We start from the raw sequence: 72,089 nt of genomic DNA on the forward strand, positions 1-72,089 counted from the left end.
GGAGTATGCACCACCCCGGTACCCTGGGGGTCACTACAGCGAAGCAGCAGTCGTACTTGGAATCGAGGATGGGCCCACTTGTGGAGTCCATACAGGACTTGATTGTTTGCTTCCCGGACCACACTTCCCAGAATGCACAGTCTCATTTGAGCCTCCCATCGGTGGGTGTGTTATACATAAAAAGGGGAAGTGGGTCGGCAGTTGCGCACACCGCTTCCGTTAAAGCCCCTGAAGAGAAGCAGATGGAGCTTCGAAACGCGTCGGGCAGATCCCGTATGGAGCGGCATCTACGAGTGGATCCCCGTCCTCACCTATACATAAACCAAGCTGCTGTTCGCGTGCTACTCAAAGGTGGACACCTTCGAGCTTTGATTTATATGCGCCCATCCAGCCGCGGAGTATGCACCACCCCGGTACCCTGGGGGTCACTACAGTGAAGCAGCAGCCGTACTTGGAATCGAGGACAGGCCCACTTGTGGAGTCCATACAGGACTTGATTGTGTGCTTCCCGGACCACACTTCCCAGAATGCACAGTCTCATTTGAGCCTCCCATCGGTGGGTGTGTTATACATAAAATGGGGAAGTGGGTTGGCAGTTGCGCACACTGCTTCCGTTAAAGCCCCTGAAGAGAAGCAGATGGAGCTTCGAAACGCGTCGGGCAGATCCCATGTGGAGCGGCGTCTACGAGTGGATCCCCGTCCTCACCTATACATAAGCCAAGCTGCTGTTTGCGTGCTACTCAAAGGTGGACACCCTCGAGCTTTGATTTATACGTGGCCGTCCAGCCGCGGAGTATGCACCACCTTGGTACCCTGAGGGTCACTACAGTGAAGCAGCAGTCGTACCTGGAATCGAGGCCGGGCCCACTTGTGGAGTCCATACAGGACTTGATTGTGTGCTTCCCGGACCACACTTCTCAGAATGCACAGTCTCATTTGAGCCTCCCATCGGTGGGTGTGTTATACATAAAATGGGGAAGTGGGTCGGCGGTTGCGCACACCGCTTCCGTTAAAGCCCTTGAAGAGAAGCAGATGGAGCTTCGAAACGCGTCAGGCAGGTCCCATACGGAGCGGCGTCTACGAGTGGATCCCCGTCCTCACCTATACATAAACCAAGCTGCTGTTCGCGTGCTACTCAAAGGTGGACACCTTCGAGCTTTGATTTATACGCGGCCGTCCAGCCACGGAGTATGCTCCACCCCGGTACCCTGGGGGTCACTACAGTGGAGCAGCAGTCGTACTTGGAATCGAGGACGGGCCCACTTGTGGAGTCCATACAGGACTTGATTGTGTTCTTCCCGGACCACACCTCCCAGAATGCACGATCTCATTTGAGCCTCCCATCGGTGGGTATGTTATACATAAAATGGGGAAGTGGGTCGGCGGTTGCGCACAACGCTTCCGTTAAAGCCCCTGAAGAGAAGCAGATGGAGCTTCAAAACGCATTGGGCAGATCCCGTACGGAGCGGCGTCTACGAGTGGATCCCCGTCCTCACCTATACATAAACCAAGCTGCTGTTCGCATGCTACGCAAAGGTGGACACCTTCGAGCTTTGATTTATACGCAGCCGTCCAGCAGAGGAGTATGCACCACCCCAGTACCCTGGGGATCACTACAGTGAAGCAGCAGTCGTACTTGGAATCGAGGACGGGCCCACTTGTGGAGTCCATACAGGACTTGATTGTGTGCTTGCCGGACCACACTTCCCAGAATGCACAGTCTCATTTGAGCCTCCCATCCGTGGGTGTGTTATACATAAAATGGGGAAGTGGGTCAGCGGTTGCGCACACCGCTTCCGTTAAAGCCCCTGAAGAGAAGCAGATGGAGCTTCGAAACGCGTCGGGCAGATCCCATACGGAGCGGCGTCTACGAGTGGATCCCCGTCCTCACCTATACATAAACCAAGCTGCTGTTCGCGTGCTACTCAAAGGTGGACACCTTCGAGCTTTGATTTATCCGCGGCCGTCCAGCCGCGGAGTATGCACCACCCCGGTACCCTGGGGGTCACTACAGCGAAGCAGCAGTCGTACTTGGAATCGAGGATGGGCCCACTTGTGGAGTCCATACAGGACTTGATTGTGTGCTTCCCGGACCACACTTCCCAGAATGCACAGTCTCATTTGAGCCTCCCATCGGTGGGTGTGTTATGCATAAAAAGTGGAAGTGGGTCGGCAGTTGCGCACACCGCTTCCGTTAAAGCCCCTGAAGAGAAGCAGATGGAGCTTCGAAACGCGTCGGGCAGATCCCGTATGGAGCGGCATCTACGAGTGGATCCCCGTCCTCACCTATACATAAACCAAGCTGCTGTTCGCGTGCTACTCAAAGGTGGACACCTTCGAGCTTTGATTTATATGCGCCCATCCAGCCGCGGAGTATGCACCACCCCGGTACCCTGGGGGTCACTACAGTGAAGCAGCAGCTGTACTTGGAATCGAGGACGGGCCCACTTGTGGAGTCCATACAGGACTTGATTGTGTGCTTCCCGGACCACACTTCCCAGAATGCACAGTCTCATTTGAGCCTCCCATCGGTGGGTGTGTTATACATAAAATGGGGAAGTGGGTTGGCATTTGCGCACACTGCTTCCGTTAAAGCCCCTGAAGAGAAGCAGATGGAGCTTCGAAACGCGTCGGGCAGATCCCATTTGGAGCGGCGTCTACGAGTGGATCCCCGTCCTCACCTATACATAAGCCAAGCTGCTGTTTGGGTGCTACTCAAAGGTGGACACCCTCAAGCTTTGATTTATACGCGGCCGTCCAGCCGCGGAGTATGCACCACCTTGGTACCCTGAGGGTCACTACAGTGAAGCAGCAGTCGTACCTGGAATCGAGGACGGGCCCACTTGTGGAGTCCATACAGGACTTGATTGTGTGCTTCCCGGACCACACTTCTCAGAATGCACAGTCTCATTTGAGCCTCCCATCGGTGGGTGTGTTATACATAAAATGGGGAAGTGGGTTGGCGGTTGCGCACACCGCTTCCGTTAAAGCCCTTGAAGAGAAGCAGATGGAGCTTCGAAACGCGTCGGGCAGGTCCCGTACGGAGCGGCGTCTACGAGTGGATCCCCGTCCTCACCTATACATAAACCAAGCTGCTGTTCGCGTGCTACTCAAAGGTGGACACCTTCGAGCTTTGATTTATACGCGGCCGTCCAGCCACGGAGTATGCTCCACCCCGGTACCCTGGGGGTCACTACAGTGGAGCAGCAGTCGTACTTGGAATCGAGGACGGGCCCACTTGTGGAGTCCATACAGGACTTGATTGTGTTCTTCCCGGACCACACTTCCCAGAATGCACGATCTCATTTGAGCCTCCCATCGGTGGGTATGTTATACATAAAATGGGGAAGTGGGTCGGCGGTTGCGCACAACGCTTCCGTTAAAGCCCCTGAAGAGAAGCAGATGGAGCTTCGAAACGCATCGGGCAGATCCCGTACGGAGCGGCGTCTACGAGTGGATCCCCGTCCTCACCTATACATAAACCAAGCTGCTGTTCGCGTGCTACGCAAAGGTGGACACCTTCGAGCTTTGATTTATACGCAGCCGTCCAGCAGAGGAGTATGCACCACCCCGGTACCCTGGGGATCACTACAGTGAAGCAGCAGTCGTACTTGGAATCGAGGACGGGCCCACTTGTGGAGTCCATACAGGACTTGACAGTGTGCTTCCCGAACCACACTTCCCAGAATGCACAGTGTCCTTTGAGCCTCCCATAGGTGGGTGTGTTATACATAAAATTGGGAAGTGAGTCGGCGGTTGCGCACACCGCTTCCGTTAAAGCCCCTGAAGAGAAGCAGATGGAGCTTCGAAACGCGTCGGGCAGATTCCATACGGAGCGGCGTCTACGAGTGGATCCCCGTCCTCACCTATACATAAACCAAGCTGCTGTTCGCGTGCTACTCAAAGGGGAACACCTTCGAACTTTGATTTATACGCGGCCATCCAGCCGCGGAGTATGCACCACCCCGGTACCCTGGGGGTCACTTCAGTGAAGCAGCAGTCGTACTTGGAATCGAGGACGGGCCCACTTGTGGAGTCCATACAGGACTTGATTGTGTGCTTCCCGGACCACACTTCCCAGAATGCACAGTCTCATTTGAGCCTCCCATCGGTGGCTGTGTTATACATAAAATGGGAAAGTGGGTCGGCGGTTGGCCACACCGCTTCCGTTAAAGCTCCTAAAGAGAAGCAGATTGAGCTTTGAAACGCGTCGGGCAGATCCCGTACGGAGCGGCGTCTAGGAGTGGATCCCCGTCCTCACCTATACAAAAACCAAGCTGCTGTTCGCGTGCTACTCAAAGGTGGACACCTTCGAGCTTTCATTTATACGCGGCCATCCAGCCGCAGAGTATGCACCACCCCGGTACCCTGGGGGTCACTACAGTGAAGCAGCAGTCGTAGTTGGAATCGAGGACGGGCCCACTTGTGGAGTCCATACAGGACTTGATTGTGTGCTTCCCGGACCACACTTCCCAGAATGCACAGTCTCATTGGAGCCTCCCATAGGTGGGTGTGTTATACATAAAATTGGGAAGTGGGTCGGCGGTTGCGCACACCGCTTCCGTTAAAGCCCCTGAAGAGAAGCAGATGGAGCTTCGAAACGCGTCGGGCAGATCCCGTACGGAGCGGCGTCTAGGAGTGGATCCCCGTCCTCACCTATACATAAACCAAGCTGCTGTTCGCGAGCTACTCAAAGGTGGACACCTTCGAGCTTTCATTTATACGCGGCCATCGAGCCGCGGAGTATGCACCACCCCGGTACACTGGGGGTCACTACAGTGAAGCAGCAGTCGTACTTGGAATCGAGGACGGGCCCACTTGTGGAGTCCATACAGGACTTGATTGTGTGCTTCCCGGACCACACTTCCCAGAATGCACAGTCTCATTTGAGCCTTCCATCGGTGGGTGTGTTATACATAAAATGGGGAAGTGGGTCGGCGGTTGCGCACACCGCCCCCGTTAAAGCCCCTGAAGAGAAGCAGATAGAGCTTCGAAACGCGTCGGGCAGATCCCGTACAGAGCGGCATGTTCGAGTGGATCCCCGTCCTCACCTATACATAAACTAAGCTGCTGTTTGCATGCTACTCAAAAGTGGACACCTTTGAGCCTTGATTTATACGCGGCCGTCCAGCCGCAGAGTATGCACCACCCCGGTACCCTGGGGGTCCCTACAGTGAATCAGCAGTCGTACTTGGAATCGAGGACGGGCCCACTTGTGGAGTCCATACAGGACTTGATTGTGTGCTTCCCGGACCACACTTCCCAGAATGCACAGTCTCATTTGAGCCTGCCATCGGTGGGTGTGTTATACATAAAATCGGGAAGTGGGTCGGCGGTTGCGCACACCGCTTCCGTTAAAGCCCCTGAAGAGAAGCAGATGGAGCTTTGAAACGCGTCGGGCAGATCCCATATGGAGCGGCGTCTACGAGTGGATCCCCGTCCTCACCTATACATAAATCAAGCTGCTGTTCGCGTGCTACTCAAAGGTGGACACCTTCGAGCTTTGATTTATATGCGGCCGTCCAGCCGCGGAGTATGCACCACCCCTGTACCCCGGGGGTCGCTACAGTGAAGCAGCAGCCATACTTGGAATCGAGGACGGGCCCACTTGTGGAGTCCATACAGGACTTGATTGTGTGCTTCCCGTACCACACTTCCCAGAATGCACAGTCTCATTTGAGCCTCCCATCGGTGGGTGTGTTATACATAAAATGGGGAAGTGGGTCGGCGGTTGCGCACTCCGCTTCCGTGAAAGCCCCTGAAGAGAAGCAGATGGAGCTTTGAAACGCGTCAGGCAGATCCAGTACAGAGCAGCGTCTACGAGTGGATCCCCGTCCTCACCTTTACATAAGCCAAGCTGCTGTTCGCGTGCTACTCAAGGGTGGACACCTTCGAGCTTTGATTTATACGCGGCCGTCCAGCCGTGGAGTATGCACCACCTTGGTACCCTGGGGGTCACTACAGTGAAGCAGCAGTCGTACTTGGAATCGAGGACGGGCCCACTTGAGGAGTCCATACAGGACTTGATTGTGTGCTTCCCGGACCACACTTCCTAGAATGCACAGTCTCATTTGAGCCTCCCATCGGTGGGTGTTTTATACATAAAATGGGGAATTGGGTCGGCGGTTGTGCACACCGCTTCCGTTAAAGCCCCTGAAGAGAAGCAGATGGAGCTTTGAAACACGTCGGGCAGATCCCGTACGGAGCGGCGTCTACGAGTGGATCCCCGTCCTCACCTATACATAAACCAAGCTGCTGTTCGCGTGCTACTCAAAGGTGGACACCTTCGAGCTTTGATTTATACGCGGCCGTCCGGCCGCGGAGTATGCACATGTGATGTGACATCATCAGCAGTGGATTGCGGGTGCGCGATATTTAGTTAGTGCAACTAACTATATATGCGAATTTCAATGGTTTTGTGCGAGTAAAATAAGGTTTTGTAAATGCTAATCCATAACTATATATGGTCTAAAACCTATGGTTTTTTCAGTGAATTTTCAAGGTTTTGTAAATGCTAATTCCTAACTATATATGGTCTATAACCTATGTTTTTTTCAGTGAATTTCAATGGTTTTTTAATAGCAAATATCAAAAGCTGTAAAATGTCAAGTACGTGGTAGGTAAAAACATTTTCGTATTTATGCACGCTGATGTGCTTTGAATGCTGCCCCCCCCTTTCCCCCCCTCCTCTTTTCTTTTAGGAGTATTCTCTCTTTGCAGATAGTGAAGGGTAGGTAACACAGGCCTTTGCCCCCGTTGTAATCCGTCGTGCCTGCTTCCCTCTCCATTTGATTGATTGTTATCCTAGCATTTATTGTTTTGGAATTGGTTCTCTTTGGTTCATTCTCTATTTACAAACAAGCACAGAGTCGCAATACTCTGTTTAGTCTTTGCAGATAGTGAAAAATCGTTAAAAAAAACAAAAGGAATCAAGCAAAATCAGTAGGCCACTAATGGGATCTCTTTTTGACCTTGCTAAAATAGAAACATTATGAACAACCCCTCATGACAAATACGAAACTAGTGAGAGGAACTGAGCTCGACACCATGATGGCTGCAACACAGCTCGGCTCCGCCACCCACCCCACCCAAAATAACGACAAACACTATGCAAATATTATAAATATATACAACACACCAGCAAAGTAACAGGCTAAAACGTTTTATTAAATAACTATTTACATGGCAGTCTGCTGCAACATCGATCCAAACAAGCCTTTGTATTTTGCGCTCAAAATAAACCATCAATAGTAAGATTTTCATAGGTGAGTGTAGGTTCATGGTTTTCCATCCACAGACTAAAAGCCTGGAGTGGGAGTGAAAGAACAATAACTAGGTAAGAAGGAAGGCAGAGGTTGTGGGAAGGACTCTGGATATGGTATGTTGCTTGGTCCCTGAGATGCTTTGATGTCACTGCCTTGCACAAATGGCATAAGTCCTGGATGTTGGGTGCCATAGTTAAGGGTTCCGAACAACGCTTGTAACACTGTCTGAAGCTTATTTGCACCTGCTACAGCTTCACTATTCTCAAAGTAAATGGGGGCTGTTTGTGGACCTGACTGCATTGGAAAACAATGTGATGCGGTGCCTCCCTGAACCACTTGACGGAGGCCTCCGAGATAATTGCGCCTGCTCCACACCTTGTCCCACAATCCGTTTGACCTGAAGACACGTCCTGCGGTGCCCTGGTCCGACCATCACATATACCTGCGCCAGGAGACGGCGTGGGGTGCAGTAGAAGGGAGAGGCGGCGCGAACGAGCCTCCCCCACCTCCCCAGGTGGAGGTTTCTCAGCTACACCCCAGCGCTTCACTCGACCAGCTGACTTGCGCCTGCTCTTGCGACACAGTCCTTCACTCGGCCAGCTGAATTGCGCCTGCTCTTGCTATTACACCATCTCACCCGCTATCCAACGGAATTGCACCCAATCTTGCGGTACAGTGACAGGCAGCTGCTACGGAGCTCACAAAATGGCGGTCTGCTCCACAGACTTGGGCCTGGCCTGCAAAGATGGGTCTGGGCAACCGTGGAACTCGGACGCTTGACCGCTAGGGCATGGGCCCCATTCCCAAAAGAGTCCTCTCAGCCTTGAAGATTCTACAACAGTCACTAGGACCCCCGACTCCCGTAGACTTCCGGTGGGGAGCGACTGCCATGATTGCTCGCGGAATGGCCACAACGTAGCCACGAGATGGTGGTGCTCTCATGTTGACGCCAGCTTCAGTCTGAAACATCCAGAAACACTGTAGACTACCAATTCGATCAGTTCCGGTGGAGCCCCAACGTAACCCGGTAGAGAAGAACTTGCCCTCCCCTCTTTGACTGATGGTTCTTGTTGCCTGTCCCTTCTCTTGTCATTTAACAGAACTTTTTGGACTGCTGAAAGGGGTTGTGTTCCGACCGCTGGTTGGTGGAGACATTTTGACTATATTCTGGACCTGCGTTGTCGCGTAATGCGTCATGTGATGTGCCGCGTTAGCGCACCGGAAGTGCTCCGGTGCGCAAGGCGCAGCTTCCCGGAAACGATCCAGAGCGCGCCGTGCAGCGCGTAACGTAAGCATAACAGGTCATGTGACTTGTTAATAAAACTTTTCATTGGTTCATTTTACTTTTGTTATTCTAATGATGAAAGGCTTGGTCATATGACCTAAAAATAACGCTTTTCATTGCTTTCGAACATTTTTTTTTCCCAAATGATGAAAGTTCCACTTTTTTTTTTCTCACTCTGACTTGTAAAGCAAAGGACCCAGATGCATTTACAGTTTATCACTAACAATGTTCCAGGCTAATGTATTTTCCCGGGAAATTTACAACTGTCCTGCAAGTAAAATATTCCTTTTTCAAGAAAAAGGGCGTTTCTTCGTCCCATGAGGGAGCCGTTGAGCAAAAGAAGCTCGACCTGCTGTCTTAGTCGCTGATAGGCATGAATATCAGATTCTTATCGATCACTTTATGTTGCAGGAATAGAAAACACAACAGCCCTTGACCATTTATCTTTACTGCGTTCCTGCGTATTATACCTTTTAACCATCATGTAATTGGACTGCTTTATTTCACTTGCCTTTTACTGATTCGAAAACAGTGGTTATTATTCAAAACTTTACCAATGTAGGTACTACTACCATGTTTTGTTTTAAAAACCTTTATTGTGAAAATGTCAGTATACAAATACGGACCTATAACCACGTGGGCCGGCCACGGAGCAAACTGGAATCGTATATGATGAGGGGACATTTACACTGTAGAAGAACGTAACGGGCAACCCATTAGGTTGCAAGAACTAAGGTGTCTAACATTTGCGGAATCGGTGAACGTACATTTTATAATTAAAGTACGACAGGGCCAGTTACAATAAAATTATCTAGATATACATTTGCGGGTAAGTACCATGGGTGACGTTAATTCGAACTTTCAATAGTACAGTAATCAATAACACATCAGAACTTAATATCAATAGGGATGTCCAAATGTTCAATCAATTCACGTCCCCGCCCGCCATGTGCTTCAAAACTGCATACGTATCTCGTGATATCAAGGTTGGGCAACCAGTACACAACAAGGAGTTACGAGTCCCATTTATACCGGCGCCATTTTGGGCCTGGCTGGGCAGGTCCAGGATATAGTCAAAATGTCTCCACCAACCAGCGGTCGGACCAGAACCCTTTTCGGCAGTCCAAAAAGGTTCCGTTAAATGACAACAGAAGAAATAGGCAACAAGAACAATCAGTCAAAAGAGGGGACGCTTTGGTGAATAGGGCCCATGCCCTAGCAGGCAAGCGTCCGAGTTCCAAGGTGTCCCAGAGCCATTTTAGTGGACCAGGCCCAAATCCAAAGAGCTGGCCACCATTTTGAGAGTCCTGTTGCAGCCGGCTATCGCTGCACCACAAGAGTAGCCGCAATTCAGCTAGATGGCGGGTGAGTCACTGTACCGCAAAAGCGGGCGGAACTCAGCTGGAAGGCGAGTGAAACGCTAAGAGGCGCCCCACTGCAGATGAGGTGCCTCCACCTGGGGAGGAGGGGGAGGCCCGTTTGCGCTGCCTCCCCCCCCCCCGGGCACCCCACGCCGTCTTTCGGCGCAGCATTGTAGGATAGCCACACCAGTGAAACTTGCTGGACACCACCTCGGTGCCATCCGGATCTCGGCGCGTTCGAGTCACTGTACCGCAAAGGCGGGAGAAACTCAGCTGGATGGCGGGCGAGACGCTGTACCGCAAGAGCGAGCGGAACTCAGCTGGATGGCGGGCGAGACGCTGTACCGCAAGAGCGGGCGGAACTCAGCTGGATGGAGGGTGAGGCACTGTGCCGCAAGAGCGGGCAGAACTCTGCTGGAAGGCAAGTGAAACGCTAAGAGGCGCCCCACTGCAGATGAGGTGCCTTCACCTGGGGAGGCGGAAGAGGTCCGTTTACGCCGCCGCTCCCCCCCCCACCCCCCCCCGGCACCCCACGCCGTCTTTCGGTGCAGCATTGTAGGATGGCCACACCACTGAAACTTGCTGGACACCACCTCGGTGCCATCCGGATCTCGACGCGTTGTGCTGCCTTCGGCGTACTGTAGCAGCAAAAGTAACCGCAACTCAGCTGGACACGCCGTCTTTCGGCGCAGCATTGTAGGATGGCCACACCAGTGCGGCAACTTGCTGGACACCACCTCGGTGCCATCCGGATCTCGGCGCGTTGTGCTGCCTTCGGCCTATTCGCACATCAGTCCGCTACTGACGCCGCCTCACAGGCCAACGGATTTTGTAGGCTTTTTATAGCCCAAAGCCGCATAACAGGTCATGTGACTTGTTTATAAAACTTTTCATTGGTTCATTTTACTTTTGGTTTCCTAATGATGAAATGCTTGATCATATGACCTAAAAATAACACTTTTCATTGGATTAAAAACATTTTTTTTCCCAAACGATGAAAGCTCCACCTTTTTTTTTCTCACTCGGCAATCCAAAAAGGTTCCGTTAGATGACAACAGAGGGGACAGGCAACAAGAACCATCACTCAAAAAAGGGGAGGGCAATTCTTCCCTACCGGGTCACGTTGGGGCTCCACCGGAACTCATCGAATTGATAGTCTACAGTGTTTCTGGATGTTTCAGACTGAAGCTGGCGTCAGCATGAGAGCACCACCATCTCGTAGCTCCGTCGTGGCCATTCCGCAAGCAATCATGGCAGCCGCTCCCCACTGGAAGCCTGCGGGAGTCGGGGGCCCCCAAGACTTTTGTAGAATCTTCAAGGCTGAGGGGACTCTTTCGAGAATGGGGCCAAAGCCCTAGCTGACAAGCGTCCGAGTTCCAAGGTGTCCCAGGGCCATTTTAGTGGACCAGGCCCAAATCCGAAGAGCCGGCCGCCATTTTAAGAGTCCTGTGGCAGCCGCCTATCGCTGCACCGCAAGAGTGGGTGCAATTCAACTAGATGGTGAGCGAGACGCTGTAGCCGCAAGAGCAGGCGGTAAACAGCTGAATGGCGGATGAGGCACAGTGCAGCAAAAGCGGGCGGAATGGCAACTGAAACGGTAATGGGGCGCACCACTACAGCAGACGAGCCTCCACCTGAGGAGGCCCATTCATGCCGCCTCCCCCCCCCCCCTTCCGGGGCACCCCACGCCGTTTTTCGGAGCAGCATTGTAGGATGCCAAAACCAGTGTGGCAAGTAAAGGACATCACCTGGGTGCCGTCCAGATCTCAGCGCGTTGTGCTGCCTTCGGACTATTCGCACAACAGACCGCTACTGACGAGGCACAGTGCAGCAAAAGCGGGCGGAAAACCGCTGAATGGCAAATGAAACGCTAAAGGGGCGCCCCACCACAGCAGACGAGCCTCCACCTGGGGAGGCCCGTTCACGCCGCCTCCCCCCCCCCCCCCGGGGCGCCCCACGCCGTTTTTCGGAGCAGCATTGTAGGATGCCAAAACCAGTGCGGCAAGTAAAGGACATCACCTGGGTGCCGTCCAGATCTCAGCGCGTTGTGCTGCCTTCGGACTATTCCCACAACAGACCGCTACTGACCATTGTTGCTTCTGTTTAAATTTTTTTTTTAACGTGTTTACTGTTTTTGGTGCGTTGTATATATTTTTATTATTATTATTATTTATTAAAGTGTTATAATCCTACTACTTTGTTGGAGTGCTATATATTTTTAAAGTGACACATAATTGTGAAGACTTTGATGTACAAAAAGGCATCCCTGGAATCTTCCGCTTCAGGCTCGGTCCCACACACCCTCACAGTGAGAATCCCCTCCCCAATCACAATACAGGATCGTTATCAGATAGTAGGAACGCGTGTGGTGTGATGGATCTCATCTGGTGGGGGCCTTGATCTACTGTAACTCCTTTGAAGAGGGGTGATTCTTTACAGTTGAGGCCATAAACTACATCCGCAGGGCTAGGTGATAGCCTGGGAACGGCCTGGACAATCAGACACAAAGGAAGAGGAATGTCAGAGGGTGCAGTAGTGAATAGGGTGAAAGGGTGGTGTCGGGCGGGCACAGGGTGTGATTCTCAGGGAAGAGCAGCGCAGATGGGGGGAGGTTTATGGCCCATGCATAAGACAGAGAGCGGGGGTGACCAGTGCGTGGGGGAGATGCTTGCGAGGGTGGGGAGCCATGCTGAGGATCGGCGGCGTGCAGAGAGTGGGTCTGGTCAAGGCATCTAAAATGGCTGCCGTGCACGACAAAAGTGTGCCATTGGAAAAAAAGCAAGATGGCGCAGACAATGTTTATCAATACGGATTAATTTATAACAATTATTTTTAACAATATATTTACTCGCAGTGTCAAAATGGCGGTCAACACTTCCTGATTTCCTTCAAATCGAACGTTAACAGACGTCACGCAGAAAAAAAAAAAAACGCTCACGCGCAGCCACTGGAAGACAAGTATCAACATATATGAGCATCCTCAGCCACCCTCAGAAAACATAGGGGGTCAAGATACGTCTCCCGTACCCCCTTATACCCATTTCTCACATTGTTTTTTCTCCATCTTGTAATTTAATTAAAATGAAACACAAAATGGCGAATTCCCGTTTCGCGTCCCGGTTCACTACCCGGTTCGCGAACCGGAAAGCGCGTCTACCGCAAAAAAACAATATTTTTTTATTTGCCCCACGGGACCCTTTAATAACCCCAACATCATTCCTAGGGGGTCAAGAAGGGTCTACCTTGCCCCCTTTCATTAAATTCCCCCTTCGTTTTTTTCTCCTCTTCTTGTCTCTCGATCCTACCGAGAGACAAGATGGCGGCCGCTCCGGACTGTTTAGAATGTTGACAGACACCGGAGAGCCAATCAGCTTCACTTCGCAAAGTTCCGTTACGCGAAAAGTTCGCGAACCGGAGCGCTATCCGGGTTGCTGTCACAGATATATCTGTTTTTCAAAACGTTAATTTCTCAAAATCCACTGGAGCACATATATTGAGACCCAGCAAAGGCACATCGGGCTAACAGTTCCTACAATTTTGCCAAATTTCGTGCAAATCCATTCAGCCGTTCGAGCTAAAAGTGAGGCCAAACGCCCTATGGAAAACTCAATGTTAAAAACGCGTTTTGGGACCCCCCTTTTTTCTCGGCCCCCCCTTGATGAAACCCCCCCAAATTTTTAGGGGCTGCTCAGAAACGAAATGTGCCATTTTCCTGAAAATTTCAGCCGATTCCGTCCACAAACGCCAAAGTTATTAGACATAGAATTTTCAAAAGTCCCATAGAGAAAAAATCCTAACTATATATACCTACTGGCGACCGCCAGTAGGTAATATATATATATATGTGTGTGTGTGTGTGTGTGTAGGTTAACTGTGTAGTCAATTTATGTATAGCTTAGATGTCTTTGTCCTGCCTCACGATGTGCCTTAAGGGTGGGAGGGGGGTTGAAGTCTTAGATATGTTGTTGTTTGTTTAGGATTAGTTAGGGTAGATAGTTTAGGTGATTGACCACTTTTGTTTTAGTTAGTTTAAATTATATTAGTAGTAGTAGTGATTGGTGTTAGTTTAGGGTAGTTAATTTTTGTACTGCAATAATAAATGGTTACTAATTTTGATATCTGCTTGCACTTATGTCTAGGGTGATTTTGTGGAGTGTGGCTTTTTACCTTGTATACAACTCATACCATCACTGGACAATCTGTTGAATGTGTAAGTGTGGTCAGTACATGTTACTTGGCAGGATGGATTGTGTCAGGATAACTTAATGTGAGCACATAAACTTGCATGGATAACAGGGTGGCAAGTAGGATTTACAGCCTAGTCTAGAAACAGTCATTTGTGAATTTCAACATCTTAAGTGTGACTCACGGAGTTGGACATCACATTGTTGCCATTTACAACACAATGTAGGGACATGGGCTTGAGTGGATATTGCATTTGCAACTGTTATCCATCATGGAGATGGATGTATGTGTCGGGGTAACACAGATTCCGTCAAGCCCCTGCATATCACATGCTCCTGGCGCAGAGTCCATCAACAATGCACAGACCTTAACAAACTTGCTGCGTAGGGCAAGTGTGTCAGCTTCGTTTGAATTATATGTTTATGTGCATGGAGGCTCAACCTTCGGGACATGCATTTGTGGGTCCATTGAGAACGGCATTTGGCAGAACAGTGGTCCTGAGTCACAAAATTCATCTGAGAGTAAGTCATGACTTTATGATTTCCAGTATTCACACGTGGCATTTAGGAGTAGAACAGTTCGGTATACTGACTTCACTTCTCCTATATGCCTTTTGTGAATCACTAAAGTTGGAAAGTCATGATTTAATCCCAGACACAGTTTTTGTGCAGGCACACTGTTCTTCTGCACAATAGAGGGGAGTTTGCATTGCTTCCTGTAGTGCCAGTGTCATAACCACTTCTCCCAGCTGTTACTTTTGGCATTGTCTCATAGTGAAGCCACCCTTCAAATGAAGACACTGCATCTGACTATATGCTAAGTGCATTGCATCACACATCCCTAGACACATTGCCCTATCCACTCACTGTGGTCACAGCATGAGAGGGTTCCTAATTTTGTAAGCATTGTTTTTCCACAGTAAGGGGCTAACTGACGTCTTGCACTTCGGGGTGAATCCCTATTGTCAACTCTACTTTACCGAGGCAGACATTGTGGTTCCAATTGTGGCTGGTAGTCATGTGCCTTTACGAATCTTAATCAATGTGAATATGGTGTGCACCATCTTGGGATGTGACATGCGATGAACACCATCACAACAGGCTTTGTCCACCCCATAGAGTGTGAGTAGATTTGCCAAGAAATAATGTTTAGCAATTTTAAAGGGGGACACTACTTGTGGCCTGCAATAGACTTGGCCATTTTTGCACACATGCCTATTTCCTTAATGGACGTGGAGCTAAGTTGGGATGTTGCTAGATTGTTGTATTGGAGCAATGAGGGCATAGCTACTTCACACTTACCCGGTCATCTCAATGCCTATCTGAGTCACAGTAACACATGCACAGTTCTCTTATTTCCCTTGATGTACCTTTTGATGGATTAATTGGCCCAACATTTTTAGAGACCCCCTATACTTGATTGATCATGGACAACACACATCTGTGTGTGGTAAATATTGTATTTACAGGTCTGTTGACATTGGTGAATACTGGACCAGTACTTGGCCAAACAATCCCCACATTCCATAGATGCCCAGTGGAGGGCCAGTCAGAGTCCTTTTGGGTTAAATGTCCAGAAAAAGAGGCGGAGTTCAGTCTGCAGGCTTATTGCATCGTCATTGGGAACAAGACATAATTTGGCAGTACATGTCTTGGTCCAAGGTGAGTGTCACAGAGTGTATCGGGGGACAGTGGAAGATGATGTTATGGACCATCATGCTAAGCCCAGATTCAACGAGAACCCGGCCATTTGGCATAGATGAATGCTACTGCTTTCTTCTTGCAACAATGTAGATTCATCCACATCTTCATCCTTTGATGTGTCATGTGCCTCACATGGGCTTGGTGGTAGATTAGCTGCAGCACTGTAAGGCACTGACACATCAGGGGCAGAGATGTGAACGTAGAAAGTGCATCAGGATTTATCTGTTGCAAACCTTGGTGCAGCAATGTAGTAATGATCAGCTCCAGGGCATGGAAGATTCCAACTACATTGCGTTGGTGTGCAGCTGTGGCACTAGAAAAACAAACTACATAGAAGGGGGTCCAAGGGCTAATTTAAAGACTCAGTACTAGATACGCGCCCCTAACACTGACATGAATTACACAAGAAGTATCTAGGAGTCAAAGAAAAGCTCTAATCACAAACAACCATTGACATGACAGAAAAAAAAGAGTATTGTGAACTAAATTATTCAGTAACACCACGTGATATGATATAACAGAACCTACGTGATTATTCTACTGGGAGACACATACCCAAGGATAGGTGAGAAATTTCCCATCAGTTGTCGAAGTGTTCCACCACTTTTACATCATATGGGTTCTCCTTACCCTGGAGTTAGTGCACACACAGTCACAAAAGTATGAAAGGACTATGAGAGTATGAAGACAATGTGTTTTTATCCAGTGGGTGGTGTCAGTGTGGTATGACAACTGAAAAAAGCAGTGCAAATAAGTGATTAGTGATAGAATAAAATTAGGTAAGACTGAGTAGAAGTGGAAATTTTAATAATTTCTCTCAGCTCCCTAAACATAAAAACAGTGTATGACGCTGCCCTTCTTGACCTGCACTTTGTGCCTGCTTGGCCATCGGCTCTTGGGCTCCTTTGTCAGACCCCTGTCTGGTTCTTGAGTTGTGTTCTACCTGGGAGGGTGACTGTGGTGCGGCTGGGTGTTTGCAAGCCTCCCACGGGGCTCTGATCTGTGGCTCACACCGTTACACACGCGGTCAAGGTTTTGCGCTTGTAGTGCACTGGCCTCTTGGAGGGTTCTGTTTGCCCCCCATACATACCCGCTGCTCCTGCCTCTCCTGGCCGCACTCTACACCTGGTCCTATTTACGGCGTGGGGGACCCTCCCGCTGAACTCATCTTCCAGCCCTCCATCCTTTACTGGAGATCCTAAGACCACTCTGTTATTGGGATCTATGACAGAATTTCGACAGACAGAATTTCGACCTACACAAATATTGGCGTAATTATATCGATAGCAAAAATATCGACGCCCTATGTACAACATGGTAAGTACCAAAATATCGAAAAATTAATATCGATGTAAAAAATATCGTTGTTAAATATATCGATTTTTTTTAATTTAAAATAACATAAAAAAAACTGTAAATAATACTTAATAATTACTTAAACATATTTAAATATATGTAATAATTGTTAAAAAAAATAATAATACATATTTAATAAAAAAAAAATAATAAATCATATATAATATATAATTACTTAACAATAATTACTATTCCCACTCCAGTGGGTGCAACAGTAGGGAAAACTGACCCTGAACACTAAAAATACCCCTTTACCCAAAAACCTAAAACTGACCCTGAACCCTAAAAATACCCCTTTACCCATAAACTGAAAACTGACCCTGAACCCTAAAAATACCCCTTTACCAAAGAACTGAAAACTGACCCTGAACCCTAAAAATACCCCTTTACCAAAGAACTGAAAACTGACCCTGAACCCAAAAAATACCCCTTTACCAAAGAACTGAAAACTGACCCTGAACCCTAAAAATACCCCTTTACCCAAAAACTGAAAACTGACCCTGAACCCTAAAAATACCCCTTTACCCAAAAACTGAAAACTGACCCTGAACCCTAAAAATACCCCTTTACCCAAAAACTGAAAACTGACCCTGAACCCTAAAAAGACCCCTTTACCCAAAATTAATTAATATTACAAATAAATTACTTCCCACCCTATTCCCCTATAAACCCACAACCCGCTCCAGTAGTAAAACATATAATTTAGTTAAAAATATACATAAATTATCAATTAATTAATCAATTAATCAATTAAAATAAATCATTGCCAATTAATATTTAATTGCAAAATAAATTAATCATTGAAAAATAATTATTTAATTACAAATAAATTACTTCCCACCCTATTCCCCTATAAACCCACAACCCGCTGTGGTAGTAAAACATATTATTTACTCTTATATATTTTTAAATTATAAAAACATATTAAACACATATTATAACAATTAATTTAAATACTTAACTAATATTTCTAACACATATTAGTAAATCGAAATTACTTACATCGATATATATGCTATCGATATTAGTAATTTCGATATTACTTACCTTAGGGTCGATATTCTGGCCATCGATATTCTGGACATCGATATTCTGTCCCATTGATATTAGCAACTCGATATAAGTGTAGGTCGAAATTAAAAACTCGATATTTTGACTGTTTACCCTGTTATTGTGCTGGGCGCTATCCCCTCTCGAGGCCCCTTGCCCCGGTAGCCGCCATGGGTAAAGCTGACCCTAAACAGCCCCGGCTCACTTTCTACCAATGGAGACAGATGCACCAGGGGGGGCGCCATTGTCGACAGGGGCGACCAGCCTGCCCCGCAGAAATGGCTGCCGCACGTGAAGACAAACTCAAAGCCATTATGTTGGAGGTCAAGTCGGTGGTGTCGGGATCGCCACCCAATTTGATCAATTGACCTCCCGCCTGGACGTGGTTAAGTCCAGGATGGACTTGCATGACAATTGCTTACTTCACGTTGAGTCAAGAGTTTCTGATGCAGAGGGTTCCGCCACCCAGGATCGCCAAAAACGACTCCAAATGGACAAAATGCTAGAACTGATTCGCTCCAAGAACGAAGATTTGGAGTGATGCTCTTGTAGGAGCAACCTTCGCATTACTGGGGAGCCGGAGTTCTCAAATATTTCCAAGATGGAGGATTATGTGGAGCAGCTGCTGCGCAAACTGTTTGGAGCCTCGCTCTCTCAGTTCTTCATCGTGGAGAGAGCACTCCATTCCCTCGGCACTCGCTCTGCCCCTGGACTACCTGCTCGTCCAATCATCGCGAAGACTCTAAATTTCCATGACCGTGATGCAGTCCTTCAGGTTTCCAGGGAGAGGGGCGAGATCCGGCATCAGGGTAACACGCTGTCTTTCTACCGTGACTACACCCTGGCTGAGCAAGCTGCCCGCAGCAAATTCTTGCCAGCAAAACACAAGTTAACATTTGCCTTTTACAAGAAACCCACCTGCTACCTGCAACCTCTACTAGACTTCAGTCGCGATATTGGGGTGAATCGCACTCCTCCTTCTACTCCTCCTATTCACGGGGATGTCCATTTTGATAAGGAGGGGGCTTCCATGGCATACAACTCAGGTACTTACTGGCCCTAATGGATGTTATGTTCTTTTACAGTGCTCCCTACTGTCCCAACCTATTAGCGGCTGTGTACAGCCCTAACTCGGACGACCCGGATATCTTCACTCATATATGGCATCTGATCTTGTCTCTGGGCCCCCAGCACTTCTCTGGGGGGGGGTTTAACGTTACACTTTCTGCAGTCTTGGACCACTCTGGCCCCTACTCTTCTCACCCTCGCTCCAATGCTATTCTTCAGTCCATACTCACCGAAAACTCGCTATATGATGCATGGCGTCACATGTGGCTCGAGGCCTGTGAGGGGCTTGCATCACCGGTCTAACTAGAATCGGAGATTAAGGCTCGGGACGCCGCTCATGCAACCCACCCCAGCTCTGAGACTCTCACTCGCCTACATGAAAAACATACAGAATTTGCTGAGGAGGCCAACAGGGGACTCTCCTCCCTTGGTAGAGAGGCACGAGCTTGCCACTTTGGTGAGGGAGATCGGCCTGGCAAGACCCTGGCCAACCTCTTTCGTCCCCCTTGTGCGGCTTCGTATGTCACGGCACTCCAGGACGGTGGCCTCACTAGAACCACTTCCCCTGAGGAAATTAAATCCCGATTTTTGGTCTACTACTCTCAACTCTTCACCGCGGGCTCCACCCCTTCGCGCGAGGATTTTAACCCATATTTTGACACACTCGCGCTGGTTTTGCTCGAGGACTATCACCGTAAAATCTTGGATGAGCCCCTCTCTAAGAAAGAAATACTCGCTGCCATAAATAGTTTACCTAGTTATAAGGTCCCAGGTTTTAGATGGCCTCCCCGCCTTGTTCAATAAGACTTTTGCTTTGCTTCTTGAGCCACATCTGGCCTCCCTGTAGAATGATTCCTTTGACAATGGCCTCATCCCGCAATCGCTCCGTGAGGCAATGATAATGCTTCTACTTAAGCTGGACAAGCCTTCTGATTGCCGCTATTCATATCGCCCCCTCTCTCTAATTAATATTGATAATAAAATGTTTGCTACATTGTTGGCCTCCCGTCTTCTCCTCCTCATGCCCCTCATCGCTCTTCCTGACCAGTCCGGTTTCATCCCAGGCCACACTACAATTCACAACCCCCCGGACATATTCTCGGTCCTTAATCAGATTATTCCTAGCCTCCCTGCAGTGGCTGCTCTACTCGATGCCACTAAGGCATTCGACACACTGGAGTGGCCCTTTTTTTTTTTTAAAACAGATTTTTATTGAGTGCATAATAAGCATATATTCTGTAACACTCTGTCACCCAGAGTCAATCACCATCATCATGAAAGTTGAACACATATGCAGTCATTTTCTTGTGTTACATTATAAGAAGAAGAAAAGGAAAATGCTATTCAAGGATACAACAAACTGGTCCCTCCCCCCATCCCCTCACCACCCGCAACTCCCTCCCCCTCCCTATGCGCTGCTGCCTGCTCTACTGGGTAATACACTTTCAGTGCACAGTATAGTACTACCACTGACCATTGTTCAGAAGTGCCAAAGTAGTCCGGCTACATTCGAGGCTGGTCCGTGGTGTCATCAGGAGGCGGGTCCAGCTCCAAACCACGATAGTCCGCCCACCGTTTCCACACCCCATAATGTTTGAGCAGGCACCCCCTGGCCACAAATACAGGCTGTTCCATCCCCATGCAGAAGTCCATGCCCCGCTTCCATGCCACCAGAGAGGGAGCCTGGGGCGCTTTCCACGAACGCGCAATGTCTTGTTTCGCCAAGGTTAAGCCCAAGAGGAGCAAGTGGCGCTTGTACCTGTTGCCTCCCACCCCGGCCATAACATGTAGCAGAGTCAGTTTAGGGTCCCTCTGAAGTACCCAGGCTAGAACTTCATCCAAGCACCGAAGCACTCCTGTCCAAAATCTCTGCAACGCCCTGCATTCCCACACTGTATGTAGTAGCGTTCCAACCTCTGTCCCACACCTGAGACAATCCGGGGACGCAATCAGCCCATAAGCGCTGCCTAGTATAGTATGTGCGGTGTAGGTACCTAAATTGTATGAGTCGCAGGCGCGTGGATATTGCAGCTCCCCTAGGGCTCTCCAGTGCCTCCACCCAATCCTCCTCATCCATATCCCCAACGTCCTGTTCCCATGTTGTTCTAAGGTGCTGCAGGTCTGTGGTACAGTGTCGGACTACGGGTTGATATATATGGGACAGTTTCTTGTCAGGTAGCTCCCCCATGAATATTTTTGCCTCTATCGGGCTAAATCAGGCAGGTCGTCCAACCCCGCTATATATGGTGTCAAAGCATGTCGGAATTGAAGATATTTATCGAACTGGGTTCTCGGCATCGCGTATTCTACGCGCAGGTCATCGAAGGACTTAAGCACACCCCTTGACATAGCATCGCCTAAGGTGGAGATGCCGATCGCATCCCATCCCCGAAAGACGGGCAAGGTGTCCAACTGAGGCAGGCGGCCATTGTGCCAGAGCGGGGTCTCCCGGGTTAACACATTCCACCAACCCATTCTACGTAGCGTCTGCCTCCAGATTTGAAAGACCACCTGCGTGGCTGATGGCAAAACCTTCCTGAGCGGCGCCGAGTATAGAAGCGTATGGACGGACGCCGTACCGATCAAAGCCCTCTCCACCGCGTAGGCGGGGTCACTCCTGTCGGCATACCACCAGTCATTTAGGACCAACAAGTGGGACGCCTGGTAATAGGAAAGAACATCTGAGGTAGCCAGGCCCCCAGTATAGGTTGACCGGAAGCAGGTCTGCAGGGCAACCCGCACCATGCCCCCCTCCCATAGAAAGCGGCTGAGCGCCGAGTTAAGGCGCCGGAACCAACCCTGCGCAATCAGGACTGGGTGATTCTGCAGCTGGTATATCAAACGTGGGAGAGCCACCATCTTAACGATGGCCGACCGACCATGTATGGAGAGTGGCATTTTGGACCGGACTTGAATGTCGTCTCGGGTGCGCTCCCAAACCGGGGTAATGTTACGTTGCATAGCAAAGGAGGCGTCCTCCGACAGGTACACCCCCAAGTATTTCATGCCGTCTGTGGCTATTTGAAGCTCCCCCGCCCAATTCCCAACAGGCTGCGGGCCGCCTAGGATCCACAATGTAGATTTCCGAGGGTTCAAGTATAGTCCAGAGGTTTCACCAAAAATGTGCAGGATTCGCAGGAGCCGAGGCCCCGAGCGCTCCAGGTTGGTGAGGAAAAATAGTACGTCATTGGCGTACAGCGCTATTCTATCAGTCACTCCCCCCGCCCACTGAAAACCCCTGAGCTGAGCATCTATTTGCACCCACGCCGCAAGGGGCTCCATAGCAAGGGCGAACAGATATGGGGAGAGGGGGCAGCCCTGCCGCGTCCCATGTTCAAGTCGAAAGGAGCGGGAAATCTCCCCCCCACCCGTACCGCCGCCATGAGATCAGTATATAGGAGCCGCACATAAGCCAAAAATCGAGGGCCCAGGTTGAGGCGTCCCAAAAGAGCGAACAAATGAGTCCAGCTTAGGGAATCAAACGCTCTATCCATGTCCGCTAAGAACAGTGCAGCCCCTTCCCCCAGCTTTTGCCAGGCCGATACTGCAACCTGTGCCCGTCGTATATTATGCCGAGTAGCCCGCTGTGGCATTAAACCGGCCTGGTCTGGATGCACTAGATCGGTAATGTACGGCTTGAGTCTACTGGCGACGCATGGGCCTCTGGTGGTCGCCCAGGCTTCAAAAAGACCACCACCTCTGCATGGCGCCAGTCTGGCGGCAGCCAGCCGGTCTCACATGCCTCCTCTATGACTGGGCGAAAGTGCGGGCCCAACTGGGAGTGGCCCTTTTTATTCTTTCTCCTACCGCACCTCTGCTTCAGCAACATCTTCATTTGTAAGATATCACTCCTCTACACTCGCCCTTCTGTCCGCCTTTGAATCAATGGTCAAATTTCCGATCCTATTCAGATGGATCGTGGCACCGAGCAGGGGTGCCTGCTCTCCCCCATGCTCTTCACCATTGCGATGGAGCCTCTCGCTGTCAGACTCCGACAGTACCATACCCAGAGGGGCATCAGTTTTTCAGCCCGCGCCCTCTTGGTCTCCTTGTATGCGGATGATATTACATTGTATGTCCACCATCCCCAAGAATACCTCAGTACCCTAGTCTGCGAGATAATACTGTTTGGTGGAATCTCCGGCATACAGGTGAACTGGAGTAAGTCAGTAGGGTTCCCGCTCACTGATGCCACCAAGCCACTTACCCCGGACTGTCCTTTTGTAGGGGCCACTGGCCCCACTCGCTATCTGGGTATTTGGCTGAGTAGGGACTTAGATGACCTTTGGCGGGCCAACTTTGGACGCGCGGTGGACTGGCTTGAATCTAAAATACCTCAATTGAACCAGCTCCCCCTGTCACTGGCCGGTCGTATAGCCATTGCCAAGATGGTGGTCCTACCAAAATTCCTTTACCTCTTTTTGAACATTCCCATACCGCTGACAACCCATTTTTTTCGTAAAATCTGCTCCCTGTTCATATCTCCCGTCTTGGCTAGCAAGCAACCCAGGATTGCATATGATATCCTTACTCTTCCTATGTCGTTGGTGGCATGAGCACTCCCAACTTCAAACTCTATGCCTTAAGTACCCAGGCCAGCTTTTTCCATTTTTGGATTCACCCCTCCCCTTACCAGCCGAAAGGCGCGGTTGAAGCAGACCTTGCTACCCCTTGGCCATTGAACACCGCCCTGTTTGCCCCAGCTGGTCGCCCACAGGCCGAGGTGGACACGGTCGAGACTCTGCGCTGGGCCTGGCTGGGACTGCATCATTTTTCTAATGTTCCTATGCAATCGGCAACCGCTATGCCGATAGTGTATCATCATACCTTCCCCCCTCTCCAACCATCTGGCATGTCCAAGCATGTCTGGGGTTGGGGACTTTGGTGGATCTCTATCCTGGGAATACATTCTATTCTCTTCCTGCTTCCTCCGGTCCTCTGGTCACTCTTCTCTTTTATCAGCAGCAGGATATCTACAGGGAGTTACATCCCACGTTCCCACAGCCTCCTCCTTCAATGCCTACTCTTGACTTCATTTATTCCTCCCCCACTCCCCAGAAGTTGGTGACCAAGCTATAGGCACCTACCCTGTCAACCGCCTCCATCTCCACCGATCATGCCCGGATGGCGTAGGGCGATGATCTCGGTGTGGACATTTCTCAAGCCGACTGGCTCTACTGCAGCAATCAGACTAAAAAACTGTCTCCCAATTATCGCCTCCGTCTTATACATTTGAAATACTTACACAGGCTATATCGTTTCCCCGTTCCGCTATATAAACTGGGGCTCTTCCCTGACGACAGATGCCTACGTTGCTCCTCCCCTGCCGCAGATTTCTCTCTTCTGGCTTGGTTGTGCCCACAGGTGTCTGATTTCTGGCGGGAGGTCTGTGCAGCTGTTTCTGAGATCACCTCTGCGCCGGTTCTGCCTGACTGACTGTTATGCCTGCTGGGCTTTGTTAAATTTTGCCCGGATGCCTCTCGGCGATTGGATGCGATGCTGCTCATTCTTGCGTGGTTTAGGGTGGCCATGTGTTGGGGGAGTAGGCCGGCGCCTAAGCTTGCCCATTGGCTTGAGGATGCTTCTAGATGCCAGACTCTACTATCTTAATTCTGGGAACTAATGCCTGCTAGATTGGGCCCTCTTGATATATGGGGCCCCCTAGTGACGTACCTGCACACCCGATCACATCCGAGCCAGACTGCCTCCCCCACGCTCCCCGCCGATACTCCGCCCGCAGCGGCCGCCGGTGCTGGTCAGAAGTCACCCCCCTCCCTGTCCCCATCTCTCTCCAGCCAGACCTGTTCCTTCCTCTAAGGTGCTGACATCACATTATGTAGCTGACAAACTGGGCGGAGGCGAACTCGATAATACTGTTAAACCAGACCGGCTTCCACAAAATGGCCAGCACATCCCCAAACATCCTTACAATCTCACTACTAATCGATGCAACTAAAGCCTCGAAACTACCTTTAGACCTATGTTACATTTACTTTAGCGCCGCTTTCGACAATGTAAAGAGGGGTAGACTGTGGGGGAAATTGGAGCAATGGGGCATACCACAGCCTACTCTAACCATGCTGAAACTTCTACATACAGATACATGGGTGCAGGTGAAACTAGGTGGCGGTACCCATATCTCCTCGAAAGTTCCCACAACAAAGGGACTGTAACGGGGTTGCGTTCTTGCACCAACCCTGTTTAATCTATTCATGGCTGACCTTCCAAAGGTGCTTGATGCCTGTAATTCACATTCACTGAGGATTGGAGGGAAAACATTGTCCAACCTCATGTACACAGACGATGAAATTCTGCTTAGACACCACTTACGTTGGTCTCCAGCATATACTGATGGAAATGCAGAACTACGCCACAGAAAATAACTGAAAAATAAACTTGAGCAAGACACGGGCAATGTCAATAAACAACAAAAAGAAGCTCCAGAGAAGTTGGTTCCTTGATGGCACACAACTTGATCCAGTTCAGGAACACAAGTACCTTGGAGTTATATTCAACAAGGAAGGGTAGTTCTGGCGCCAGAACGAGGAAGCTAGAAGGAAAGGTCTGCTGATTGCTTTAACAATGAAAAATCTTGCAAACAAACTGATGGGTCCTACCCTGACTCCGCTTTTGAAGGTATTCCAGGCTAAACTATTCCCCTCAATTGCTTATGGTAGTGAGGCAATGCGGGGAGGAGATGCAAAGGAGCTGTGCAACACGCAGGTCAAAGCCTAAAGAATCATGTTCTGCCTTCCGTCCTACACATCACCTGCTCAAATAAGGCTGGAGTTTGGCCTCCTATGACAAGATCTAGCTAGGTATGGTTCTTATATCATCTGCTGGCAAAGGATTAGAAGTGCCACCACAAACACGCTAAACAATCTGCTGTGGCAGGATATACAGCAAAGGGAGCACTTCCAAGCTAGAAGCTACCTTCAGCTAGCCCTAGAATCTACCAAACTCACTGGACTTTGGGATGCGCAAAAAAACTGGTCTGGAAGACCTGAAAACAAAATTCTTTGGTGGATGACAAAGCAAGCTTGTCAAACAAATCGCATGCCTGGATGACTCTTAACTCCTATAAGTTACTTGCTCCACAATCATTTTTCAACCAGGGTTACCCTAAGTCCATAAAAATGAACTTTCTGAGGCATAGGATGGGAATCTTTCCATGTGCTCAGCACTTTCCACCATGGCTATGGACAGTAGCACAAGAGCTGTGCGGGTTGTGTAAAACCAAACAAGACGACATTCTACACCTAATCTGCTTAAGCAAGGAAATGCACCAAGCACAGCAATAGTTTCTTAAAGACCCTTTCAAACAGAAAGGCATCCGCACCAGGAGGCAAGCAGTGCTAGCCTGCTTAAACCCAGAAAGTACACAACTAAACTGCAGAATGGTAAAATTTGTTATGCTGGCTGAACAAAAAAATGCCTGAAACAACAAAAGCTGAACCAGGCCCTGGCACTGCAGTATACTGCTGGCAGGAACTTGTCTTAAACTGGACCACTATAGGGACATACTGCCAGCAGTACAGGGATAATCCTCGTAACAAGTGGTAAAATGTGACCAACACAATTAATATGACTTGTAAAAAGAGATTACATGGCTGGAGCAATAGAATATGAGACTGCAAGTTAATGTATCCAGTTATTTAAGGACATATACTATGATTACAATCAATTCTGATTTTATATTTGTAAATAATTATTTAACAATGGGTCTTAATTTGGTTTTAATCTGAAGATTGCCTTTCATAATTTAAAAAAAACAAACAAAAAGGCAGCGAAAGTGGATGAAATCATACAGACTTTGTTGGAAATTTTATTTTTCATTTGAAGCAGTAATATTGCAATGATTTTAAGTAACTATGCAGAAAATAAAGAAACTTGAAACATTATGCAGCCATGTACAGCTTAATAGTGCTACTGCCGTATTGTATAAGAATATGCCTTTACTTGTTTTTCTATATTTTTTATGTACTCCGCAAAGGATCTACTATGTCTGATTTGATGCTATATGGTATTTTGGTAATGTTGTATTTGCCAATAAAGGTTTTGAAAAAAACTAAAAAAAAAAAGTCTGCTGATTGTGTGCGTTGTGGGATATGCCCCTTTTAGCCAGTAGGCTACATGATCACTTTGTTGTGACAATGCATGTGTTTAGGGTATGCATAATCACTAGATGCTTTCTCACTTGGTGTACACAGGACTGCATATCCTATACGAGCAAGCAGGAACATTAACTGGAGATACAGCAGGATGTCTACTTAGCCCCCTTGCCTCAACAACATGCATATACAACTGGTCTGCACTGACCCGCATCACTCTGATGCCAAAATGTGTATGCAGTGTGTGTGTGACTGATCATGTGCATGAGTGGGCATCCTGCCAGCAATGTCAGCCCACATGCACCATTGTGCCCGTGTGTCTGAGTTATTTGCAAGATTGTGTATGTGCAGTAGTGTCACCCTCGATGCGAATGCACAATCTTGCACATGACTCAGACATACAGCAACATGCATATGCGTGGTGTTGAGGCAGGGGGCCATTTTGACACCATGCCGTATCTCCAATCAATGTGGACCTTTGCTCTTTCATGTAACCCGTATTTTGTGGCCTGTTATGATACTTGGACTATACTTGCTAGACTTTTATGTGCACATTTCCAGGTCTGCGAGCCTACCAGTATTTGTCTTGCAATGTATTGGTTGAGTAGGGTGATATGTGTCTATGCCACCAGGGTCAAAGGTATCCGGGTCTTGATCCACAGTCATTGTGAGTGTGCACTGCAGTATATTTAATTGTGCATGTTAGCCATTAGTCCCATCTTTCCCCGTCCCCCCAGTCCCTGGTTGTTACTCACCTTGTTGGTGTTGTGTCTGGTCATGTTGAGCAATATCCTGTCCCGGAAATCCAACCACGTCTACTCGCTGATGACTTGGAACACCTGTTCCTCCCAACTCATCCAGCTCCTCCTGTGGCACTGGACTCCCACCTCCAGTCTGCATTGCTGTTTTCAGATTTGCTGCAAGTTTATGCTTGGTCTTGAGTTTAGCATCATGGCAGCGCTTCTTACAGTCGTCCACTGTCCAGCTTCCTCCATGGTTTTTCTCAATTGCTTCTTTTTTTGTGTTTGGGCTGCTTAGCAGGAATTTATAGTGTTTTTTCCATCTGAATGTGAAAAATACAGGCTTGGCTCTAATTAGTGTGCAGTTTTTGATCGCTAATTGGCCCATTGCCACTTTTTTCACATTAACGTGAGGATTTTTATTGCCATGCCACTATTGTTATCGCTGAACATTTCACCTGATAGGGTAAACGATCGCCAGTAAGCTGAGTATTTTGAATGCGCCGCTTACCCAGCTATAATTTCCGGCGGTACCCGGCGATAAAAAAACGCATGCTGAGGTTAGCGATAGTTTTCGCCATTTCTTGAGAATATCCCCTATAGTTCATTGGTAGAATATGAAGTTAGAAAAAATACGGCAATGAATGACTTACATTTTTGCCATTTTATAGGTGCATTGATGCAGGTGTAAAAATGAGAGTCTTTAAAAGCAACAGTAAGACATAAAATAACAAAAAAGCAAACAACCAATTGTTCTCTGACAACTATTTGACCTGAAATTGGAAACCCAGCCCATCTCGAAGGCTGGTGAATGAGGTCGTACGTTAATAATGCAAAACGAATACATATGAAACTCATTTCAAGTAGGAGTCAAATACTGAATGAATTCAGAGCTGTTCATACTTACAGTCATGAACAATCTGAGGGTGAAGGTCAATTAAAGTAGTGATGCCGCTGCTTAGAACATAGTTGGTCAGTGCATCCTTCGGTCACCTAGGCCAGATTGATAGATTGATATGTAAAGTCTGGCATTGTTTGTGTCTTTGTTTGGCCATTCTCACAGATTGTAGCACTGCCTCCCTTGGAAAACACGGCGGAAACAGCTATTTGGAGCTTGACTCAAGACATATCTTGTTACAGGTGCATTTTATTATCATATGCTGATATAAACTACTTTACTGCATAACTATAAGGCATGGCCTTATCAAGTCAAGTCAAGTCAAATGATCTTTATTTGGATTGTAAAACATGCATAAAAGTACACATAAAAGCCAGCAGAAGTAAAAACACAAATAACATCCCACTTGATTACGGCTTCATAGCGATATACAGCTTTATCATGTGCAAAAATGCAATCATTAGTGCAAAGTATACCTTATGGCACATTGCTCCTTATTCACCACGATTAGCATCCCATTTCTTCATCGAATAAAATGTGCCTTTTACCTTTGACTCAATGGCCGACTGAAGGAGGGAGCAGCAAAGCTGCTTACCCCATGTCTCGCATTCAGGAAATCCCTCTGGTACTGGTAAACCAGAAGGGGGCTCAAATGAAGTTGGATAATAACTTCTATCACATCCATATTATCAATACTGGAATTATTGGTAGTCTGAGGCCTTAAGGTATTTTAACAATGGGCCTGTTTCTCTATGGTGCTTTAGTGATTGAAATTCACACATTGACCTCAACCCTTCCTGTAATTCTAACGACTGGATTCCCTCATGCAGAATGGTGCTGACATTATTATGAAACAACACTTTCAATAATATATCACGTACTATTCCATTTAAATGTGTTAGTCTTCTTGTATAATTTTTCTTATTAAAGTGCACCTCTGTCGTCTCCCTTAAAGGTTAGGAATCTTTAATTAAGTTGCTTCGCTTACAATGATAGATAATATTTAGCAGACACTCTGCTGTTTGGAAGGTCACTAGGAGACTGCTGTTCAATAAATAGGATAAAGTACCCACTTCTCTAGATTGAAAAGATATTACAAGCCACTGATGCGTTCTGTGAACATACAGAGGAACAAGGCTGGAGCTCAAGTTCTTTTATAAGGTCACAAAACTCCAAAATAACTTGCAAAATCCTGGTGATGTACAGACAACGGTTACTTTATTCATTTTAATACATATACAATTATAACCACAACCGTTCCCACAAACCCCTTACATTTTTGGTTTGATGGATTTTCACATGAAAGAGATATGATGTTTGTAAACATGAAAAGTAAAATTAGAATCTTCAGTTTAAAATTAACACACCAAAGAGAAGGTATTTATTTTTGTAAAAAGATAATAGTATCAGTTTAAAACAAGTCAGATTTAAAAAAATGTTGTTGCTCAGAATGTGTTGAAACAAGCAGAGAGATTATATGTTGGCTGTTTATATTTAAAAGCTTTAAAAAAAAATCATGTTAGCATATATTTCTTGCACTAAACTTGGTGCCAGGCCCTGCTCATCTACAAAAACAGAGCAGGAGAAAAAAGACACATTTAATTTTTGTTTTTTAAAATTCAGCTATAATTATTTATTTGTTTATTTATTAAGGAGTTTTATATAGCACTAGCCAGATCCAAAGATATTGGAGCACTTTACAACACTTAGGGCCCGATGTAGGTAATTCCTATTTACCTACTCTTAAATACTGAATCATACCGATTCGGTATTTAAGAGTAGGTAAATAGGAAGGGGGCAGATGTAGGTAATTCTTATTTTAGAATTACCGAATCTGTAAGTTTCGGTTTTTACCGAATGGTAAATACCAAATCCTTCAAGGGTGAACGGGGTGTCACTTTGACACTCTGTAGCACCCCAATTCCAGGCTTGTGTGCCATGTGGCACACATACATCCCCTAAGGGCATGTCTGTGTGTCACATGGCACAGGTGTACATGCACAGATGTGCATGTACACGTGAATTCGGTATTTTACCACCCAATTGTATTGGGTGATAAAATACCGAATTCTGAAGGCCTGTAGCACTGTAAACACTGCTACCTACATCTGGGATTTACCGAATCGGTACAATTATCGATTCGGTATTTTACAGAATCAGTAAATTTACCGATTCGGTAAATTCACTGATTCTTTAAAATAATGGCCCCTACATCTCAATCACCAAATACCGGTCGGTAACGGCCGAATTCGGCGGTTACTGAACGGTATTTGGTGACCTACATTGGGCCCTATGTAACGAGGAAAAGACATATTATAGCAGTAGTAAACAGTATGCTACAAGGTGCAGTAGAGGTATTTGCTCGTTGTATAACGCTGGAGGCTGGGAAGTTACATAGACTTGTAATAGTGAGCAAAGTAATTCAAGATGTGCCTCCTTCCAATCAGAGGGCATAATGGGAAGGAGTCGGGCTAGGAGTGAGATAGAGGTCTTAATGTCAAAGTGTCATTGTGCCATAGTGTGCACGCTTGTGAGTTTTGGTGGCAATCTATCCCTTTAGGCGAGTACGTTTGAGGAAGACGTCTTTGAGTTGCCTTTTTTAGAAAGGAGTGGGTGGGTCTGATATGGACTGGGATGGAGTTCTGGATTTGGGGCACATTTCCAGAGAAGGATTAGGCTACGGTTTTTTGTTTGCGGGTTTTCGGCTGGATGAGGTGTAGAGCATTGGAGCTCCTAGGGCTCTTTGTCTGACCTGCCTTCGTGAGTTTGGAGACCATGTAGGCGGGTTTCCCTGTGTGGAGGGATTTGTGAGTGAGGCAGGCAGTTCTGAAATTGACACGCATTTAAACTGGGAGGCATTTCAACTCTCTGAGTGCTGGCGAGATGTGGTCATATTGTTTTACTCCGGTGACCATTCTTGCAGCTGCATTAAGAGTTGATCGTTGGGGAGCTAGGTGTAATTTTGTAGTGCCTGTGAGGGTTGCATTCCCGTAGTCTAGTCTGGAAAGTAGAAGGGATTGAGTCGCTTGTTTGAGGTCGTTGGTCGGGATTAAGGCTTTTATCTTCTGGAGTAATTTCAGGTTGAGGAAGGCGCTCTTTGCGGTGTTCTTTATCTGTTTGTCCCTGCTTAGTTTAAGGTCCAGGGGGATTCCCAGCGATTTGACAGAGTTGGCCAGGAGAGATTGTCATTGAGAGCATCAATTGCTGTTAGCCATTTTGCAACTTGGGGTTCTTCGTTTTGTCGGAAATGAGGAGGATTTCCATTTTGTCATGATTCAATTTCAGGTGGTTTCATGAGAACCAGAGTTGGACTTCTCTAAGAGTGTTGTTGAGTCTCTGGATGGCTTCGATAGAGGATGTTTCGTGATAGATCTGGGTGTCATCAGCATAGAGGTGGAAGGGGATGTTGAATCTTTTGAATATAGTTGTGAGGGGTTCCATGTATATGTTGAAAAGTTGCAGGGAGAGAACTGATCCTTGGGGGATGCCTCTGCTAACAGGGTGAAGGTCTGATGAGAAGTTTTGATTTTTACTCATTGAGAGCGATTCTGGATAAAGGAGCTGAACCAGTGTAATACCATCTCTTAAGTCCCTAGCCTTTCTTGGAGTACCTTAATGAGTAGTTGATGGTCCATCGTATTGAAGGCTGCCAATAGGACCAGGTGGATGAGTATGGAGCATTGGGTTGTATTGAGGGACTTGTGTATATCATCTATGATATCAAGGATTGCTGTCTCTGTGCTGTACCCTTTTCTGAAGCCTGATTAGTGGGGGTCTAGGAGTTTGATGCTGTCCATGTGATGAGTCAGTTGAAGGAGAACACATTTTTCCGTAGTTTTGGCCAGGAGAGGGAGATTGGAGACAGGTGTCTAGTTGTCCAAATCATTGGTATCCAAGCCTGTTTTTTTCAGTAGTGGTGTGACTTGGCCAACTTTGGTCTACAATTCCCCTCATCTGCTGGCTCTGGTAGGAGGGATTTAATCCAAGAAACTAAATAAGCACCAATTAACTGGATAAATCTGGTGACAAGCCCCTGATGTTGTAAATTGACAGCAATGGGTTTGCATTTAGCTGAAGCCATCCTGTATTTAGAAGTTATCTTATCCGCTTTGTGAAAGCCATTTTGCATTTCTGGCAGCCACTTTGTTTGCCATGTGCTCGTCATGTGCTCTGTCCTACCTTTCTGTTAACTGCTCTTGAAATCTGCCTAGAGACAAACTATATTCAGCATCTTCCACCTTCTCACATGCCCAGAAGGGCCTATCTAGTAGAATGCATCTGCTTCTCTAGTATAACTGTCAGGCAATTTTTGCTGCTGTATGGAGAAGTAACTCTCCTCCCACTTTGTTGAGCAAGTAGATCTTGTATGGCCAACTTAGTCATTTTGCATGCTTACAGGAGCCAGGACTGCCCCTTGCATTTATGCTTACTATGTAAATCTAAGCATATATAAAGCCCCAGTTTTCTGTACTCCTTAGACTGCCTCATTCAGTTGCTAAGGCTTCTGTGTGATGTAGTCTCACTCATTTGAGGTTAAAAAAATGCTCTTTTACATTTCAGCTTCTGTGCCAATTTCTTCTTTGTTGGTTTAAAAGGACTAAGTATCAGTGAGACCCCTGAGAAGGATTATTGATTTCTTCAAATGGTACTCCAACGTGGACCTCATCAGGGAATTGGCTATCTGAGGGAGTGATCTTCTCAGGAGACAGAAATCTACTGTGGAGGACAGGACAGAACTCTACTAAGGAGGTACTCTGTGCAGAGAGATTCTGGGCATTCTCTGTCTCTGCAGCCCAGTATATTTCTGATCTTCCTGATTTTGATCCTCCACATGATGTCACCCCTGACTGAGAACATTTTTGGCGTGAGTATTTTAAAAAAAAAACGACCGTTCGGTCATTCAGAACTTGGCAGTTAGAATTTGTACAACCATTTGTTTGGTAAGAGTCGTTCTGCGGCTCTTGCTGTTGGTTTTGATGCCTTGGACTGGTAAGGTAGTTTGGTAGCGCTTACTGTGGCTTTGGAATTTTGGAATTTGTGTTGGCCAACTTTGGATTTGTATGATATGCGAATTGCAATTTGTGTAGGCAGGTAATGAGGAGATTTTTCTCTGTCTGATTTTGTTGAACGGTGCAACGTACGAAGAGTACTTTAAGCACTACTTTGGGTATAATATTTGCATATTTTGCAATATTTGTGGCATGCCTGTTTCAAGCACACATGGAGGCACCATAGTGAGATGTGAAATAAATTAGCCGGCTCCCCTGAGGGAATATCTAAATAGGTTTAGGTGTAAAAACATATTCCTTCCTTGGTGATTCTGTCTCCCCAGTGAACTAAAATATAGACATAATACAAACAAGGATCCTTTTTTCTGTGCACATTTATAAAAGGAGATATGCAGAGCGATTTTTTTGGTGTTCTGCCAGACAAAGCTAGTGAATTGAGTGTATTTTGGCTTCTTTGAAATAAAACAGTTTGGTGGGCTGTTTTTGCAGTCTATTGGAATACTATTGAGAAGAGCTGCTTGTATATATGACTTACAACTAGTATTTGCAAATGGTTTGGTTTAAGTACAGTCCGTGGGCTGTCCTTTGTTTCTGTCCTAAGTGTTGATCTGTGGGTTAAATGTGTGTTTAAATGTCTACGTGGTTCGTGGTTTTACATTAGTGATACTTATGTAAGTAAATAGCGATTGCGCTATTAATAAAATAATGACTATTAAGCGCGCTGTATTATGTGTCCTGAGTGTTTGACCCCTTCTGCATATGTCTAAAATGAGCTCAATGCGTGTTTATGTTTTTTCCTGTTGTTTCCAGTTTGGTATGCAAAATGTCCTTTAATTAATATTACAAAAATAATAAATAAAAATCCAGAAATGAACCATATGATATGCTAAATAACTGTATGTTATTATTAAATTGATAAGAGTAAGCAATTATGCACATGTATAAACTGTTAATGCTTAAAAGATAAAATTAGAATTAGGTGGATGTATTGTGTTTTGGGATAACTATGCATATAGATTGGAAGTTCTTAAACAACTATCCGTGGAGGAGCATTATAAAATACTTGGTTGCAATCCTACTAGTAGGTTTGCCAACATCATCTCTGCCTTTAGCCACTGAGGTCACGATGGGGGTCGGCTAAGTGAAAAGGAGGCTTCTTTTCTCATGAATAAGATACCCACTGTACCTATAATATATATCTTACCAAAGGTACATACAAGAACAACTATACCACCAGGAAGACCTATCATCTCCGGTTGCAATTCTATTTTAAAACCATTAGCTCAATATGCTGACTTTTTCATTTACCCCTTTGCAGTAGAATCAGCCACATACACCAGGGACACCACAGCAGTCAACAACGTAGTAGAGAACCATTCATTTGATCCTTCTGATTAACTGCGGGTGTCCATGGAAATTAAAGTCTATGTACCAACATCCCACAATAGTAGGCTCTCAGCATTATTGAACATTTGTTGGATAGTAGACACAGACCACACAATGTCCCTACTTCATTCATCACTGAATGTGCCAGAATTTCACTTTGTGAGAATTTCTTTCTTTTTGAAAACACCTTTTACCAACAGCAAAAGGGTGTAGCGATGGAGGCAGTTTACACCCCAGACATAGTTAATATCCATGTTTCAGCATTTGAGAATAAGTTCATCTATGATATCTCAAACCCCTTCTCATGTAACATCATTCGGTGGTTGAGATACATAGATGACGTGTTCTTGATTTGGAGAGGAAGTGAGGATCTACTCATTTTATTTCAGCAGTGGCTTAACTCTAGGAATGCACATTTACAATTCACCCTGGAATCAGACAGCAACAGTATGAACTTTCTAGATATCTCCATTAGAGTGGACACAAACAACTGTCTGTATACCACCCTTTACACCAAAACTACTGTGAGAAACACATTATTACAATACAATAGTCATCACATGGAGGCTCGCAAATATGGTTTACCCTTTGGGAAGTTTCTATGTTTACGCAGACACTGTTCACGCAGGGAGAACTATTTCCGCGTAGCAAAGAAATTGAAAGAAAAGTTGCGATCACGTCGTTACTCTGGCAAACTTCCTAAAAACTCATAAAAATGTGCCTGGTACAATAACCGTGAAACACTTTTGGAAGTGAAGGGTAAACAGTCAGATCCACAACTGGTCTGTGTATCGACATTTCGAACATTTTCTAATTACATAAAAAAATAGTCAACAAACACTGGACATTATGAACTGGAATACCTGATTTAGCAAACAAACCTATATTCTCCTTTAAAAGAGGTTCCAATTTAAGAGAAAGACTTGTGCATGCCTACACTACATCTGACACACACACTGTGGACAACATGAGACCGCTAGTCCCTGTAGTAGGGCACTACAAGTGTACAAGTTCAGCATGTGGCACTACCAAGACTACCAAATCATTTGAGCTCAATAGACTAAAAATGACATCAAGCATTTCTCATACTGAAACACAAGCAATGTTGTATATTGTATCAAATGCCCCTGTGATCTATATTATAGTTAAAAAGCGCATTTTGCAGCATCAATTGAGAATCGTTTCAAGATTGAAAATGCAACCTTAGTTGATCACTACATTCAAACCAAGCACTCAGAGCAAGACATGGTGTGGTGGGTCATGGAAGTGATTAAACCATCCATTAGACTGACCAATGTAGATTGAATTCTCACTATCAAGGAGAATCAGAGGATCTGTCACACAGACATCGCCTGAGGTTTAAATTCTGCAACTGAATAGCATTCTCTTGCATGTATTCTATACCCTTGCATTACCACAGTTAGTCAGATATCTGTACCTGTGAGTTTATGGTTTATGTTAACATGTTGGTTGTTTATTTAAATGATTTTTTTAGCTATTCAATTTTTCATGAATCTGTGTAGCAACTCTCTGAATGTAAATGTTGTATAATAACCTCTAAGACCAAAGTCATATGGGCCCTTCATTGATGGCATAAATATCATAATCATGTTTTATGCAACACTGAAGATCTCATTTTGCTTAGAGTCTTAGATTTCTCTTGTATGCATTATATAACTTTGCATCAGTGTAGCTTGCCAGATATCTGTATCTTTTAATTCACAGATGCATATTATAATTGTGTTCTATACAACTGGTTAGGTCTCTCTTTTTGCTTAGAGTTTTAGATTTCTCTTAAATGCATTATATGACTTTGCATCAGTTTAGCCTGCCAGACATCCGTATCTATTGTGTGTATACTTGTAAAGCGAACTATCACCTAGAAGGTATCTTGGCGCTGTATACCGCTATGGAACCCTTCCTGGCTTTCCCCGTGAGATGCCCCTTACTGGGCACCTCCAAGGTGAAGCCAGGCATCCTAGCACTTTCGGGGCCGTTGTGGTGATTAAGCAAGCTATTGCCCAGAGTTGCAGAGTGGGACCCATGATTAGAGTAGGCACCTAGGCGAGAATTATCGAGTCCGTGGACATTGAGCCCAAGACCCTGCTGCGTCGGGAATTGAACCCTGGTCCCCGGCCAGACCTCTGCCTCAGGGTCTGCCGCTCTAATCGGTGAGCCACACTTCTCCACAATTTATTAATCCACGGTGTCCATCTATTTGATGGGTATTTATCCAAATGAGTCTATTACATATTTATTCTCTTATGCCTTTGAATATAAATCGGTTACAATACCTTCTAAGACCATAAGTACATATGACCTTTGATGATTGTATACATACTAGTATTGTGTTTTGTGTAAATGGCTCTAATTTTGTTGCCTTAATGAGCAAGAAGTATATAGTTGTTGATTTGCGATTTATTCTAAATGATTGTTCACGATTAGGTTTGAACACCTGGAAAAATGAATGAGATCATTCGGTAGATGTAATCGGTTGGGCTCCACTGACCCCCTCTTTTTAAAAGGTGTCTATTCAATTCACCATGCACGGATATTCACTATATATTTGCATGACCTTTGCCTTTTCCTTGTTTCATTTCTGCTACTTTTTCTCTTACATTTCTCTGCTTGCCGGTCCCATGTTAACCAACCTCATAACCAGGGCTGGACTGGCAATTCCGGGCACTGGGCAATCCCCCGGTAGGCTGGATGGGGTGGGGGCCGGTGTTATGACAGGGGGACGGTTTTGTTGCAGGGGCTGATGTGGACCTTGACCTGACCGACCGTGACGGGTCAGAGAGTCAGTTTAGTAGTCTGACTATTGACAGACAGACTACTTGTACTCCGTGTCTCTCCTCGTGAAATGATTTAATTTAGGCTATTATCATATGATTATTAAAAATCTAACTGGCGGTAGCTGCACCATTATGACGCGCGCAGCGAGCAGTGAATGTCTTCGCCGCGGTCTTATGTTCACCCTTAGGGTTGGGTCTGGAGTGGACCTGGTGAATGTGATCATACGCATTGGGGCACGCTGAGTCACTCAATAAAACGTGCGCATGACTGGTAGTGAGGCGAGGTCAAGGAGGCAGGCATCAGAGAGCCAGAGAGTCGACTGAGAAAGAGAGGCACCCAGTAATTTAATTATTTATAGCCTGCCCCCAGGTCTGCCGCCCGCAGGTGAGTCTCCTGAGTGACCGTCCAGTTGTATGCATGCAATCCCTTGATCATGGCACTGTCTGGGGGCGTCGCGACCCGGCCGGTATCAAAATCAAAAGGTTAGGCCCGCATTGCAGTGGATTTGTGAGCAAGGCGGAGGCGGAACGAAGTATTGATGGCTGGCCTGGCTCTAGGCAGGCTAAAAGGTCGGAGCGGCCGGGTAAATCATTTGTAGCCTGAGGCCTACCATTTATTTGGAAGCAGGAGCTCGAAAGCACTTTTCGCCGTTCTTGATTTTGGTGCATCAGCATCATCACAGTCATGTAGCCTGCACATGTATTATCCCTCAGAGTCTGAGTGCACCCGCACTATTGAGTGCCATTGACAACAACAGCACTAAACTCTGCCACTGTGTCAGGCCTGCACTGCGTCACAGAACACTTGTAAAGCAGCAGCGCACCCAGGACTTTATTGCTAATGCTGGCTGTGAGACTTGGCCCTTTCCCCAGAAATTTTTCGCTTTTTATCCCCTGTTAATTTAGAATGCCCCCCTTGAAACAACAGTGTGTAGGTCTTGTGTAGTGCTGAAGGGCCTGTGTAGTGTAAAACTAGTGTTAAAAGGCAGGTGCCTTCTACCCCTAACATGGCCGCCACAGACCACTGCTGCAGCAGCGTGGTTTAGAGGGCGCATTCTAGTAGCCAGGGGCAGGCTGGAACCCTCAGGCAATGTATCCATCTTAGCCTGCCAGCCTGTCCACAGGTAGAATGGTGGAACCTCCGGAAGCCTCTGGAACCTTCTGGAAGAGGTGAGGTGACACCAACTGACACCAACTGACACTATCAACTGTCAACTGGCACTATAAAAGGAAAGGGAGGGAACTTTCCTGAGGAGAAGGAGAGAAGACCTGGGGAAGTACCTACGCAGGAGGATAGGCAGTGGGGGTCAGGGCAGGGTCTTATAATGCTGGAATGACAGGGCCTAGTGTGCTGCTTTACAAGTGTTGAGGTATCCTGTTCCCCCCCCACTGACCTAACCCCGCGGAAGGGAACCCCCAGGGACCACTTGAAGGGATTGGCTGAGAAGAACTTGGAACACCAGCCACCAATTTATCCCCCCTTCAAGGAATAAGAAACTAAGCAACTAAAACAAGGAACAAGCAACTAAGAAACTAAGGGCGCAAGAAACATCCCGCCAAGAAGAAAACCAAATCACCACAGGACTTTTGAGGAACCCAACAGGTATTGGCGCTGTGTCGCTCCCTGTGCCCCCTGACGCCACCTGGGGTTCCTGCGCTAACCTGCCACTGCTGTGTGGCTTGTCCTGTGAGCTGCCTCTATTTTTAAGCAACTACTGATGAAGCGCCAACCTAGAAACTGCCTAAGCGCTACATTGCCCTCCAAGCGCTTGACTGGTGAAGAATTGCTGTGTCCTGTGGGAGCGCTGTGAATTGTCTGCAGGGCGGTGGAAGTTGCCCCCCCCCTGTAAAGCGCTGTGAAGTGCCCCCAAGCGCTGGACTGCTCTATGTGATTGCCCTAGGCGAAGCGCTGTGGTGAATGCCTGCTGCGAACCGTGCTGGGAAAGCGCTTCGAAGGAAACTACCAAGCGCTAGCACCCTGCGCTGATTGTGTTGTCAGCCCTGCTCTCCCAGCCTTCTCCTGCTGTCCCTGTGAGGAGCGCTGAAGTGCCAGAGGAAGTTGCTGCCTCGAGTAGTGCTGAGGTTGCTGAGTGCTGCTCTGATTTGAGTCCTGCCTAGCCTGTCGAGGCCTCTCAAGTGCTGTGGACTGCTTTCCCGCGTTGTGCCCTGAGCTGACTGAGCTATCAAAGACTCAGGCACGGTAGCCCTCTGAGAAGCGCTAGAATCCCGAAGCGCGCTTCTCTTCAAGCACCTTATTGCCTGCAAGGCACTGCCCTCTGCCCAAGCGCTCACCTTCTGTCTCTGGCGAAGCGCTGATATCGACGTCCTGTGTGGTGCTGCCGAGCGCCCTGGTGACCCTGAGGCGCTATAACTGCGAGGCGCTGTCTGCTGCCATTGCGGAGACCTGCTGCGGCCCTCATCGCTGCCCCGGTCCGGCGACTGGGTTGAGGAGGCTCCCCCGTGAGGTGTGTCGTTGCGGCGGCCCCCGGTGCTAGAGGAGGGCCGCCGGAATTTCTCTCAGGCCGCGCTAGGCCTGACAGGCCTCGAAGCCCTTGCCTGCATCATGTGACGGGGGCGCGTCAGAGATCCCACCCCCGCCGCATTTCCATTGGCCTGGGAGATTGTGCCCCAGACGGCCGCACTGTCATTGGCGGCCGGCCCCGCACCTCCCACGTGGCCGCGATCTGACTGGTTCTGGGCCCCGGAGGATACTGAAGCCCCGGACCAGCCTGGGAACCAGCAACAACACCGTCCGAGGACTCTGGAGGAGCCTGGAAGCCCCTCTCCAACCAGCGCGGGGCCCCGTCTGGACTGCCTGTGGCCTGCAACAAGCCCCACCGAACCACTGGGCCGGGTAGGGCCTAACGGAGGGTCGAAGCCTTCATCTGCAGCCCAACCTACGCAAGGGCCCGGGAAGGGCCGAAGAAGGCAGGTAAACCCCCGGGGAGGAGGGCGGAAGGTCGCATGAGACCTCGAGTTCGCCCCTCCCCTGGGGAAGATTGTTGTCGAGCCCTGTTGGCCCAGATTAACGGAGAGTCCCCTGACCTGGGCCAGGACCCCTAAACACCGTGAGGGTATCACTTGGTGGAGGGGAGGGGAAAGAAAGTGCTTACAGGCCTACTGGGCCTTTGAACTGTGCCAGGAATCTATTTTTAGCCCTGCTGAATGGCCTATGGAGACCCTTTATATTAGAAAGGCCATGGGGGGAGATATCATATACTCAGTAGCCCCAGGAGATGTGTGAAGTGCACAGGCCAAGTGTATACATTTAATGTAATGCAGATTTTCTACAAATGTATGGGTCCCCTTGCCTGTTGAGTAACTGGTTATTGTTATCTAAAGGAAATGGGGGGCCAAACCTAGTGAATTGGGGTCCAGGTTCTAATGGGATGTTTACCCAGTGAAGTGTTTACCTAAAAGGATGCCCGTACTTGCTATATAAAATGCCTATGCTTGATTTCTAGGGTAATGTTGATTCCTGATTAGGGAAGGGTTGCTCCTATTTCCCTGAAGTGTTTACTCCTGATTAAGGAGAGGTTTACCTTGGTTAACTAACTGTTCTACATAAGGAAATGTTTAGCCTTGCATATTAGGATGGAAAACCCTATAGGAATATTTGGCACTGGGTAGTTAAATGTCTAACTCTGCCTGGTGCGATGCCTTTCAGTTATCTAAGAAAACGTTAATCCTACAGGAGTGTGTTTTACAAGTAAAAGTTGATTACTTACCTCCAAGGGGGTAAACCAGAAGACCATACCTGATTCTTTATTGAGCAGTTGGTTATCACTCGTGTAAGGTGGAAGGGCCTAACTTATAACAAAGAAGGTTACATAGAGAAATGCTCTGCCTTTAAGGGAATGTTTTATGTACACTATGTTTAAATGCCTAAATGAAATGCTGGTTTTCCCCAGTGAGGTGTTTTATTCCTAAATAGGGAGATGGTTTAACCTACACAAGAGGTCATTTATTTTTAATGAAATGTTTTGCCTCTTGAGTGTTATATTTGTTGAAGCCTAAAGTTATTTATGATACATCCTTTATACATTCATAAGTTTTACCCCTAATAGGGGAGGAGGAGTCTAATGCTGAGGCTATTAGTATGTTACACCGTTAGTGAAATGTTTTCTCATTACTTAACGCAGTGTTGTATTCATGACCTTATAATGTATTTCTTACAGGTGATGATGAGAAACCAGGCCAAAGTCGGGCCTGTGGTTATTTAATATTTAATATTTAATATTTAATATTTATTATTTATTCATCCAGTATTTATTGCCAAGTGTTCTCACACATGTATTTTAGTGGAAAGTTAATAAGCTAATTTTATGATGAATTCCTAATACCCTGACCCAGCTCTATCTTAATAAAGTTAACTTGAGTTTTTACACAAGCTCACTGGAGTGGTGTCACTAATTGCGTGCCCAGGTTTCTGACTCAGTGGTTGCGTGTGCTGCATGGTTGCTTAACACATATGCTTTCTGATGCCTACCCGCTCGTGCCATGCTACCCTAGGGGACTGGTGACCCCAGTTCCAACATATTGGTGGCACCGGTGGGATTTGAACCCACGCCTCCGAAGAGACTGGAGCCTCAATCCAGAGGGGAGAGGGGATGGGGAACAGGAGGGGCAGGTCACACCCAGGGAGGCGGGCACACCAGAAGACCCAGGCCTACTCAAAATTGTTGTGTCTGACAATGTGCTACCAGGAGGATGTTCTGGGGCAGGGAGTAGAGTAACTGGGGGTGTGCGTCGTCTAAGATGATAGAGCATGAGAGGGAGTGTGAGAGCCTTGCAATGGATGAGAGGAAGCTGGTGCACAAGCTTCAGCTAGAAGAGTTAGAGCTGAAGGCCTTGGAATTCTGTGTACCAGGTGCTTCCATGGTGGCAGCGTACCCGAGGTTCGGGGTTTGGACCAGTCACAGGGGGAAGGACCTGGACTGGGGTTTCAGGATCAGGAATTGCCTGACCTGGAGGGTGGGGTACCAGTAACTATGGACCCTACCGGTGTGACTCCCAGGGGTACCTCTCCGGGTGGGAGGGTGTGCGGAACTCTGGGAGGGGGTGCAGAGGGAGGAAAGACTCTCCTCTGGCACCGGTCCAGCCACGGGGTTAAGATCCTGGGTTGGGTGGCTAGGTTCAGGGGTTGCCTGACCTGGCGGGAGGAATCTCTGTATTCAGAGTTCCTCCGGTTGTGACTTCCAGGGGTACCTATCCGGGGAGGAGGGTGCGGAACCCTGGGAGGGGGTGCAGAGGGAGGAAGGACTCTCTTCTGGCACCGGTCCAGCCATGGGGTTAAGATCCTGGGTTGGGTGGCCAGGTTCAGGGGTTGCCTGACCTGGCGGGAGGAATCTCTGTATTCAGAGTTCCCCCGTTGTGACTCCCAGGGGTGTCCCGAGGTGCCCCAGCTGTGGTCACTGGGCCTGGCGTGTGCTTTAAGAGGACACCAGGTTGGGAGACTAGGCTGTCCCGATGTGTCATCGAGGAGGGAGGGTGCGGAACCCTAGGAGGGGGTGCAGGGAGAGGTAAGTCTCACCCCTGTCACCAATTCAACTTAAGGGTTTAGACCCTAGGTTGAGGAGGAGAGTGGAAAGAGGTACCACGGGCCTGGGGCGACTGCCCCCCACTCTGGGAGAGAGTAAGGGCCAGAGACCTCTGGATTGGAGGTCTGTCCTGGCGCATCCCACTAGGAACACCAGTGGGGTGGTTGGATTAGCGAGGATGTCATGGTGGTATTGGGCCTGCGTCCACCTTTTTCCGCCCCAAGCAGGGAAGCCCGTCAAGGGAATGACCAGTCTACCCTGGCTTTTGGCTGGGGGGGAGATGTGTGAGACTTGGCCCTTTCCCCAGAAATTTTTCGCTTTTTATCCCCTGTTAATTTAGAATGCCCCCCTTGAAACAACAGTGTGTAGGTCTTGTGTAGTGCTGAAGGGCCTGTGTAGTGTAAAACTAGTGTTAAAAGGCAGGTGCCTTCTACCCCTAACATGGCCGCCACAGACCACTGCTGCAGCAGCGTGGTTTAGAGGGCGCATTCTAGTAGCCAGGGGCAGGCTGGAACCCTCAGGCAATGTATCCATCTTAGCCTGCCAGCCTGTCCACAGGTAGAATGGTGGAACCTCCGGAAGCCTCTGGAACCTTCTGGAAGAGGTGAGGTGACACCAACTGACACCAACTGACACTATCAACTGTCAACTGGCACTATAAAAGGAAAGGGAGGGAACTTTCCTGAGGAGAAGGAGAGAAGACCTGGGGAAGTACCTACGCAGGAGGATAGGCAGTGGGGGTCAGGGCAGGGTCTTATAATGCTGGAATGACAGGGCCTAGTGTGCTGCTTTACAAGTGTTGAGGTATCCTGTTCCCCCCCCACTGACCTAACCCCGCGGAAGGGAACCCCCAGGGACCACTTGAAGGGATTGGCTGAGAAGAACTTGGAACACCAGCCACCAATTTATCCCCCCTTCAAGGAATAAGAAACTAAGCAACTAAAACAAGGAACAAGCAACTAAGAAACTAAGGGCGCAAGAAACATCCCGCCAAGAAGAAAACCAAATCACCACAGGACTTTTGAGGAACCCAACAGGTATTGGCGCTGTGTCGCTCCCTGTGCCCCCTGACGCCACCTGGGGTTCCTGCGCTAACCTGCCACTGCTGTGTGGCTTGTCCTGTGAGCTGCCTCTATTTTTAAGCAACTACTGATGAAGCGCCAACCTAGAAACTGCCTAAGCGCTACATTGCCCTCCAAGCGCTTGACTGGTGAAGAATTGCTGTGTCCTGTGGGAGCGCTGTGAATTGTCTGCAGGGCGGTGGAAGTTGCCCCCCCCTGTAAAGCGCTGTGAAGTGCCCCCAAGCGCTGGACTGCTCTATGTGATTGCCCTAGGCGAAGCGCTGTGGTGAATGCCTGCTGCGAACCGTGCTGGGAAAGCGCTTCGAAGGAAACTACCAAGCGCTAGCACCCTGCGCTGATTGTGTTGTCAGCCCTGCTCTCCCAGCCTTCTCCTGCTGTCCCTGTGAGGAGCGCTGAAGTGCCAGAGGAAGTTGCTGCCTCGAGTAGTGCTGAGGTTGCTGAGTGCTGCTCTGATTTGTGTCCTGCCTAGCCTGTCGAGGCCTCTCAAGTGCTGTGGACTGCTTTCCCGCGTTGTGCCCTGAGCTGACTGAGCTATCAAAGACTCAGGCACGGTAGCCCTCTGAGAAGCGCTAGAATCCCGAAGCGCGCTTCTCTTCAAGCACCTTATTGCCTGCAAGGCACTGCCCTCTGCCCAAGCGCTCACCTTCTGTCTCTGGCGAAGCGCTGATATCGACGTCCTGTGTGGTGCTGCCGAGCGCCCTGGTGACCCTGAGGCGCTATAACTGCGAGGCGCTGTCTGCTGCCATTGCGGAGACCTGCTGCGGCCCTCATCGCTGCCCCGGTCCGGCGACTGGGTTGAGGAGGCTCCCCCGTGAGGTGTGTCGTTGCGGCGGCCCCCGGTGCTAGAGGAGGGCCGCCGGAATTTCTCTCAGGCCGCGCTAGGCCTGACAGGCCTCGAAGCCCTTGCCTGCATCATGTGACGGGGGCGCGTCAGAGATCCCACCCCCGCCGCATTTCCATTGGCCTGGGAGATTGTGCCCCAGACGGCCGCACTGTCATTGGCGGCCGGCCCCGCACCTCCCACGTGGCCGCGATCTGACTGGTTCTGGGCCCCGGAGGATACTGAAGCCCCGGACCAGCCTGGGAACCAGCAACAACACCGTCCGAGGACTCTGGAGGAGCCTGGAAGCCCCTCTCCAACCAGCGCGGGGCCCCGTCTGGACTGCCTGTGGCCTGCAACAAGCCCCACCGAACCACTGGGCCGGGTAGGGCCTAACGGAGGGTCGAAGCCTTCATCTGCAGCCCAACCTACGCAAGGGCCCGGGAAGGGCCGAAGAAGGCAGGTAAACCCCCGGGGAGGAGGGCGGAAGGTCGCATGAGACCTCGAGTTCGCCCCTCCCCTGGGGAAGATTGTTGTCGAGCCCTGTTGGCCCAGATTAACGGAGAGTCCCCTGACCTGGGCCAGGACCCCTAAACACCGTGAGGGTATCACTTGGTGGAGGGGAGGGGAAAGAAAGTGCTTACAGGCCTACTGGGCCTTTGAACTGTGCCAGGAATCTATTTTTAGCCCTGCTGAATGGCCTATGGAGACCCTTTATATTAGAAAGGCCATGGGGGGAGATATCATATACTCAGTAGCCCCAGGAGATGTGTGAAGTGCACAGGCCAAGTGTATACATTTAATGTAATGCAGATTTTCTACAAATGTATGGGTCCCCTTGCCTGTTGAGTAACTGGTTATTGTTATCTAAAGGAAATGGGGGGCCAAACCTAGTGAATTGGGGTCCAGGTTCTAATGGGATGTTTACCCAGTGAAGTGTTTACCTAAAAGGATGCCCGTACTTGCTATATAAAATGCCTATGCTTGATTTCTAGGGTAATGTTGATTCCTGATTAGGGAAGGGTTGCTCCTATTTCCCTGAAGTGTTTACTCCTGATTAAGGAGAGGTTTACCTTGGTTAACTAACTGTTCTACATAAGGAAATGTTTAGCCTTGCATATTAGGATGGAAAACCCTATAGGAATATTTGGCACTGGGTAGTTAAATGTCTAACTCTGCCTGGTGCGATGCCTTTCAGTTATCTAAGAAAACGTTAATCCTACAGGAGTGTGTTTTACAAGTAAAAGTTGATTACTTACCTCCAAGGGGGTAAACCAGAAGACCATACCTGATTCTTTATTGAGCAGTTGGTTATCACTCGTGTAAGGTGGAAGGGCCTAACTTATAACAAAGAAGGTTACATAGAGAAATGCTCTGCCTTTAAGGGAATGTTTTATGTACACTATGTTTAAATGCCTAAATGAAATGCTGGTTTTCCCCAGTGAGGTGTTTCATTCCTAAATAGGGAGATGGTTTAACCTACACAAGAGGTCATTTATTTTTAATGAAATGTTTTGCCTCTTGAGTGTTATATTTGTTGAAGCCTAAAGTTATTTATGATACATCCTTTATACATTCATAAGTTTTACCCCTAATAGGGGAGGAGGAGTCTAATGCTGAGGCTATTAGTATGTTACACCGTTAGTGAAATGTTTTCTCATTACTTAACGCAGTGTTGTATTCATGACCTTATAATGTATTTCTTACAGGTGATGATGAGAAACCAGGCCAAAGTCGGGCCTGTGGTTATTTAATATTTAATATTTAATATTTAATATTTATTATTTATTCATCCAGTATTTATTGCCAAGTGTTCTCACACATGTATTTTAGTGGAAAGTTAATAAGCTAATTTTATGATGAATTCCTAATACCCTGACCCAGCTCTATCTTAATAAAGTTAACTTGAGTTTTTACACAAGCTCACTGGAGTGGTGTCACTAATTGCGTGCCCAGGTTTCTGACTCAGTGGTTGCGTGTGCTGCATGGTTGCTTAACACATATGCTTTCTGATGCCTACCCGCTCGTGCCATGCTACCCTAGGGGACTGGTGACCCCAGTTCCAACACTGGCGCTGCTAGTGATGGAGTGCAGTGGGTGTGAATGACATACTACTGGCAGCAGAAGCAGACTGATGTACATGCAGTGTGACGTGGTGGATGATCTGGGAATCACAGATCCACCACATCACATTGCATGCACATCAGTCTGCTTCTGTGAAATACTGTTGCCTCAATTCCTTTTCCTTCTGCTTTGCCCTGTAAGTCCACCAACTTGTCTCCTGGCCTTCAATCAGCCAAAACGCTGTCAAATAGAGGAGCCATCCTCCCCTCCATCCCTGCGCCTTTTGTGGGACCCTTTTACAGTAGGAGCACAGGGCAGCCACTAGGCCTCTACAAACCCAGTCTGAGGGCGTTGGGGAATTGTTTGCTCAGCTCGCCCAGGTGAGGTCAGTCACCGTGCAAGCATGCACGTTCAGTTACTTCTGAAAAGTGATAGATTACCCAACAAGTAATAAGACGTGCAGCACTGATTAAGGGAAGTGCCTCATCTAAATGACTGATAACGTTAGCATTGAATTTACACGAACAGGTGCAGGTTTGAGGGTCTAGAAAGAAAATCCATTTAGCAAATAAATGGCATACCAAGGAGCCCATTGGCCTGTGGGGACAAATAGCAAGGAACTGCCCAGCACAAGCAATAGAAATTAAAACAATCCCCTTAGAAACCTACAAAACATATCGCCCTATTACAATGGAGCATATTATTTAAGTGAAGGTATCCCACGTGCGGCATATTTACGTAGCCCTAATATCACCTGGTTAATATTTTATGTACAATGTGGCATCAAAATGTGACCGCTGAAGTTTCAAGATTCCAAGGTCCATGCATGAGGGGCTTACCCAGCCCAGATTTTTGCTTTGCGTTATAAGATCCAGTGTAGTTTTTGAATAAACAGGGCTTCAAGTCCCAGAATACAATGCCTGTGAAACTTGAGTCCTATGGAGGTACGAGGGCAGGGCCTACATGCATGACATTGAACTGTTTGCAGCCCTGGGCATTTAAGCTACAAAGCATTGCTATTAAGCATGTTAGTCTAGCTAGCTAGTTCAATTAGAGGAAATGAAGACTGCCGCTCCCGGAATGCATTACATTCTCACATGAAAGCCCAATATTGGAATCTTTGTGATGTAATGGCGAGAGGTCACCATGCTAGCTGCTAAAGACATGAGCTCAGAGGGTACTTTTGAACTCAAGAGATGCGGCAGGAATAATCTTGGGTAACCCAAATTTTTGGTATAAGCCTGGTGCTCCAACATTCCAATGTTTCTTTGTTCACAGCTTTGGCTGTGAACAAAGTCTTCAGAGAGCCTGAGGGGATTAAAATCCCCTCACACTTCCATAAGGCTTCGGTTTTATTTTTGTTAGAACATTCTGCCCTCTAGTGGAATAATGTTCTAATAGCTTTATAGCCTTTCGTAGCTGAGCCATACCGGCTATTAAAGTCCCTCTTCCTTGTTAAAGGCCCTCGCCTTCGGCTCGGGCCTTTAACGCTAGAGAGGGCCTTTAATAGCTGGTATATCCCTCTACAGCGGGCTATAAGGCTATAATAGGCACTTTTGGTATACCCCTAGCCTGGAGTATCAGACATTATTCTGGTGTTAGTTACCTGGAAGTTTTTTTGAATATTTGTGATTGGCCTGGTTCAACAAACGTATTATTTGACCAAACATAAGTAAGAATTCCATTCACATGTTTTCACCTTCACATGTATTCTGCATTTGGTGGGTCACTATCCTTTATCTATAGATATGGTTTGATCTTCATAAGGGGCTCATGTTTTCTTATTTCTCCAATTTCGCCATTGAGTGTTAGACTACGAACAACATGTTATGTCTATACTGGGGTCAGTCATAAACTCTTTACTCATCGTCCTGATGATGGTCTAACAAACATTTTTGCCACCACGACCTAAACCTCGACCAGCTCATCTATTTCCACAGTGAGTTATTTTCTTTGGAATTGTTTTCTGTGGTTTCAGACTCATTTTCCATTACAAAAATAATTTGGAATAGATGTTCACACAATTGACCCTGAGGTCTTAACTTCTGTACATCATTGCCCTGTCATTGTGTGTTATTGTATTGCTTTGTACCCTTTTTGTTTGCTCACATTAAATAGATTTATTTGTTGAAAAATGCACACCCATGTTTAAACTATTAATCGTAGATTCATCACAAGACGAATGAGCTAATTTGAGTAATGAATGTTCATTAGTCAGCCACCTTCAGGGGCCCAACAATATATTTATCCTGTTAATTGGTGCTTATTTAGTTTCTTGAATTACATCCCATGTAGGCACTTTTACCTATCAATAGTTACATTTCCCAAGCCTTCACTTTTTGTGACGTACTGTTGGCACTTGTTACTGCTCCATATTTACAAGTACAGCAAAAGCCAACTTACATGGCTTTTCCTGTCCTTGTAAATATGGACCCTTTACACACTGCACATTGCATGAAAGGGCATGTTCCATGGGTGTTGCTGTGGGCGTTCCCACCCAACACCCATGGAACAAGACAAATTTCTAGATTTACGAGGAATCGTAAATCTGGAAATGAGTCTGAATGCTTCGTCATCCCTAGGCGTAGCGAGGCGCAAGGAAGGGAAGAGTTTTCATGTCTCCTCAATTTTTCCTCTTTCAATGTGTTCTACAGCAAGCATTGAAAGAGGAAAATGACTGTAAGTGATTGTTTTCATGGTGCAAGGGTGCCTGCGCCGGTGCATGGCAGCAGTTTATGTGCCAGCGCAGGGAGAGCACAGGAATGCAACACATTATTGTAAATATGTCACAATTCTGTGCTTTGGAGGTGCCGCAGCATGACTTGCATTGCTGCGCTGTGGCACTTCCTTGTATTTCTGCCCCTAGGTGTTTTCATCCTGAGTGGGCTCCTGAACAGGATCTCTTTTTCATAGACTTGTTGAACACCTCATTTTCCTGTGGAGATATATATGACACGCTCTTCATCCACACCAGTCAGCGGACTTCCATGAATATTTGGTGTTGGTATAAGAGAAAGGGAGAAGGGGGAGGAGCGGTCCTCTCCTGGGCAATCTTCGTGTTTCTGTGCCAAGCAAGTATCAACGTGTGGCAGCCAAGAGCACTTGCTATATATATTTTCCTGCAAGCATCTTGAACTAAGAATAAGAATGATTTATTGATGCATTCTGGGACTCGCAGTTGCGAATCAAGATTACATGATCACTTGAACACTCACCTGTGACCAAGGCGCACTTTCGCGCCGAAACGCGTAGGGATTTAATGAGTTGTTGAATGCTGCCGCACTAGATGCATTAAAGTCAGCTGGACACGAAGCCGTAGTTGTGGGCTCTACCTTTCTGATGAAATACTTACCACAGGATTCTCGGTTCCTGTTTTCAGAGCCCACCCTGCAGAGTCTGTGGCCCCCGGAAAAATGGAGATGTTTTGAAACTGTGTTTACTGAGGGGGCACGACACGCTCTTCATCCACACCAGTCAGCGGACTTCCATGAATATTTGGTGTTGGTATAAGAGAAAGGTAGAAGGGGGAGGAGCGGTCCTCTCCTGGGCAATCTTCGTGTTTCTGTGCCAAGCAAGTATCATTGTGTGGCAGCTAAGAGCACTTGCTATATATATTTTCCTGCAAGCATCATGAACTAAGAATAAGAATGATTTATTGATTCATTCTGAGACTCGCAGTTGCGAATCAAGATCACATGATCACTTGAACACTCACCTGTGACCAAAGCGCACTTTCGCGCCGAAACGCGTAGGGATTTAATGAGTTGTTGAATGCTGCCGCACTAGATGCATTAAAGTCAGCTGGACACGAAGCCGTAGTTGTGGGCTCTACCTTTGTGATATATATATATACAGCTTTTCTTGCGGTGAGTGCTCGTAAATCTCTGGCACAGTGGGTAGGAGTATTTGGCACCAGCGTGTGACCCTGGGAGCTTATTTTGCTCGGGTCATTTTACGCTGAACAAACTTAAAAGTTAATTATCAAGTCCAACGCAATGTCAGCGGAAACTCTGCGTGGTAGAGAGGCGGCGGCTGCTGCACTCTACTCTAACTGACCGAAGGTTGTACCAAACTCTGAAACTGGCAACAAAACGGGTTCAGTTGCAAATGAAAACACAACAGAGAGCCAAATACGAACAACGCTCAAAAAATTGGAAAATGTATGTATCAGGAAATGTCGAAATGGTGGGAGCATAAATCCCTTTCAATGTACCTGGAAGAAAATCGTGTGCCACTTGGGTTGCGGATTTTACTAGCACCCAGCTATGACAAGCCCAATCCTAATATGTTAAAAGAATGGGGCCAAAGCAACTTGGAGTCCTCCACAAAACTAATACAAATTTTGGTGAAATATGCTGCCATCGACAGGGAAATATTAATCAAGGAGATTGAAGAGTTAAATGATATCTTACGCAAATTTGAACCCCATGAAATTATCACCAAGGGCCGCAAGGAAATTGAAGAAAGATTGCTTAAACAAGAGGAAAAAATCAAGGCGAGAAAAGTATATAAGTTCCCCAGAGATAAGGAGGACTATGCCCAAGGTCGGATTTACACGTTTGCACGTAAATTTGACAGCGCAAAAAGAACGAAATTGGCGCAACAAGTCCAACAAGCACAAGCCAAGCATGGTAAAACTACAAACCAAGCGGGCCCCTCCACTTCAGTCCAGGGAACACCTTCAATATCTGGCAATCAAGAAATAAGCGATAATGAATCGCTTACAATTGGCCCCACATCTGATGAAGATGGAAACACTCCATGGGACAAAAACTACTTGATCCTGGATTTAGGGGAGGAGGTCGATTTTTTAGTTTCGGATCGACTACAACCATTAAGGACTCGGACCAAATACCAACCGAAGGGACAACAGCAGAAGTCAAACGAGCCAGACGCAACAAAAGGAGGAGTGAGCGCCGGATAAAGCGGAAAAATTTTTAAAAAAACGAAGCGACAGTACTGGCGCAAAAAAAGATAAGTGACAATACCATCATTAATTTATCTACTGTTACCCTTTCTGAAGCAGAGAAACAACTTTTAAGTTTAGGGTTAACATACTGTCCAGCAACTGACTTGAATTATGCAAAGACTTGCATTGATGTCTACCTCTACATTAGAAAATTAAAAATTAAGAAATTCTTTAACATTAAGGAGGGGCTAAACGAACAAGAAAAAGAGCGTTCTCGGTCCAATGACACTGAAAATGTATCTTTAGCTCTACCGTCGAGATACGCTAAATCTTTGTTGACCTTACATCATTTGGCCTCTGACAATGCAACATCTTCCGATACAAATTCTACTCAGGAGGAATTGAGAGCAGCTTCTATTTCACAAGTAGGGGCTAGCATCAGCCCTTTTAAACCTAAGTCTAAATTCAATCCCACCATGCCTAGGGATTCGATTGATGTGTTCCAGGACGTGGTGGTTGAGGACCTCAAAAAGTTAAATCATAAGGTAAAGCACAAAAAAAAGCTACAAAAGTAAACAAGAAAATTAGTATTTCTCACTCATTAAAAAATTGGGTAACGACCACAATATCATTGTTACTACTGCGGATAAAGGGGGGAATGTAATTATCTGGCCCCAGGAAGCCTACATTGATGAAGCAAAAAGACAACTGAACGATTCAACATGTTACTCTAAATCCAACATCAAACGTTTCAATGATGCTAAGGATGTGTTGAAAAAGTTGCTTTATCATTACAAAAGAGATGGTATGATTTCCGCTCAGGAATTTGACTTTCTCCACATTGAGTTTCCAATCTTGCCCAAATTATATCTACCCCCAAAAATTCATAAGCAGGTTAAACCAGTCCCTGGCCGGCCTATCATCTCGGCCATCGGGGGGTGGCAGAACATGTCACACAATATATTGACTATTTTTTGCAGGACTTGGTCAAAGATTTACCTACTTATGTTAAGGACACCAGCGATTTCATTGCCAAAATTAACAACATTCCATGGAGCAGTGATATGTTAATGATTACTTTGGATATCGAGTCGCTCTATACGAGCATAGAGCATACATCTGGCCTAACAGCGCTCAAGTTTTTTTCTTGGCAAAAGACCCATCAATTGTTATTGCCATAACAAAGTATTAATTGAGTTAACTACTTGGTGTCTTAATAATAATTTCTTTTTATTTGGGAATGATATTTTTGTTCAGAAGCTTGGAGTTGCTATGGGGGCCTGTTTTTCCCCCAGCTATGCGTGTTTACACGTAGGCTGGTGGGAGAAACAGGTCCTGAGGTGGCAACATGCGATTATTTTTGACAAATATGTTTTATTGTGGATTCGTTATATTGACGATGTTTTTGTTTTGTGGCGTTGAGATCTTGCTAGTGCTGATAGCTTTGTGACAAGTCTGAATACCATCCTTGAAAATCTAAGGTTCACTAAATCCATTAGTGATTGTGAGGCTGAGTTTTTGGATGTAAAAGTTTTTGTACATAATGGACACCTAGCAACTAAACTACACAGGAAAAGCACTGCTGGCAACAGTATTCTTCATGCCAGCAGTGCCCACTCTAGACATGTAGTGGATAACATCCCTTTAGGCGAGTTACTCAGGATCAAAAGAATATGCAGTACAGAAATTGATCTTGAAATCTGCACCAAAGAAGCCTTGGAGAGATTCAGACAAAGGGGCTATCGTGAATCTACTCTTAAGTTGGCATTTCAGAAAGCAAGTAATAGAACTCGTGAATCTTTGCTAGACCAGACACATAACACCAGGTCTGGGAGTGTCCTTGATGACAACACAGAGGCACCAAGACTCATAACTGCCTATAGTAGGCAAGCAAGACAAATAAGATCCATTATGACACAAAGGTGGCCGGTCCTGTTAACGGATCAGGTGTTAAAACCTAGACTGCCTGATGGTCCCACTGTGACCTTTTGGAAGGGCCCTTCCCTTAGATCACATAACTGTCATGACTTTCTTGAACTTAGGAGGAAACAAGAGTGGATGAAATCTCGCTCTGGTTTCAAACGCTGCACCTCCTGCAGGGCGTGCAAATTTGGCAAATCTACTACTCAGTATTATGCACCTTTTAGTCCTGACCCAATTAACATCAGGGGTTAGTTCACTTGCAAAACTGTGTTTGCTATATACGTCCTGACATGCACATGTGGACTGAGATATGTCGGCAGTACACGACAACCTGTGCATGTCAGGATTCTCCAGCATCTTCGTGCCATTCTAAACAATGATCCATCATATCCGGTGGCCAGGCATTTTAAGAGCAATCACAAAAATGATTTACAATGCCTATCATACTTTGTCATCGCCTCAGTAGATAAACCTGTGAGGGGTGGGGACAGGGACAAGATGCTTAGGAGACTTGAGTCCCACTTCATTTTGGAATTAGACAGCAGATTTCCAAATGGGCTCAATAATACAGAAGATTTGCACGTTTTCCTGTAAACCTTTGTTACTTACTATTCTGATTATTGTAAGGAGCATTTGCCAGTAACATCCTCGGTTTGGTACATTCCTTTTGTATACAGAATTTCAGATATACACTTCATCATTTTCCTATTTTTTCCCTATCACATATTGCTTCATGCTTGTTACTATATAAGCTTTTTCCAACTTTTATTATTTGGGGTACACTTTTTTATTTTATTTGGACATAGTCACATGGGACTATTTGTTAATTTCTGTTTTCCTTAACTAAAGCCACATTAGAATTTTTCTATAGTGGTCTTTCTACTATTGGTCCATTCTTTTTTCTAAACCATTGTTGGCCTCTTGGTATTTCAAGCATTTAATTTCTCTGTTGCCGTGTTACATAAGAAGACATACAGAACCCGCTCATATTGGATTTTATCCAATTCTTTACATCTTTGCATTTTGCACAAATTGCACTTTGTCACTTTAGAATGTTTACATAACCAACATAAATTGCACATTGCATTTGCACTTTATTAGCATATTTGCACATGATTGCGTAAATTTGCACAATGAACGGGTTTTATCTAAAAAGATTGTATTGTTTTCCTAATGAATTTTAACATTGGCTCTTTCTGCTTGATTTTACTTGCATTTTAGGCAATTATATTATATGCGTCGAATTATATTATTTTTTTCGCATTTGTTGGCCAATAGATGTATTTTTGTTATAAATAATGGAATCTAATAATTTTCTGTTTTGTATTGTGGATTTTAACCAATTCAATGTAGTAGATAACAACTGTTGATATCAATGTTTGGAAAACAGACTTTACAGTGCTCAAAATGGAGTATGTCCTTCTTTTCCATGATCACATGGTGTAGTGTTTGAATAAATGAAAAAAATGCTAATTGAAACAAAAAAACTGTGAAGCACTGGGTATTTAAATGTGAATGTCGCATTAACTCACTGTCTGTGAGCAAGGGCGGATGCCCGAAACGCGTCAGATTTTTGTTGGACTAAACTTTTAATAAACCTTGTGCCTTTATTTACGTTTGGATTCGTGTGGTTTTCCTTGGTCGATGGAAATGCGGAGCCTTTGAAAACTGCTGTTGCTGCATTCAATTTTCGGAAGGTGATTGTTTCCGAGGCGAATCCACTCACCTCAAGCTGGCTGCGGTGTTCAAACAACTTTGCTGCCTTTCCTATATTGAATTTCTTCAATTGCAGCCCCCGTGTTTATCGAGCTCAACTTTACTCATGTCAAGGATTGCATAAGCGGCGTTTTGAACATACCGGGCGGCTGCCTGATGCTGTTACAGCTTTTCTTGTGGTGAGTGCTCGTAAATCTCTGACACGGTGGGGAGGCGTATTTGGCACCAGCATGTGACCCTGGAAGCTTATTTTGCTCGGGTCATTTTACGCTGGACAAATTAAAAAGTTAATTATCAAGTCCAACGTGATGTCAGCTGAAACTCTGCCTGGTAGAGAGGCGGCGGCTGCTGCACTCTACTTTAACTTGCCGAAGGTTGTACCAAACTCTGGAACTGGCAACAAAACGGATTCAGTTGCAAATGAAAACACAACAGAAAGCCAAATACGAACAACGCTCAAAAAATTGGAAAAATGTATGTATCAGGAAATGTCGAAATGGTGGGAGCATAAATCCCTTTCATTGTACCTGGAAGAAAATCGTGTGCCACGTGGGTTGCGGATTTTACTAGCACCCAGCTACGACAAGCCCAATCCTAATATGTTAAAAGAATGGGGCCAACCCAACTTGGAGTCCTCCACAAAACTAATACAAATTTTGGTGAAATATGCTGCCATCGACAGGGAAATATTAATGAAGGAGATTGAAGAGTTAAATGATATCTTACGCAAATTTGAACTCCATGAAATTATCACCAAGGGCTGCAAGGAAATTGAAGAAAGATTGCTTAAACAAGAGGAAAAAGTCAAGGCGAGATAAGTATATAAGTTCGCCAGAGATAAGGAGGACTATGCCCAAGGTCGGATTTACACGTTTGCACGTAAATTTGACAGCGCAAAAAGAACAAAATTGGTGCAACAAGTGCAACAAGCACAAGCCATGCATGGTAAAACTACAAACCAAGCGGGCGCCTCCACTTCAGGCCAGGGAACACCTTCAATAACTGGCAATCAAGAAATAAGCGATAATGAATCGCTTACAAGTGGCCCCACATCTGATGAAGATGGAAACACTCCATGGGACAACAATTCCTTGATCCTGGATTTAGGGGAGGAGGTCGATTTTTTAGTTTTGGATCGACTACAAACATTAAGGCCTCGGACAAAACACCAACAGAAGGGACTCCAGCAGCAGTCAAACGAGCCAGACGCAACCAAAGGAGGAGTGAGCGCCGGAAAAAGCGGAACATCTCCCAAAAAAACGAAGCGACAGTACTGGCGCAAAAAAAGATAAGTGACAATACCATCATTAATTTATCTACTGTTACCCTTTCTGAAGCAGAGAAACAACTTTTAAGTTTAGGGTTAACATACTGTCCAGCAACTGACTTTAATTATGCAAAGACTCGCATTGGTGTCTAACTGTACATTAGAAAATTAAAAATTAAGAAATTCTTTAACATTAAGGAGGGGCTAAATGAACAAGAAAAAGAGCGTTCTCGGTCCAATGACACTGAAAATGTATCTTTAGCTCTACCGTCAAGATACGCTAAATCTTTGTTGACCTTACATCATTTGGCCTCTGACAATGCAACATCTTCCGATACAAATTCTACTCAGGAGGAATTGAGAGCAGCTTCTATTTCACAAGTAGGGGCTCACATCAGCCCTTTTAAACCTAAGTCTAAATTCAATCCCACCATGTCTAGGGATTCGATTGATGTGTTCCAGGACGTGGTGGTTGAGGACCTCAAAAAGTTATATCATAAGGTAAAGTACAAAAAACTCAACAAAAAGAAAACAAGAAAATTAGTATTTCTCACTCATTAAAAAATTGGGTAACGACCACAATATCATTGTTACTACTGCGGACAAAGGGGGGAATGTAGTTATCTGGCCCCAGGAAGCCTACATTGATGAAGCAAAAAGACAACTGAATGTTTCAACATGTTACTCTAAATCCAACATCAAACATTTCAATGATGCTAAGGATGTGTTGAAAAAGTTGCTTTATCAATGCAAAAGAGATGGTATGATTTCCGCTCAGGAATTTGACTTTCTCCACATTGAGTTTCCAATCTTGCCCAAATTATATCTACTCCCAAAAATTCATAAAGAGGTTAAACCAGTCCCTGGCCGTCCTAATATCTTGGCCATTGGGGGGGTGGCAGAACATGTCACACAATATATTGACTATTTCTTGCAGGACTTGGTCAAAGATTTACCTACTTATGTTAAGGACACCAGCAATCATTGCCAAAATTAACAACAGTCCATGGAGCAGTGATATGTTAATGATTACTTTGGATATCGAGTCGCTCTATACGAGCATAGAGCATACATCTGGCCTAACAGCGCTAGAGTTTTTTCGTGGCAAAAGACCCATCAATTGTTATTGCCATAACAAAGTATTAATTGAGTTAACTACTTGGTGTCTTAATAATAATTTCTTTTTATTTGGGAATGATATTTTTGTTCAGAAGCGTGGAGTTGCTATGGGGGCCTGTTTTTCCCCCAGCTATGCGTGTTTACACATAGGCTGGTGGGAGGAACAGGTCCTCAGGCGGCAACATGCGATTATTTTTGACAAACATGTTTTATTGTGGATTCGGTATATTGACGATGTTTTTGTTTTGTGGCGTGGAGATCTTGCCAGTGCTGATAGCTTTGTGACAAGTCTGAATACCAACCTTGAAAATCTAAGGTTCATTAAATCCATTAGTGATTGTGAGGCTGAGTTTTTGGATGTAAAAGTTTTTGTACATAATGGACACCTAGCAACTAAACTACACATGAAAAGCACTGCTGGCAACGTTATTCTTCATGCCAGCAGTGCCCACCCTAGACATGTAGTGGATAACATCCCTTTAGGCGAGTTACTCAGGATCAAAAGCATATGCAGTACAGAAATTGATCTTGAAATCTGCATCAAAGAAGCCGTGGAGAGATTCAGACAAAGGGGCTATCGTGAATCTACTCTTAAGTTGGCATTGCAGAAAGCAAGTAATAGAACTCGTGTATCTTTGCTAGACCAGACACATAACACCAGGTCTGGGAGTGTCCTTGATGACAACACAGAGGCACCAAGACTCATAACTGCCTATAGTAGGCAAGCAAGACAAATAAGATCCATTATGACACAAAGGTGGCCGGTCCTGTTAACGGATCAGGTGTTAAAACCAAGACTGCCTGATGGTCCCACTGTGACCTTTCGGAAGGGCCCTTCCCTTAGATCACATATCTGTCATGACTTTCCTGAACTTAGGAGGAAACAAGAGTGGATGAAATCTCGCTCTGGTTTCAAACGCTGCACCTCCTGCAGGGCGTGCAAATTTGGCAAATCTACTACTCAGTATTATAGACCTTTTAGTCCTGACCCAAATAACATCAGGGGTTAGTTCACTTGCAAAACTGTGTTTGCTATATACGTCCTGACATGCACATGTGGACTGAGATATGTTGGCAGTACACGACAACCTGTGCATGTCAGGATTCTCCAGCATCTTCGTGCCATTGTAAACAATGATCCATCATATTCGGTGGCCAGGCATTTTAAGAGCAATCACAAAAATGATTTACAATGCCTATCATACTTTGTCATCGCCTCAGTAGATAAACCTGTGAGGGGTTGGGACAGGGACAAAATGCTTAGGAGACTTGACTCCCAGTTCATTTTGGAATTAGACAGCAGATTTCCAAATGGGCTCAATAATACAGAAGATTTGCACGTTTTCCTGTAAACCTTTGTTACTTACTATTCTGATTATTGTAAGGAGCCTTTGCCAGTAACATCCTCGGTTTGGTACATTCCTTTTGTATACAGAATTTCAGATATACACTTCATAGTTTTCCCATTTTTTCCCTATCACATATTGCTTCATGCTTGTTACTATATAAGCTTTTTCCAACTTTTAATATTTGGGGTACACTTTTTTATTTTATTTGGACATAGCCACATGGGACTATTTGTTAATGTCTGTTTTCCTTAACTAAAGCCACATTATAATTTTTCTATAGTGGTCTTTCTACTATTGGTTCATTCTTTTTTCTAAACCATTGTTGGCCTCTTGGTATTTCAAGCATTTAATTTCTCTGTTGCCGTGTTACATAAGAAGACATACAGAACCCGCTCATATTGGATTTTATCCAATTCTTTACATCTTTGCATTTTGCACAAATTGCACTTTGTCACTTTAGAATGTTTACATAAACAACATAAATTGCACATTGCATTTGCACTTTATTAGCATATTTGCACATGATTGCGTAAATTTGCACAATGAACGGGTTTTATCTAAAAAGATTGTATTGTTTTCCTAATGAATTTTAACATTGGCTCTTTCTGCTTGATTTTACTTGCATTATAGGCAATTATATTATATGCGTCGAATTATATTATGTTTTTCACATTTGTTGGCCAATAGATGTATTTTTGTTATAAATAATGGAATCTAATAATTTTCTATTTTGTATTGTGGATTTTAACCACTTCAATGTAGTAGATAACAACTGTTGATATCAATGTTTGGAAAACAGACTATACAGTGCTCAAAATGGAGTATGTCCTTCTTTTCCATGATCACATGGAGTAGTGTTTGAAAAAAAGAAAAAAATGCTAATTGAAACAAAAAAACTGTGAAGCACTGGGTATTTAAAGTGAATGTCGCATTAACTGACTGTCTGTGAGCAAGGGCGGATGCCCAAAATGCGTCAGATTTTTGTTGGACTAAACTTTTAATAAACCTTGTGCCTTTATTTACGTTTGGAATCGTGTGGTTTTCCTTGGTCGATGGAAATGCGGAGCCTTTGAAAACTGCTGTTGCTGCATATATATATATATACACTGGTAGGAGAGGTTAATAGGGGACACAGGACAGCGGCTGTGGACTTTCTTGTTTTCAAAGGCATTCACCATTCATTGCCTACCTGTTGCCAGCGAGACCCACAGTCTGCCTCATTCCCCCACGCCATCTACCCAGTCGGGCCGGTACAGTGCCTTCTAGGAATTGAAGTCCTGCATTACAACGGACGCCAATAGGATGTGTCGACCACATAAGGGGGAGGAGCGTTATGAGCTGGAGCTACATAATCAACAAGAAGGAACATTAATGTAATGGACATGCTGCAATGCTGGGTGCTGAGGAAGGCTAGAGTTGCCGAAATGCATTCGCCGCCATTGCTGTAACAGGAAATAAAACGAGCTACCTGACCTGTACTCCCCTTGGCTCTCCGCGTTCTTCTTGGAGGGTTCTTCTTGGAGGGATGTTTGCGTGATATATATATATATATATATATATATATATATATATATATATATATATATATATATATATATATATATTACCTACTGGCGGTCGCCTGTAGGTAGTTATAGTTAGGATTATTTTCAATGCAAAATCTCAACATTCTATTGTGAATAACTTTGGCGCCGGTTGAGGAATCTGCCTAAAATTATACGAACGTGAAATGCGGAAATGGTGGGAGGGCACGTCTTTGCAGGGTTACGTGGAGGTACAGAGAGTACCCAGAGGTTTAAGAATCTTTACCGTCCCCGCATATGAAAATCCGGACCCCCTCCTACTAGAAGCCTGGGCGGCTCACATAGCGAACTCGTGTAAAGGCATGCTGGAGATCTTAATCCAGTTCGCTTGGAGTGATCGCGACAAAGTGGTCAAAGAAATTGAAGAATTGGAATCTGTCATAGCACAAAACACTGACAAAGAGGAGCAAGATATGCTGAGGGCCAATATGAAGAAAAGACTCCAAAAATATGAAACGAAAATCAAATTACGGAAACAAGAAAAGTTTGACCGAGATGAACGCGACTATGCCATGGGAAGGGTTCTGACCTTTTCGAAAAAATACGATCAGCCACGCAAGGAGGTGGCCAGAAAAAGGCAATTGCCCAAATCAAACGTCAACACGAGAGTGGAAACTTCAGACTCCGACGTTAATGCCAGTGAACTGTCAGGAGAAGGAACATCTGGCGCGGCATCCTCATTCGAGGCAATAGATGAACAGACCCCTTTTCAGCAGGAGTACACGGTCATCCAAGAAAGTTGGCTAAGGGGCGGCAAGAACAAGCCCCCAGAAGTGGCCGACAAACCCGACGGGGAGGCTGGAAAAGAAAAGGGAAAGGGCAGAGGCACCAACCAGACCAAACCGACAGCCAGGGTCACCAGGAGTCAAAGAAGAGGAAGACGGTAAATGTATCAGAACAACTTACCATCGTTAACCTCTCCGAAAGACACCTTACGCCAACGGAAGAGTCTGTACTAAAGCTAGGACTCACTTTTTGTCCGAATAGGAATATGGAATATACGCAAACGCGTATTGATTTATACAAATTCATTCGGAAAGTCAAACTTCACAAATTTCATAAAACTAAGCCCACAGCAAAAGAAGCTCAACAACTGAGACTAAATCGGAATGCAACGGACCTCCTCACAGTTAATGACCTGACAGCCTGCGAGGTATTACACAATCTGAGAAGAGAAGGCGACCTGGAAGCCATTCCAGTAGAAAATACGCTTACACAAAGACTGGCCAATGTCGACATAGATCAGATTGCACCCAAGAGTGATTTTAAGTTGGCTTCCAAATTTGTGCCCCAATCACCAGTGGATCCTATTGACGTCTTTTCTGATGTGGTCATCAGGGATCTGATGTCCTTAAGGAACGCCGAAAGCAACCAGAAGACGCAATTCAATACCACGAGGGAGCAACAACATGCCATTAAGTCACTCATGGAGGATAAGAACATTGTATGCAAACCCTCAGACAAGGGGGGCAATGTTGTAATCATGTCGAGGCCTAAATACACCGCAGAAGCTATGCGCCAGCTACAGGACACGTCATGTTATGCTGTGATCAAAAAACAAGAATATCTCAACAGCATCAACGATCTTCATACCTTACTCAAGAAGTGGTACGATAAACAAATGCTAACGCTGGAGGAATATCTGTTTCTAAAAACTACGAATCCTATATTACCTTGCTTCTGCCACCTACCCAAGGTTCACAAGGATATCAAGGAACCTCCAGGGAGACCAATTATTTCTTCCATAGGAGGGTTGACTGAAAATCTGTCCAAATTCCTGGATCACCACCTGTTTAACTTTGTATTGTCCCTCAGATCATATATCAGAGATACTACTGATTTCATTGAAAAGGTGGAACAGTTGGAGTGGCAATCTTCTTATATCTTGATCACCATGGATATAACGAGTTTATATACTTGTATTGACCACGAACAGGGGTTACAGGCAGTCGAATACTTCCTCAACAAGAAAGAACTCAAATATGCGATGCATAATAAGATGCTTTTGGAATTGATTTCATACTGCCTGCATAATAACATCTTTCTCTTCCAGGATACTATGTACCGCCAACTCTCTGGTACGGCCATGGGTTCCTGCTTCGCCCCCAGCTATGCCAATCTTTTCGTTGGCTGGTGGGAGGAGCAGGTAGCCTGGGCCCCCGGACTGGCCACCTGGAACACCAGGGTGGTCACCTGGAGCAGGTACATAGATGATCTGTTCCTGGTGTGGAATGGTACAGTAGAGGAAGCTAACCAGTACATCCAACTGCTCAATGAAAACGAATACCATCTGAAGTTCACCAGTGAAATCAGTAGGGATAGGGTCAACTATCTAGACCTAGAAGTGAGTGTGAGTGAGGGACGTATCTGCACACAACTTTACCGCAAGCCCACGGCCGGCAATAGCGTCTTACACGCTTCTAGCGGTCATCCCCGTAAATTAATCAATAGTATCCCGTACGGGGAGTTTTTGCGGTTAAAACGTAATTGCAGCCACAATACTCAGTTTGAGAAAGCAGCCGGTGAATGCATGGAACGGTTTCTAACCAGAGGCTACAGTTTTTCCCTTTTGCAAAACACCCTAGAGAGGGTTAGGAAAGTACCACGTGCTAGTCTTTTTGTTAAAGAACAAAGTCCTGATACTGAAGGTAAATTTCGCATAATAACACCATATGCTGCCGACTCATGCAAACTGCGATCCATTTTGTCTAAACATTGGCATATTTTAAAATCGGATCAAATTGTAGGGCCGGATATCCCCAACACCCCACTGATCACATTCAGAAAGGCCAGATCACTCAGGGACAAGATGGTTCATAGCTATCTACCACCGTTGAAAAGACCACTAGGCACCCTGAAAGACGCCAAAGGCTTTTTCCCTTGCGGAAAATGCAAAGCCTGTGCCTCAAGTAAAAGGACGTTAACATACCGAGTCCCAGGAATTAAGAATGGTAGGAAAATAGCAAAGTTTATGTCATGTCAGTCTGACTTTGTTGTTTATTGCCTCATGTGCCCCTGTCAGTTACAGTATGTTGGGAGTACCATCAATCCTGTTAAGTTGAGAATTTTGGAACATATGCGGGCCATTGTGAATAAGGACATCACGTATCCAGTGGCCCGCCATTTCTCCCTTAAACATAACAGTGATAGAAACCTTCTTAGATACTTCTGTTTGGACCGAGTCGAGGAAAATCCCAGGGGGGGTAATAGATTACTTGCACTCAGAAGACTCGAGTCCCGTTATATTATAGACCTCGAAACGAAAGCACCTGGAGGCTTAAATTTGGGAGAGGAACTGGCCTCACACCTGGGTTGAATATATGTGCAGTTCTATGCTATGACTTCCTGTCAAGTTGAATACTGAATTTCCAACATTGACTTGACATCTTGCTAATTTGTGCTAAGATTCTTTGGAGTTGATTTGTATGTTTTTGTTTTTGCTTTGTTTCTGATGTGTGATGGATGCCTTCATCACCACTGAAATTATACTGAAGGATATGCTTAAATAGGTAACCACATTGTATGTTCTGCAGTCCATACAGGGGCTGCAATTGCCGATCCACGGCAAGATTTTTCCGACCTGTTCACTTTATACATACGGTGTTCATGTCGTAGGTTGGTTAGGTTCCAACATTATACCACTGTCTTAACCTTGTGATATACTTTATAAGATTAGTATTGGGTTTTTGTTGACAGGAGGATAGCCGATACACGGCATTATTGTTGTTTGTGGTGTTACCATTAGCAAACCAGTATTATAATTGTGATATTGAGACACTCTAAGATGGCGCCCCTTGCTGCAAAAAAGCATCAGTCTTTTGTTTGTTTCTTTATGTTTGTAAACATTCATAATGGCGCTGCGCTCGTCTTGTGAGACGAAAACATTGAGAAAGGGAGGGCTCTCCCGAAACGCGTCTGTCCTGAATAAACTTGCCCTGTGAATACGAGCTGTGCCGTGCTTGCGAGTGCTTCTTTCTTCCTTTGACCCGGCTGGGCATTTTGAGGATTGTGGAGCTTTGATATATATATATATATATATATATATATATTACCTACTGGCGGTCGCCTGTAGGTAGTTATAGTTAGGATTATTTTCAATGCAAAATCTCAACATTCTATTGTGAATAACTTTGGCGCCGGTTGAGGAATCTGCCTGAAAATTGCCTCAAATTTGCCTCGCGGTGCCCCGGTCCTTCCCTGAAAGTTTGGGGGGGATTTATCAAGCGGGGGCCAAGATAAAAGGGGGGTCCCAAAACGTGTTTTCCCCATGTTAATTTCCATAGGGCGGTCGACCTTACTTTTAGCCCGAACGGCTGAATGGATTTCCACCAAACTTGGCAAAATTGTAGGGAATGGTACACCGATGTGCCTTTGCTATGTCTCAAGATATATGCTCCAGTGGTTTTCACGAAAATTAACTTTCAAAAAATATATTTTGGGCTACATTGGGCTATATATATGTTAGAGCCCAAATGTAGCCCAATGTAGCCCAAATATGGCCACCAGAGACAAAAAAAAAAACAAATGTAGCCCAAATATCAGCCAGTTGTAGCCCAACTATAGCCCAATGACAGAATGTCCCAGAGTGTTCTAAAGAATAACTAGAGCGCTAACAGTCTTACTTATGACAAAAGTATGGCACACCTGAAGTCATCTTGATTGGAATAAAGTGTTAACACTTAAAACATTTAATTTGCAAAGGAACAAAATGAGGGGGTTCATTTTGTCATAGAAATTATGATTAGTGCTGAAGAAAGAAAAATGAGGGCAATTTTTGAGTGACTTCTCAAATCCTCTCATATTTCATTAAAAAAATCTGATATGCAGTCTCCCAAGATGGCCACCAGAGACAAAAGAGCCCAAATGTATCCCAAATATCAGCCAGATGTAGCCCAACTATGACCCAATGACAGAATGTCCCAGAGTGTTCTAAAGAACAACTAGAGCGCTATATTGGGCTACATCTGGCTGATATTTGGGCTACATTTGTTTTTTTTTTGTCTCTGGTGGCCATCTTTGGGCTACATTGGGCTACACTGGGCTACATTGGGCTACATTTGGGCTCCAACATATATTTAGCCCAATGTAGCCCAATATATATTTTTTCAAAGTTAATTTTCGTAAAAACCACTTGAGCATATATCTTGAGACATAGCAAAGACACATCGGGCTACCAGTCCCTACTATTTTGGCAATTTAATTTGTTTATTTATTTTTTTTTAATTTGCCTTGGAGCGCTCCGGGTTGCGCGCCCCGGTGAGCGCCCCGGAAAGCATAATTATATGAAGCGCCCCGGGGCGCGCACCGGGGAGCATCCCGTAAGCGCCAATATCGCGAACGAAAACATGATCGTGACGTATCGCGTAGCCGAGTCCGCGTGATACGCACGGCGTAAGCTCACCCAGAAGCACTCGAGCGAAAACGTCTGACGTGCTTACGCAACGCGCCCCTGGGCGCGCCCTGGGGCGCGCCCCGGGACGCGTAGCGTAAGCGCGCCGGGTCATGTGACCTGAAAATAACACTTTTTATTGGTTCATAACAGTTTTGGTTTCATAATGATGAAGCCCGTGGTCATGTGACCTGAAAATAACACTTTTCATTGGTTCAATAAATTTTTTCTTTTCAAAAGGATGAAAGACCCCACCTTTTTTTCTTATTCTGACTTTGTCCTTTGACTTAGGAAGACCTGTCTGTACCTCTCTGTACCTTTTTGATCTTTATAATGGCTTCAGTAGCAGCAGCAGCTGGTGCATCTACACCACCACCACAACCACCAAGAGGACCACCACAAGATATCATTGGTGGTCAACAAGAGGAGGAAGAGGAGGAGGAGGAGGAAGAGGGGAGGAACAGATGGCTTGAAGAACAAAATACCCCATACCAGCCAAGACCACACATTATATGGGAGTTTTTTTTGATCCCACAGGGGAAGAAAAAAGTAAATGCAGCCAAGGTGACTTGCCTAATCTGTGGCATGGAACTTTCTAGGGGGAACCCTAATAAAAAATATTCATTTGGAAACAACACAATGATTCGCCACATGCAGCGCAAGCATCCAATAAACTATTCTGCTGCAGAGATGAGGGAACTGGCTAGTAACCCTCCCCAATCCACAAGCACCACCTAAAAAAGAAAGCAACCCACTCCGTCGGCACCAGAGGAAAGTGAAACGATGCCTTGCATTCAGCCACGATTTGCAGATTTCAGAATTATCTGTAAATATTTTGGGAAGATTATCTCCTACGGAGAACAGAGCGTAAAGCTCATCGTCCTTGCTGGGGACAACCACAAATGCCCCAATAAACCCTAATTATTTCTTTTCTTTTTTTTTTTGCTCTAGTTGAGCCATTTTCAATTCCCTGTTTTTTCGTTTCTCCCCATGAAAAATACAAAAAAAATATAAAAGTGTTCAGAAAACCCCCAAAAAGTTTAAAATGTTCAAAAAGCAATAAAAAAATATAAAACAACAAAAAGAAGAAAAAAACCAGTTATTTTTAGAACTACCTCCAATTTCTAAAAAAAGGCTAAATTTTTTAAAAACTCTATTATTCATTTTTCCCCATGGGATGCTCCCCGGTCCCCTCCCCGGTGCGCGTACAGGGCGCTCCCCCCGTGCAAATCAAAAAAGAATAATTTTTTTTGCCCCGCTGGGCCCTTTTATGGCCCCCACATCAAACCTAGGGGGTCAGGGGGGTCTATCCCTGCCCCTTTATGGTCATTTCCCCCTTTGATTTTTCCACCTCTTATGTCTCGATTTTACCGAGACACAAGCTGGCGGCCGCTCCGGACTGTTTCGAATGTTTACAGACACCTGAGTGCCAATCAGCTTTCTGTGCGCAAGTCGCGTGGCGCGCCCGGAGCGCTCCCTGGTGCGCGTACCGGGGCGCTGCCATAGATATATATATTTAATTGAACCTAAATTAATCAAAAACCACTGGAGCACATATCTTGAGACATAGCAAAGGCACATCGGGCTACCAGTCCCTACAATTTTGCCAAGTTTGGTGGAAATCCATTCAGCCGTTCGGGCTAAAAGTGAGTTCGACCGCCCTATGTAAATTAACATGGGAAAACACGTTTTGGGACCCCCCTTTTATCTCGGCCCCCGCTTGACGAATCCCCCCCGAAACTTCCATGGAAGGACCGGAGCTCCGCGAGGCAAATTTGAGGACATTTTCAGGCAGATTCGTCAACCGGCGCCAAAGTTATTCCAAATAGAATTTTGAGATTTTGCATTAAAAAAATCCTAACTATAACTATCTACTGGCGACCGCCAGTAGGTGATATATATATATATATATATATATATATATATATATATATATATATATATATATATATATATATATATATATATATATATATATATATATATATATGTATGTATGTATATATATATATATATATATATATATATATATATATATACATATATATATATATATATATATATATATATATATATATATATATATATATATATTCACTGAAAAAACCATAGGTTATAGACCATATATAGTTAGGAATTAGCATTTACAAAACCTTAATTTACTCGCACAAAACCATTGAAATTCGCATATATAGTTGCAATAACTATATATCGCGCACCCGCAATCCACTGCTGATGATGTCACATATTACATCATTCATGACATGGTCAGTGACATCACTGATGACATCACTGATGACATCTCAAATGACATCCCTGATGACATCACTTATGACATCTCAAATGACATCACTGATGACATCACTGATGACATCTCAAATGACATCACTGATGACATCACTGATGACATCTCAAATGACATCACTGATGACATCACTGATGACAACCCAAATGACATCACTGATGACATCACTGATGACATCAATCATTTGATAATACGATCAACCTCTTCAGACTCTAATATAACCTTAGATACATTCAGAGTAAACAGACAATCACAGACTGTCACTCATCCATGGAGTTACTCACACACCTAGTCAGTCATGCTCTGAATCAATCACACCTCCATTTCCTCAACTATACAGTTATACACACCTTACTTATTGAAACATATTCTAACACATATTTACTCTCTTATACAATCACGGATACAAGTTCACAATGATCCATACAGCCACTCACACATTCACTGGCTCTTATGCACAGTTATTTATATATGTCAACTCTCACATGTACTGTGTTTTACATATGTACTTACTTTGACATGTAGCACTGAGATATCCATTCACTCACCAATACACTCATGCAGACAGTCAACCGCCCATGCAGCTGTTTCCACATGCACTTTTGAACCCATACATCTAGTGAATCAACTGTTCACACATCTATGCACAGAGTCACACACCTCCCAGCCACCCATACACACACACTCAGTCTCCCATACAAATACTTGGGCAACCAATCAATAACCCATATAGTTACTCATATAGCTACTGATTAACACATGCAGCAGTTTACAGAACAACAGACATAATGATGCACAAATTAAGACAGTTTAGTCACTAACCCATGCACTCAGTGAGACACATTTAATCACTCTCTCATACAGTCAGTCATGCACCTACTAAATCCTTCATCCAGACACTTATACATCCACTCATTTTTCAATATGTGAGACATATTTTAACTTTACAGAAACATACAATCACTGGATGATGTCATCAGTGATGTCATCAGTGATGTCACTGACCATGTCATGAATGATGTAATATGTGACATCATCAGCAGTGGATTGCGGGTGCGCGATATATAGTTATTGCAACTATATATGCGAATTTCAATGGTTTTGTGCGAGTAAATTAAGGTTTTGTAAATGCTAATTCCTAACTATATATGGTCTATAACCTATGGTTTTTTCAGTGAATTTCAATGGTTTTTTAATAGCAAATATGAAAAGCTGTAAAATGTCAAGTACGCGGTAGGTAAAAACATTTTCGTATTTATACACGCTGATGTGCTTTGAACGCTGCCCCCCCTCTTCTTTTCTTTTAAAAATTGGAAGAAACAAAAAGTATTCCCTTCCATAAATAACCCATCACTTTTATTTTGTTATGGCAAAGGAACAAAATAGAGAATAAACTATAGTTGGTCACCATGGGGTTTAAAGAAGGGATGGTTCTTCACCAGATTAGATATTTACCCAGACCCTCATTCTCCAATGTGATGAACTAGGCTAAAATTCTTCTGGTGTCTGCACCCTGTCACAGAATATCACCCCAAAACATGGAATCTCCCAAACACCAGATTGAGTTGAACCCCACAGTAAGCCTTATTTCTTCAGGGCCTTAGAATTTCTTTTGCTTTGCTCATGGAAATTGTGGGATATAGGAGAGATAAGGTGTCACCATTAAGAAAGGGTAGTATTTAAATTTGCATATCAATTATGTTAAACCTTTTAGACATATGATATGCTAGCTTGAACTTATGCTTTACATTTGAAGCCGAATTCAACAGCTTTAGTAAGTAGGTTTTCGTAGTTGTAACTTTAATGGGTGATCTAGCAAGCTCAACCAGAGGGTACCCCTAATAAAGAAGACATATGTAAAATACGAAGTAATCACTGTATCCTGTTAAACAGAAACTTTAGCATGAAACATACTTGAAAAGGAAGGGAAAGAAATCGAACAAAATCAGTAGGCCACTGATGAGTTTTTGACTTCGCTAGAAATAAGAAACATGAAAGTGGTGAGAGAAGCCAAGCTTGACGTTACGGCAGCCACGAGGTAGCTAGGCTCCGCCACCCCCCCACTGCTCCAAGCATGTCTGTCCCACCGCCCGCCACGCCCAATAACGGTAACATGAAATAGATACAAATCAGCAGATACCTACCCCCATTCCGGAAACTCCCGAAGTGCAACAGGTCCACGGTTACGCCCATCCGGAAGATGAGGCCTCGACACGTGCAGGGCGGGGCCCGACTAGCCGCCATCAGCCGGAGAAGTCATGGGATGGTCAGCCCGGAATGTACTGGTCCTCCCATTCTCTTCTGGCGCCCTGCAGGCCACGGGGGGGATGTCTTGCCTCTGCCTCCGACTACCCCCCTCTTCTTTCTTCAATAATGGCTGCGACAACGGGGGGGGATGTCTTGCACATGCCACCGGCCCCCCCCCCTCCCCTCGTATCTCCTGGTCTGGCCCCGGCTTGGTATGAGCTCCCCATTCGGCCCTGAAGCGGCGCCCTGCAGGCCACGGGGGGAGGATGTCTTGCCTCTGCCTCCGACCCCCCCCTCTTCTTTCTTCAATAATGGCTGCGACAACAGGGGGGGATGTCTTGCACATGCCACCGACCCCCCCCCCTCCCCTCGTATCTCCTGGTCTGGCCCCGGCTTGGTATGAGCTCCCCGTTCGGCCCTGAAGCGGTGCCCTGCAGGCCACGGGGGGGATGTCTTGCCTCTGCCTCCGACCCCCCCCTCTTATCGCCTGGTCCGGACATCACAGATATCAACGCCAGGTGTCGGCGTGGGGTGCGCTGGGAGGGAGAGGCGGCGCAAACGAGC

The sequence above is a fragment of the Lissotriton vulgaris genome, chromosome 4_1 (assembly GCF_964263255.1).
Source record: "Lissotriton vulgaris chromosome 4_1, aLisVul1.2, whole genome shotgun sequence".
Lineage (NCBI taxonomy): Eukaryota > Metazoa > Chordata > Amphibia > Caudata > Salamandridae > Lissotriton > Lissotriton vulgaris.